The sequence below is a fragment of the Trachemys scripta genome, chromosome 19, assembly GCF_013100865.1.
Source record: "Trachemys scripta elegans isolate TJP31775 chromosome 19, CAS_Tse_1.0, whole genome shotgun sequence".
NCBI lineage: Eukaryota > Metazoa > Chordata > Testudines > Emydidae > Trachemys > Trachemys scripta.
In genome coordinates, this window is record NC_048316.1 from 12,991,033 (window position 1) to 13,063,121 (window position 72,089).

A 72,089-nucleotide genomic window follows, 5' to 3' on the forward strand; every position below is an offset into this window, starting at 1 on the left:
CCCTCCACTGAGCAGGCATACCGATAGGGGCACAATAATACCTCCGGCACGTGTGGCGTGGGGTGATGAAAGGGTTAAGTAGCCCATGCGAAAAGCACAGTTGATCTCTGCCTGAAAATGCGAAATGTTATTCCTGTTTACAGAACTATATTGCAGTTTATTTCAGGCTAAATTCTGCCACCTTTCATAGTACCTTATTGATTTCCAGGGGCCCACTCACAGAGAAAGGGACAGTCCAAGGCAGGCAAGACCCATTCGTAGTAGCTTGCCAACAAGTGTGTTACTGCCATTGTGTGCTCAGTGGGCACCGTTATTTGTCTGTGCAGCACATAAGGTCCTTTGCTCCTTGATGGAGGTTCCCAGGCCATACTGTAGTAGCAATAAACACTAACAACAACAACACACCACATTTGTATGGTACCTTTCATCCCCAGCATTGCCAAGTACTTCACAATCTTTTAGAAATGCAGCCTCCTCTGGGGTGGAACATGGTTATTTTTTTTAAGACAGTGAGCAGCAACAACATGCCAGGTAGTAAGAAAGAATATTAGATTCAGTTGAAACTGCCGAGGGAATGGAGTGAATTAGGTGTTACCCGAATTGGCACCTGGCTGCACACTACTAATCGCCAGCCTCTTGCAGAGAGCGCAATGGTGCTTTCAGATCCACAGCTGATCAGAATCTCACTAGTCCGGTGCCAAGAGGTAGCACCTCTTACTCACACGGTAAATGGGAGAATGCCATTTATACAACAGCCTGGGTAAGTACCGAAGCAGATGGAAGAGCACCCCCCTACTGACTCCCCCACTACCTGCAGCGTGCTACATTTTCCTTAGGTTTCTTATCCCAATAAAGATGAAGCCAGGCCCAGCGTAGCGAGCGAGACTTGCTCAAATCACAGCTTCCAATGGCATTGCCGCATTTAAAGCCTAATGACACTTGAAGAGGATAGACTAAGGGGCAGCGTGCTGCCCGCTACGTGCAAGTGAAACTGCAGCATTGGGTGCTCCCCCCCCCACAGGAATAGCAGCAAGACATCCTCTTACGCAGGCTTGAAGGCTATCCCTAGCCCCAGCTAGCAAAACAAACAGGGCCAGGTAAATTGTGCTGAAGTATCCCCCCAGAGAGCTCCTTGCCGAAGCGCACGGGAGTCACAAAGCCAAAGGGATGACCAGAGGACTCTCTGCTTCTGAGCATTTCAGGGGACAGACAGAAGTGTTCAGGCTTGCTTGTGCAGAGCACAGCTGTAGATTTTGATAGCACCCTCTGGAATAGCACATCCTTACCCGAACACCTCCTTGGCAGCACTGGGCTGTGCAACAGTCGCTCAGACTTAGTCCACCTGTTGGTCTTCCACTGCTCCACCCAGCTTCCAGTGTCTTCTGGGTAGAGTGTCATAGCCCTCCAGCTGGGTCACTGACAGCTCTACCCATCCCAAAGCCCAAAATAAACGCTTCCCTTCCTCTGGCAGACCCAATCAGCAAGAACCTTCTTCCCTACAATGCACACTCCCCATGTATTTTCCTTTCATACCCCTCCCCAACAGAGCAGGAGCTCTTCTTTTTAGCTTCTCCCTGGAAGCCTACCTCCTGCCCCAGATGTTGGAGGGCTGATAGGGCTTCCTGTAGCCCATTAACCCTTTCCTTCCTTGTGGGGGCTTTGTATGCCCCATTACAGTATCCCAAAGTGCTTTTCAAAGCAGAGTTAAATGTAGAAGAGCGAGTCTGTAAGGGGGAAAAAAGTCAGCCACCATGATGCACTCAGCCATCGCTCCCACATGGTGTTAGGGATTCAAGACTGTTTTATTTCTGTTAAGAAATGACCTGTAATTTAAACATATAAAACCAGATGGTGATGCATAGGTAGCCTTCCCAGCCCACACCCCGTGAACCCATACACTAAACAATACGTCACTGAAATGGAAATCCTGTTCTCTGCAAATGCAATACCTGAGGACGGGGCCAGGAGAATGAAGCTATCTGAGGGAGGGGAAGAGAGAGAGAGAGAGAATGTTGCCTTATATATCACTTTAACAGCAGGCAATATATCCAATCCAAAGACAGAGGCTATTGGTCCTGATTTTTTGAAGTGCTGAGAACTCACAGCTCCTGTTGAAATCAGTGGAAGCTGTGGGTGCTCAGCACCTTTGAAAAATCAGTCCCTCGCCGTGTTGTCTTTTGTTAAGGAAGCCAAAAAATGAGGTTACATGTGCCACAGGAGTTTCTCAACAGTTAGATGAGGGGGTTGATGGTTAAGACTCTTGGGTTCTCCTCTGGTTGTCCCTTGGATACACTAGGCAACCTAGAGTAACTCGTGCAACTGTAGGTGTTGTAAGGCTTACGAATTCATATTTGCATAGCACCATGAGGTCGCAGTTGAGCGAAGCTATGCAGTACGTGTCCAAACGTGTTCTGATTCCACTGCGACATGACATAGCTTTTGAAATAATAATACAGAGGGGACATGATCTGCCTGTACAGCACCTTCCTGCTACCACGAGGTGACGCTCTACCGCTTGCATACAATAAGTTTCAGAACCAACACCACACTGAAAAATAAAATACATGGGGTAAGAGGGAGTCTCTGAATTCACTTGTTGATAATTCTTCCTTCTTCAGTGAAAAATGGGAGTAGGAAGTGGGGTTTCTATAGTGAAGCTTTGTAGGAAAATCTATTCTTGTGAAGCACAGGAAAATAATGGAGTCTTCCCTCACCTTGCACAGCAACACCCAGGAGTGTGAAGGACATCTTCAAAATAGATGAGTTTCTGGGCATGAAAAATCACAGAGGTCACAATTTAGCAAACTATCCCAATTCAGGATACCTGGTCATGGAAGTCAATGGGGCTTAAACAGATGCTTACAGTTAGGTGTGTGCTTAAGTAACAAATAGCTCAGGGGTTTGAGCATTAGTCTACTAAACCCAGGGTTATGAGTTCAATCCTTAAAGAGGCCATTTAGGGGTCTGGGGCAAAAATCTGTTTGGGGATTGGTCTTGCTTTGAGCAGGGGGTTGGACTAGATGATCTCCTGAGGTCCCTTCCAACCCTGAGATTCTATGATTCTAAGTGCTTTCCTGAATAGGGTTCAGAATCACCAAGTGGAAGAAGTAAGTTGTCCAAATAGAACCTTTCCCTAGACTGAGTTTTGAATATGGCCCCTGATCAATGCTGAGATTACTGACCGGTTGCTAACCAATACTCACTATGATGTTGCTTTTTGTGATGTGGACAATTGTGCACTAGGAACTAGGTGGAACACATCAACTCATTTCACGGAGGCCTCCCAAAGCAATGGTGTTTGGCCAAAAGAAATGATGCGCCTTGTTTTGGGGAACCTTGGTTATCTGGCACAGATGGTTTACATAAGATTGTCTCAGTTCAGTGACATTAAAAATAACCCATAGATGGGAAATGTTCACTCTGAACAGAGCTGCTCATTGCAGAGTGTTTGGGCAAAATGCAGATTCAAACCCCTTTTCCCCAAGCAGGCACCCTGTACCGTTGTGGCAATGTGCAGTGGACATTGGATGTTCACAAGAGACAAATATCTTTAATTGAAAAATAGAGCTGGCCACCACCATGGTTTTATGAGGGAAATGAGGGGGTGCAATTATCTGGGCTTCATACCCTCAAATGGGCACGGAGAAGTTCAGACAAAATGGAAGATTAGTAAATTGTAAGAGCGTAAAATTCAGTACAAAGCACTGGAGGGGTCTGACTGCAGAATTGTGGTGTGTGTTTTGGGATGAGAGGTGGAGGAGAAACAAAGGCCATTTACAGACTTCAGAATCAGGTGGGGCAGGCACCATTCAGGTTGCAAAATGCCAAATCTACATCAGCACCTGTTACTTCTGCTAGTATTCTGAGGCGTGACGAACGAACACACCCGCAGGTAGCAGGGCTACATCTGAACAACGGTGTCTGTACATGTGATGGCAGAGCAGGTGTTTGAATGCAGCTGATATGCACTACTAGGAAATACCGACGAGGCTTTCTTTGGAATTTGTCACACAGTGCAACCCTACCTGCCATGACCTGCTGTAACGCAACATGTTTGCTTAAACAAAGGTGGAAGAGGCTAATGGAGTAAAGTAGCAGACACTTAGCAGCTGCATTCAGTGAGCAGCAGAGGAGCTGAGAGCTCTGCAGATGCTTATTACTTGTCCACTACAAATGACCACGTCCACCACCAAACTCACCTGAATTAATAACACCTCAGCCAGGATCAGAAAGGTCAGAGAATAATAATAGTGTTTGACAATTCGAGCGCACCTTTTACACTGCAGTAACCCAAAGTGGGTTATAAACTCATATTTACACCGGACACATTTTCTGTATCACTTTTGGGTGGATCATAGCAACTGTTTAACAGCACTCTCCACTATCTGACTGCCGTATCCAGAGATCTAGGAAGGCAGAATATACTAGTCTTCACTGGAATTTAGCCAGGCTAGAGCTAACCAATACCCCAGCTCTTAGGTAAAGTACTACAAGCTCTTTAATTACTGCAAGCGCTCTGGACATTGCTTATATGTCTCATCTAAGAGATGGTGGGAGAGTATGAATGTATTTGCTTAGGCAAGAAACTCCAGTCTGGGGATTTACCTGGAGTTATCACAAGTGAAAAGCAGTGGTGCCTAGAAGGAGGCAATTATTAGAACTAGGTTTTATATTTTATTATATAAACACACCTGCGCCAGGACGCTATACACATGCCTAATGAACAACGGTGTGATCTTACCCTGCCCCTCCCTGCTGTTTGTTACTTTCACTTGTTGCATCACATCTAAAAAGGAGACTGAAATCTTGGGGACAGGGACTGTGTCTTCCCAGTTCTATATTCTATAGCAGGGGTCAGCAACCTTTCAGCAGTGGTGTGCCGAGTCTTCATTTATTCACTCTAATTTCAGGTTTCGCGTGCCAGTAATACATTTTAATGTTTTTAGAAGGTCTCTTTCTAGAAGTCTATAATATCTAATTAAACTATTGTTGTATGTAAAGTAAATAAGGTTTTTAAAACATTTAAGAAGTTTCATTTAAAATTAAATGAAAATGCAGAGCCCCCCGGACAGGTGGCCAGGACCCGGGCAATGTGAGTGCCACTGAAAATCAGCTCGCCTGCCGCCTTTGGGATTTAGGCCCACTAAGGTGTTTTATAAATTGGGAAGCTCCCAAGCTTTCTGGAGTAAAAAGCTCTTGATAGTCTGTTCCGATGAGTAAGCATTACCGCCGCTGACATTGAGTCTCCTCCTGCGCTTGAGATGCACAATCCCTCCTGAAAGTCACTCCGCAATCAAATGTCCTGGGCTTTCAGAATAGTAATTTGCCACACTCAGAAATAGGCTTATCCTGCTGCTGTCATTGGGATCATGTGAGCATCAGTCCCGTCTGTTGTGCCCTTCAGAGGAAAGTTAGAGCTCAGAGCCTGTGTGTGTGAAAGGGAGAGTTAAAGGACATTAACTCCGTCTTTGAAAGGGCCGGGACTCCTTCCTCCTTCAGACACAGCTAGCAAGACCCCTCTCGGGGCCCCTATCTCAACTAAGGTGACCAGACGCCCTGGTGTTAGGGGCTTTGTTTTATATACACAACTATGCCACCCTCCTGGGGAGAGGGAAAAAAAAAAGTGTCCTGATTTTTCACTTGCTGTCTGGTCACCCTAACCTGAATTGACTATCGTGGTTTCACTGCATTAAGAGGATTTTTTTGTTATATCTAGCATGTAGTCTGCCAATCCTGAATGCCTGGCTGGCTCCCAGAGTAGGGGTGTCTCACCATGTGTGGCCCTCCAAGCTCTGAACTGTGGTCATAGAACCATAGGACTAGAAGGGACCTCGAGAGGTCATCTAGTCCAGTCCCCCTGGTCCTCAAGGGTGACTGTGTTAAGAGGAAAACATGCCGTCGAGTATTAATTGAAGATGTGCTGCCCGAGCCACTCCTGGGCTTTTTAAGCAGAAATGAATCAGCACCGTCAGTGCAGGGAGACAGCAGGGGGCGTTGCTTCCACGACTGCCTCCCCTGTAACCTCGGAGCAGTTCTCGGGTGAGCCTGGGAATGCACCAGGTACAGCTGCTTGGAAAGTGGATTTTTCCGCCCCACAAAAAAGATGGAGATTGCTCAAAATGATTTGTTCCAAAAAAGCCAACGTTTTTGAAAATTTTCACAAAACAAAATTCGGGAGGGGAGGGGGGAGAATAGACATTTTGGATCAATTGAACGTTTTGTTTTGATATTGACCTTGGTAAAAAAAAAAATTATATAAAAAGTCCATTTTGATGAACTTGACTAACTTCTGTGCAGCGCTCCCTCCATCCTGCAGAATCCTTGTCTTTAAGGGGGCTCCCAAGAGCAGCGGCCAGGGTCCCACTTGAACGTTAGCGCGGGCCGAGGGACTTACTGGCCGGTGCTTCCAGCAGCTCCCATTGGCCTGGAGCAGCGAACCGCGGCCACTGGGAGCCGCGATCGGCCGAACCTGCGGACGCAGCAGGTACACAAACCGGCCCGGCCCACAAGGGCCTTTCCCTGCACAAGCGGCGGAACAAGTTTGGGAACCACTGGTTTAAAGGAACTTCCACTTTCCTGCTAAACGCAGTATGGACACTAGGGGGCGACATAATAATTTGCCGTTCCACGCTTAGTCAGACCTGCTGTGTCTAGTGACAATATCCGTGACAAACTGGTTGGTCAGGGACAGAGTCTTCCACTGTACTGCACCTAGCACAATGCTCCCTGAGCACTTATGCAATATAATAATAAACATATAGTTGTAGTTTGACTGCTTTGAAGACAAAAGGGTAGCACATGCATAACTGAGGGCTTAATTTGGCGTGTAGTCGCTTTTCATAGGGAAACTGCACTTCAAACATTACATTGTGCTCTAGACGCAGTCATTTTATACATGATTGTGGATGCCAAAGCACAGACGTTGTCAAGTTTGTTTAATGACATTAGGCAAGCTTTGAACAGCATATTACATATCACTGGCAATTTGGCCATAACTCATTCTCTGGCTTCTTGGCTATTACATTTAAGCAATAATATTTGACCCTAAACATAATTCCAGCACTGAATCAATTACTTTATTAGTACAATTAAATACAGTTACAATCCAATTCTAATTTCTGTGGGGGAAAAACAACACCCAGGATGGTTGCTGGTCGTGTTACATGAACAATCAGCCTGAAATGTAACTCCAAGCCCTTTCACAGAAATTATTCATAATGAGCTCTCTGTTAAGGTGTAACATTACTTCCTGTTCCCTCTCACTGACACAGGAAGTCTGTGTTGCGAAGGGCAGCCTCCTACGGTTGTTATAGAGATGCCTTCAACTAGGTTGTCCAGTTCCTGCTGATCCTAGGGTTAAATTAATTCAAAGGAATGCGTGCCAGGACAGAGGTCTTAGGTTGTGCCAACATGTTTTTAGAATTGCATTAACAAGTTGCTCCACATGTATAATTAATAGAGAGGAAGGAACCCTAGACTGTCAGAGAGCTCAGCCTCCATCCCAGCACATCTTTCTTCCCTATACCTTCTTTTCTCTTCTATGTTGTTTCTTAGAATGTGGACAGGGCTTAGTATATTACACAGGGAAAGGAAGAATGTAGAAGTGAACAAAGAAAGGTTGCACTATCTGTGGTGCTAAAGAGAGGACAGTGAAACTATTTTGCACCACAGCAAAAGAGCATCTTTTACACTGGCAGCTCAAAGTGCCTTACAGAGTTTAATTAACAATTAAGCCTCACTACACCCATGCCAGGTAGGTAAGTGGTCTCATATCCATTGTACAGATGGTTAAAATGCTGCATAGAAAGGTTAAATGATATGCCCAAAGTCATACAAGAAGTCAGCTGCAATGCTGGGAAAAGAGCCCAGGAATTCTGGCCTCTACTCACTGCTATGATTATTAGACTGCAATAGAGAATGAGAGTGACTCTGTTGTCCCGTGAAAATGATTCAGGGGACTGGTTTTTGGAGGTGGTGCATTTCACCATTGATGGTTATTGGTAAGTGGACAGGATAGCTCTTGGGATTGGAACTGGCCTAAATCAGTAGTGAGCATGAGTCCTTATTCTCTGTCTGCAATATACCAATGCTGTGGATAGAAAGAGGACTTGTCCCCTCACAGCTGTCAATCTGGAATCTTTGAAGATAGATTTCAAAAGTTCCTGCTTGTTGGTATTGCTGTAAACCATCCAGACCAGGGATCGGCAACCTTTCAGAAGCAGTGTGCCGAGTCTTCATTTATTCACTCTAATTTAAGATTTGGCATGCCAGTAATATATTTTAACGTTTTTAGAAGGTCTCTTTCTCTAAGTCTATAATATAGAACTAAACTATTGTTGTATGTAAAAGTAAATAAGGTTTTTAAAATGTTTAAGAAGCTTCATTTAAAATGAAATTAAAATGCAGAGCCCCCCGGGACTGGTGGCCTGGACCCGGGCAGTGTGCGTGCCACTGAAAATCAGCTCGCGTGCCGCCTTTGGCACGCGTGCCATAGGTTGCCTATCCCTGATCCAGACCGTGATGCAGCAAAGCCCTTAAGAACACACACAACTTGAAGCTGTACTTAAGTTCATCTCTATTCAGCAAAGCACTTAAGCACATGCTTAAGTCGATTTGGGATCTCAGGGAGCGATTTCCAGCTCAGACAAGCTCAGCAACAGCTTGCACTGTATTGTCTCACTCAGAAGGAGACTTCCCTTTCCTCAGTTCCCCTGGTAGAGCTGCCAGTTCTAGACTAGGGGCTTGTCTTCACGTATAGCGTTGCCGCTGTAGCGCTTTAGTGAAGACACTACTCTGCCGACAGGAGAGCGTCTCAGGTTGGCGTCGTTAATCTGCCTCCCCAATAAGCAGTAGCTATGTCAAAAGGAGAAGCCATCCTGCCAATATAGCACTTTCTGCCCGGAGTGTTAGGTCGGTATAACTACATCGTTCTGGGAGGTGGATTTTTCACATCCCCGGGCGACGTAGTTCTATTGATATAGGTCTGGAGTGTAGACGTGGCCTAGGCTGTGGTCCTGGTTAGAGGGCAGGCCACACACCCAGGAAACCCAGTCTCTGGATGTGGGATTCTGGTAAGTAGCTGCGGCCATTAAAGTTCTGACAGCATTATATGATAAACCCTTATTTTGAAGGTTTCCTATCTTGGCCATTTTAAATCACATTCATCTGGAGTGCAGCAGGCAGGGAAATCATTTTGTAAAGGCTTGCCAAAAAAAAGCACCATGGCAGTTTTACACAATGCCAGGAGCACTCATTGAGCTGAAACATTTTTTCCTTTTCCATTTAACGTTGTGACTTGCCTATTTCTCCAGCACAGTTGTAGAAAAAAACCTAAGACAAAACCCCTGTTTGCTCTATCAGTGATAGTGTAACCCACACACCTTCTGTCCCATCCAGTGGCACCAAGACCACTTAAAGAGAGAGAAAATGAGACTGCTCTACACCCTTGGCTAAAAGCCAGTTAGCTTTTAGTGCATGAATCTCTATTGCATGAGCTAAATTCCAGAGGTCCCGAGTTTGATCCCACCTGACGACGACCGGGGTCTGTCGGTGTTACAATAGCAGCAGCAGCAATGGGGATGGGGGTAGTTCTGGATCTCAGCTGTACGTTAGCATACATCATTCTCTTATTTGTATTAATAACAAAGCAAACCGACAAACACAACCGGCGTGAGTTTAGTGCTGCAGAAAGGTGCCAGCCTATTGGAATCCCGAGACAGGGGGTAGAGTCCACCAAGACGACATGAATAATCCATCCCTTCAGACAAGGGAGGGGCCACAGAGCCCAGAACTCAACAAAATAGGAGGATACAGTGAATGCAAAAAACAGGGACTGGGTGCAGGTCACAGGGTCAAAGCAAGGGGACACCAAGCGGAGAGCTCCAGACAGCACCCTAGGGAGTCCAAGGAGTCAGTGGTTGCTGCCCAAAGGAACTCTGCCTGGATGTGAGCACGGACAAGGGATTGGGGAAAGGTCCCACAGTTGCAGAGAACCCCCCATCTCCACCCAGCTTTGTCCTTCCAGGACTGATAAATGGTCCTCTTAACCGCTGCTGCGAGGAGATTGATGAGGAGGGCTTGGGACTTTGTGGGGCAAGGAATGGGGAGTGCATAGAGAAGCAGGTGCAGGGAGAAGTGCATGAGGAAAGGGGCTCCAATCTGCTACACTGCAGGTAGGCATGTGCCAGGATCTCCTTCTTGCTGCGAAAGGGAAGAGGTGTTGGGGTCCTCAGTGCACAGGGCTAGAATGACAGCCCTGGAGATGGAACTTCTGCTTGCATCCACCCAGAGCACAGGTATGGCAACAGAGCAGCAGACTTCCCCCACACGAATAAACGAGATATTAATAACTCACATCTCCTTAGAAGGATCCCAAGACACTAACAACTGAGTTCCTGGTCCAACATCCATTGAAGTGAATAGGGGTCTCGCCATAGATCTCAACAAGCTTTGGAATGGGCCCTAAAGGAGGAAATGGTGGCCAAGCAATCCAAACAGAGAAAATGGAAGTCAGGACTCCCAGACTTATTCCCAGCTGTGTCACGGCCTTGCTGGGTGACTGGCATTGGGTTCACTCACCACTAGCAGCACCTCCTGCTGGCCATCCTGGGAATTAGCAATGCCAGGCATTGCACGCATGCTCCAGCAGCGTCTTCCCCTGTGCTGTCTCGCTCTGCAGCCCCTCTCACTCCAGGGACTGCAATCTCCTCTTCGTGGCTTTGCCCTCCAGCCAGATCATTACAGTCCTCCCCTTCTGGGGAATTCAAAGTCCTCCCAAACCTGCTGGCAGCTCCAACACTCCATCACTTTCCAGTGGCAGGTAGGGGAACCTAGGCCCACCCTCCACACAGGGTTCCAGCCCAGGGACCCTATAACAAGCAGCCAAAGTCTCTGCACTATCCTACCCCTTGCTGCTGTTTCCCTGGGCTTCTTCCCATATCACTGGCTCCTACCCTCTCTGGGTTTGACAGCCTCTCAACTCACTCCACTCAGGGAGCGGCTGCAGTCTATTTCCCTGCAGTCTTCCCCAGCAGCAGCCCTCTGTCTGCACTGCAGCCAGCTACCTGGCTTTATACAGGTCCCGCCTGTTCCTAATTAGCTGCTTCCAACCTAAAGCTCCCCTGTTTGCAGCTCTTGCTGGGCTAGTGTGGGGAGTGCCCCCCATGACAGTGACCTTGGGCGGGACTCAGGCATAGCTTTGTGCTTCAGTGTTCTTATTTCTAAAATGTTGAGAGTGATATTTGCCTGCTTCATAGGAGTATTGTAAAGCTTTCCTAGCTAGGGCCAGACCTTCCTTCCTTCCACACATGAAGCCATTTGTGTGAGTGAAAGGAGCAAGATTTGGTCCTAAGTTTGCAAATTATATTGAGACCCTGAGATGAAAAGTGTTTTGTCCATTCAAAGCATACGTGATAATGATAAAATCATTTTATAGAGACCTACACAGGGCATTGTACTAACCCCCCACCCCCACAAAACAACCTCAGGCCAGTTGGTGTTTTCTGACAGCCACCTCACCTCCCCGGAACTCAGTGAGGGTGCCTGGCTGAAAACGAGATCACAGCAATGGCATTTTAGCTACAAACCATTTCCACATCCACCTATCAAATGAAAGGTCCTTAAAAAAATCAATCAAAAAATCCCTCTGGTGCAACATTCTGAGAAATAATAAATTAAACCAAAGCTGCTCCTCAGAGAGATTAGGCCAGACAAAACAATTATCTTCTGCTTTTTGATTTAATCCGAGATCAACCCCCCACAGGAACATCCCTCCCTTTCATACGTCACAGATGTTGGACAATCCCATAACCTAATGCGTCCCGTGGCAGGATTAATGTGTCGTCTGTCTGTGACTTGGCTGAGACCCAGTCATGCTAAAGTTTGGGGCATATGTTCAGTAATACACATCCCAGGGAATTTGCAGTAAAAGAGAATGGGAGCAAAACTGGAAACAGTTATCCACTTTCCCTCTCTGCACACTACATTGGAGGGGCTCAGAGAAAAGATCTAGTTAGCTACAACCTTGTAAAACTTGGGAGGCTTTCCATAGATGTCAGTGGGCTTTAGATCAGGCCTTTCCTGCAGTCTTGCTACCCTTCTATTTGCTTACATGGCCTCCACCCCCAAAGTATCTGACTCACCCCACAGTTATGGACTTGGTTAGAGATGGGCCTAAGATGTAAAATCCTCATGTGGCCCCAGATTCTGAATGTCATGAAGTTCAGAGTTGGAGGTTTGGATCAGAGGATAAAGATGGGGCTCAACCGTGAGATCGGGATTGAGAATCTGAACGTCCCCTCCCCACCAAGCTTTGTTTTGGGCGCCTCTCTAATACGTATTTTGCAACATCAATATGACTCGCTGCTTTGCTCATTTCTACAACAAACACCTACAGAAGGCCTCTTAAGTCGAGGAAATATCTAGATTCCATTGAAACATAAGTTTGGATCTCTTCACAGTCAGTGACACAACTGAAAGACCTCGCAGAGTCCCACCGTGCAGCCCCCATGCCACCCCCGAAGAACATGCATCAAATGACCCCTTGCAAGCCTGGCTGGTGCAGTGAGGAGCGTCCTTGATGAGATGCAAGCTACAGCGGAGCTATTAGCTGTCAGGAGCCTGGCTGCTCCTTGCATCCTGTCTCCTCTATTGGGCACCCACACTTGGGAAGGTCACAATCTTGCCCTATGCCGGGGAAGACCATGATTCAGTGCTTGTTTTGTCAGACCACAAGAAGACACCTTGAAACAAGAAATGGATCTTGATGTGTCAGTCTGCCTGGCGGAGCAGATAGCTGGGTGAGGCTGAGGTTAAAGACGCTCAGAATAAATCCATCGGCAAACGAGGACACGGTACATAGAGGTACAATGATGATGAGATGTGGAGCATGTGCTTGGAATGGCAATGACTCAAGGATTTGTTCACAACTAAGACAGGACTGTGGTCAAGTTTAGATGAATGGGGCCTGATCCGGCTTTCATTGACCCTGGGGTGACTCCACTGAATTCATTTTAAGCCCGTTGAGCATCTGTGTGGAGAACTGAGTCCCATGTTTGTGCAGCACCGGGACCCTCTAAGCAGTGCTATTTGATATTATAAACAAGAAGGCGCAACCATGCCCCAGTTCAGAATCAGATGTTCACGGCAGTATGGAAATGACAGATGTATAGTTCATCGTTGTAAAATGTGAATGCTATGGGCCATTCGTTTCCTTCCTGCAACAAAATGTGCAGAGGGCAATAAACATACAAAAGCTCCTAAGTGCCGTAAGGATTTACATTTTCCAGCCTATGTCCTCATCGGGGTAAACCAGCATAGCTCTGTACCACTGAAGTCAACAGATCCACGTTTGTTTATATCAGCTGAAGAATTGGTCCTGTATTTTAGCGTGAGGCCATACAAGGGATATTGGTCTTCAGGCATTTTTAAAAAGTCCTATTTGAAATTTAATAGAAACCAATCAATTGTTCTTTTTCTTTCTCACCCGCAGTCACACACACACAGGCGTGCACACACGTACACACAAATACACGCACACACATTCAAACATCAGTAAGTAATGTGCACTCTGCAAAATTACAAAGAAATCAGTCCCCATGGTATATTTTCTTCTGGAAACAGTAAAAAGCTCTCATCTCAAAGTGTACTGAGCTCTTAGGGGATGATATTAATTAGACCATGTTAAATTTTTTAGTCATTTTCTTGTCATATCACAGTTTTGTGTTCATCAGACTATGGTTTAAACCCTTCATTTATAAACCAACCTCTCAGGGTGTATTTTCATTCTACTGCTTAAAAAAAAAAAAAAAAGGCCATTCCAGACAGAATAATCCCAACAGAAGCTTTTTCTTGCAGGTCTGTTTTAAAGATTATTTTGTACAGTTATGAACAATGTTTGTTAAGTTTGGACACTCTCTAACATAACTTCAGCCTTGAAATTTTGTCCAGCAATTGGATTGTGAGAATTTCCAACACCACGTTATATGATGCTAAAACATTTCTGGCACTATGTTTTAGATATCACTTTTCTTGTCACATTTGCCAAATGAGCTGTTAGCCAAGGTCAAAAAGTAGATTTGCCACAAGAAGAAAACAATTAATCCAGTTCACTGCAAAGTAACACACCCTCCCTTCCTTTTTAAAGATGCAATGCACATTTTAAAAACAAAAGTTGTGAGTGTAATGATCATGAAAACTGAAGGATGAATTACACTGAAAGAATCACCTATTGAGCGGGAACAGCACGGACAGGTGGACATTTTAGGATTAGGAGTCAAGACACTTGAGTTCTAATCCCAGCTCTGCCTCTGCCTTCACATGTGACTTTGGAGAAATCACTTTGGTCCAATTTTTCAGAAGTGGCCTCTGATTCTGGAGGTTTTAATATTTGCATACCCAAGCTGAGATGCACCCCAAAATCAAGCCACTCAAAAAGACCAGCCAGGTTTGAAAATGTTGGCCTTAATCTCTTTGCACCTCAGTTTTCCCATCTGTAAAATGGAGATAATAATGCGTATGGTACCTGCCTTTGTAAAGTGCTTGAGATCTATGGATGGAAAGCCCTATAGGTGTGCTAAGGGCTAAGTGTTGTTGTACACCCTTAATGAAATAATAATAATAATGTATAAAAAAAATAGACCACCTGGCTTTTATAGACATGGATTTAGGTGTAAAATATGACATTTAATACAGAAATCAAAACATTCTATTATGTTTCCCTTGTCTCCAGTATAAATAATGAATGAATAAGAAACTAGATAATTTGAAAATGAATATTGTTATAGCCTTTCATGGAAATAAATTAAGACATAATTGCTTAAAAGTGGAATCAGACAAGGTAATAGAAATAGACTGTAAACTCCGTGGGGTGGGGGCCATGATTTCGTACCTGCTTGTTCAATGCCCCAGTACATTGTGAGCACCACCAGAAATAAAGAATAGTATTTAAACTTTTTAAATGACTTTCCTTATGGATTTTAAATATGCAGCTAATTTGCTGACTCTGTCCCCCAATGCACCACTTCAAGTAAATGGGAAAATTCTACACCTTTTTGGACAGATCGATGACTCAGAAGGTTGGTTCAGCCGTTAAGTAACACAGGTATTTTCAAAAACCATCTGAGTCCATATTTATATGAGAGACTGAACAGGTTACGAAGGAGCTCCCCAGCCCGGCAGGTACAGCGTGTACATTTTTAATAAAGGTCTCAAATGTGTTTGCCCAGCTGATCGAAATGACCTTAAGGGATTTTTTTCTGATCATTTTCTTCTGTGACCTAAATCCATGTTTGAAGCCAGATATTCGAAGGATAAAGGGTAATACTTTAACCCACCGCAGATTGTGCGACCTAATCTACTCTTGAGAGAACGACAGAGTTACTCAATTTGGGGGGAAATTAGTAGGCAAAAATAGATTGCCAAACTGCACAGAGTCATTTCATTCCCTATTAAAGGCTTTGAGGATGAAACCACATTTCTTTTGCAAAGCTTTTCAACAATGATCCACTAAAAAGGCAGAAAACACCCCAAACCCTGCATTGCAACACTAATGAACCTGCTAGCTGAGTGCCAGATGTACCTCAACTGTATTGTCTGTATCCAATTGTAAGAGACCAGTTGCCTGTAAGCTCTCATACAATTGGGCAGTTTTGTTCGGTGCACAAGCTTAGCCACTGAAGTTCCCTCCTGCACAGAAGAATCTTTGGGTGATGTCCAGCTGCCCTAGCAGCTCCTATGTTACCATCCCCACTCCTGGCAACGGGGCCAGGGGGTGTGACCAGGAAAAAGGAGGTGTGGTTGAGGTATCTTCATACCTCAGGGATTCCTGGTTGGCAGAATGACCCGTGGGGCCCAGAGACCACTGATGCAACTTAGAGCAGCCTTCCGGTCTCATATTCTGGGTGGGGATTTGGACTCTTTCATTTCTGGGTTGCTCAGATCTGGGGTTTTGGTACAGCCCATTTCAGTTCCCAATTCAAACATTCCTGAAGTTGGCAGGTGTTTCAGTTCAGAGCTGTGTAAAGCTGAGATTTTAATTCAGGTGCATTTCTACCTGGCCTACCCAGATGTGGCTGGTCTAACCTTCAGGATTCACATTTTGTAGCAGACGGTGTAAGGAAAGGCGCTCACCAATCAAGCAAAACGCTGCCTGTGAGACAACCTTGAATCTACCAAACAGAGGCAGCCCAACTAGCCCCGTTCAGCCCCTGTTTGCTGTTCGTTCCTGCAAACTTTCCTCTTCCCAAGATGCTAAAACTAAAGCTTGTTCTGCAGTGTTTACTCATGTTTTTTGACAGCCTGAGAAAAAAGCACATTATGCGCTGCTAACCCAATGTTACACATTTCCACGTGGCTTCACAGGGCGGGTGGCGGGGAGCGAAAGTGCTGAAAGTGCAGACTCCAGATGCAATTCAAACATTCAGCATTGCAACAGGAGGGCTTTCTTGCACGCTTGCACTGTCAGAAAGCTTGAAATCCAATGGGGTTTTCCTCCAAACTCTTTGAAGGCATCAGTACATGGGCAGTCATTCAGTATAAACAACATCCTGCTTTATGGGGGAGCTTGCCTTAGTCTTCTGGTTAATGATACTATTCTGTTTGATTGATCATTTATATCACTGTAGCATTCAGAGTTTTTAACCCAGTTGGGACCCTACTGTACTGGGTACTGTACAAAAGTATAGTAAACAACAGTCCCAGATGCAAAGACCTTACAGATTGACCGATAAGACACAACAGGTAGGTAAAGCAAACAAGTGAGCAAAGGGAGAGAGGATGTGGGAACTAAAATAGGAAGTTTCAGCACAAGTTAGCGGTACGCACAATCTGTAGTTGATCAGTAGCAGTGATCATAGTAATCACAACCTGTGATCTGTAACCCCAGTCCTTTCCTCTTCCCGGTTAGTAGGGCACCTCTGACGAAAGCAGTCAAACTGGACTACAGAAAGGTGGGAAATTCCCACCCTGCAGGCTGACTTTCATGTGTGCCTCTGCGCTACGTCACAGCATGTTAAAAGTTCGGGCAACTGGACACACTGGAAGGTAATTACACAAATACGTAAGTAAATAATGCTTTGCATTAATCCAGTCTGTATCTGAGTCTGAAATAGAACCCAGCTCTTGTGTCGCAATATTCTTGTGCTTGGAGCACAAACCCATCCTTTTCTTTACACACTTGATAGAAGTGCAGGTGGGACATGGAACCAGGAGGCCTTTGATGGCTTATGGTCATTACAAAGTGCCTGACACACAGAGCCCATGGCACTTCCTGTTCCACAAGCAATTTGATTGGTTTAGCTTTCTCTTTGGAAAGGGGGTATCAGCATTCAACATGTCAATCTAAAAACACTACTATGAACCACATCACTCTAACTCCCTAGTAAAGCACTTCTATTGCCACTAGAGGTCACTAAAAACAGGTTCCAGGACAAGTCATAACATTTTTACTCAGTGAGAACTCTTGCCAGGGATGTCAGACAAATTCAGATTTAACACGGAAATAAACGTCTGTGTTCTTTTCCTTTATTTGTAGGCAGGTGAATTTAGTGCTCAAGAAATATGCCAGACTGGCAGCCTTGGAGACTAACGGTAGACTGCAGGTAGAGAGCATGGTAAACTTCCCCATCTGCCTCTGCCAATACGCTTGGATCCTTGTCTGGAGGCATGAATGGTCATTTCAGCCCCCATGGCCCATTCACTCTTCAGCCATTCTACTGAGACAGACTACAAGGGGGATAATTAGAGGAAGTTCTCTGCCAACTGCTGATGTCATTTTTTTAGCCCCAACATAGGGTTGTGCCTGCAAACCAGCAGCACTTTGCTCCATTTTCAAGTCTACAAGTTTTCTTGGAAAGATTTTGGGGGTCTTGTAAATTTTGAAAGCTATTGTGCATACCTCCAGACTTTCCCGGGCGACTGTTCACAGGGCACTTTGCATTCATGCCCAGTTTGTTGGGATACATCACATGGTATTTTTGCTGTGTTCCTGATTTGTTGTCTGATAATTGGTTGTCTCAATAGAGATTCATAGATGTTAAGGCCAGAAGAGACCTTTAGATCATGTAGTCAGACCTCCTGTATTACACAGGCCATAAAATTTCCCCTAGTTACCCCTGCATTGAGCCCAATAACTAGTGTTTGACTAAAGTAAATCTTCCAGAAAGGCATCCAATCTCGATTTGACGAGAAGAGATTGAAAATCCACCATTTCCCTGGGTAGTTTGTTCCAGTGGTTCCTTACCCTCCCTGTTTAAAATTTAGGCAGATTTTAAATTTAGGCCTAGTTCTAATTTGAATTTGTCTGACTTCAACTTCCAGCTTTTGGTTCTTGTTCTGCCTTTCTCTGCTAGACTGAAGAGCAATTTGTTACCAAGTATTTTCTCCCCAGGAAGGTACTTATACACAGTCAAAACACCTCTCAATCTTCTCTTTGGTAAACTGAACAGATCGATCTCTTTAAGTCTCTCCCTGTAGGGCATTTTCTCTAGCCCGTGAATATTTTTTGTGGCTTTTCTGCACTCCGATTTTTCAACATCCTTTTTAACATGTGGCCACCAGAACTGGATGTTGTTTTCTAGTAGCAGTCTCACCAGTGCTGTAAATAGAGGTAAAATCACCTCAGACTCTGTACTCCCAGGATCACACTGGCTCTCTTTGTTCCAGCATTGCACTGGGAGCTCATGGTCAGTTGCTTGTCCGCCATGATCCCAAATCCCTTTCAGGGTCACTGCTTTCCAGTAGGCAGTCCTTCTGTAGGCATGGCCTGCATTCTTTCTGTCCCAAAGTAGGATCTTACATCTAACTGTATTACAACATATTTTGTTTGAATAGGACCATCTTACCAAGCAATCCACATTGTTCTGTATGACTGCCCTGTCCTCATCATTACTTACCACGCTGCCAATCTTTGTGTCATCTGAAAATTTGATCAGTATTGATTTCATATTTACTTCCAGACCATGGATACAAATATTGAATAGTGCTGGGCCTAGTACTGATCCCTGGGGGACCCCGCTAGGAATACCCAGGGCTGACGAGAGGGAGTGGAAGCCTGTACAAATTACCAGGGCCCGGCAGTTGGGAAGGGGGCCCGGGGCCTGGCTTCCCCCCCCTCTCGTCGGCCCTGTTTAGCTGGTCCGCCCTTGCAGGGGGCCCGAAAAAATTTTGGAAGGGGGCCCGGGGCCCGGCTTCCCCAAGACCCCCCCCCCCCCGTTGTCAGCCCTGTTTAGCCAGTCCGCCCTTGCTGGGGGGCCCGAAAAATTTTTTTCACCAGGGCCCGAACCCGCTCTCGGCGGCCCTGGGAATACCTCCATCCAGGGATGATTTCCCATTGACAAATACTTCTTGAGCTCAGTCCGTTAGCCAGTTCTTAATCAATGTAACATGTTCTTTACTGATATTGTACAGTTATAATTTTTTAATCAGAATGTCATGTTGTACTAAGTCAAATGCCGTACAGAGGTCTAAATGTATTACATCTACATAGTTCCCTTTGTCAACCAAACTTGCAAATCCATAAATTTGTTTCATAAATCCATGTTGAATGGCACCAGTTAGACTCCCATACTTGAATCCTTTATTGATTGAATCCCATATCATCATGGGATTATTAGTCCATTATTTTTTCTGGAAATTATTTTTCCATATCATTATTCAGTTATATTTTCCAGAATTGATGTCCGACTAACTAACCTGTCATTACGCAGGTTATCCTGCTGGTGTTGTTTGAATATTGGTATGACATTAGCACAGAAGGAGGCTTCGGGAGTTTCCCCCATATTCCAGGATTTATTAAAAATTAACGTCCGCAGGCAAGAGATCTCTTCCAGCCAAGGTGCAAGTTATCCACGCTGGCTGATTTTAAAATGTTTATCCCTAGTAGATGCTGTTTAACATCCTCTTTAGTTCTAGTGAATTGGAAAGTACTTCATCCTCCTCCTGTGATATAAGTACATCATCATACTTCTTTCCAAATACTGCCCATGAGTAATACCGCCCATGAACACTTCAGCCTTTTCTGCATCATTATTCACAATTGTATCATCTCTACCTAGTAACGGGTCTATAACATTGTTAGGATTTTTTTCAGAGGCTGCATTGTATTTGAGTTCTCTAATCCAGATGGAAAAATGAGGGAAAAAACATTTTCTTTTAATCCTAGCACTTGGGTCTGTTTGATTCCATCAGGTAGGAGCCTAGTACATTTAATGGCTTCATTAATCCCTCTGGGAACTGTCTTATTTTTACTTTATATTTGCCTTGCCATAAACACAGCACCTCCCAGGTTTGTAATCTGTTTTACTGGTATCTGCGATTTCTCTTTTGCCATCAGACCAAGACTCTGTGTATTATTCATGAACAGAAGGGGGTGGCAAAAGCTTCAATGCACTAACATTTTACTAGCTAATGTACAGGTTATAATTTTTGCACTCTCTCTGTGCTTCATAAGTGCACTGAAACACACACATATGCACAACCTTTTGTATTTGTGTAGATACAAATGCGGATTGTATCAGCTATTCCATGATAGGAAAAGAAAAGTCTTTGCATGGGGGTAGCATAGATCCATTTTTCACTGTGGGTCTCATTATTGAAATTTGACCTACTACACAAATGTGACCTGCGTTATTTTCAGTGGTATTCTGCTATGGAGAAGACCAGCTTAATAATGCTGCAGTTCCTACCAAGCAACTCTGTTCGTTAGTTTATTCGATTTTCATTTGCTGTGTCTCTCTGGGAAAGGTGCACAAGATCAGATTCAGTAATGTGGGATCCTGCAAACTCAAGTGAACTCACAGGTAATGCCGGAATTTCTCAGCCAGCCACAATTGATGGGAATTTGCATTTATGCAACACAGACATGGGATTTTGCTTGAGCACAAATACCAGCCATTTGTGAAGGCAATTTGCACATGGACTGAACCAATGACAAAATTCACAGAATTGTGGGAGAGCCAAATTGGAGGATCCACTCAGCACTGATCAGAATCGTGTGTGGTGGCATTTTGTGTGGACAGTTATGCCATTGGCAAGTTAACTAAGGCCACGCAGTCTGTTGCACATAGGAAACCTCACAGTGGGTAACAAGTTTTTGTTATTATTAGGTGTGTCCTGAGCAGGATGCAAATTAGCAGCCTAGAACCTACCTGCCGTTGGCTTCAATTAAACTATACTTCTGTGAGAGGCAAGCAAGATTTGGCCTTTCCATTGCCATTTACCAGTTCTCAGGACCATCCTCTCAACTTGCTTTCCCAAGACATGTTTATGCTGCTCCAGAAATTCTTATCCATAATTGACTATGCTCCAAAGCAGGGAGAAAGTCAACTCAAAACACCTTGGCTGATTAAGAATAAAACGCTGGGCTCATATAGTCATTCCAGGTGATATGTTACTTAAATATTCTCTATGTTGAACCATCTTTTTTAGTCAATGTGTATATTTCTAAAAAGTCAGTGCCCATTTCTCACAATTTCATCGCACAGCTATGCTTCCCTGCACAATATTTTGGACCTTAATGTACAGCCCCATGATGCTCCAGCATTTTGTCAAGGAGATATCTCCTCAGGCAATTTAACAGCTGCTTCCTGGCTCTTTCAGCTTGCAACATTTTATCTGGGTCACGTGAAGTCTCTCTTCTTCCCTTGAAGCAGGTAAAACATTTGCTCATTTCAGGGTGACAGCAGGAGACATTACTGCGAACTAAAAGCCATTTTTACAAGGGAAATTGTAAATTAGGATGCACCTGCTCCGTTATTACACAAGTGTTTGTAATAAACTACCGATAAAGCTTCTTGTGCGTTGTTTTGAATTGGTTGCATAGGGAATTAAAGTTAACGCTCTCGATTGTATTGGTGACATGCTTATTTTAATAGGGTTTCGCTCTAGATTAACACCAGTGTAACTTAGAAGAGAGGGCCCAATCAGACCCCCTCCACAGGTAAATATCCCACTTCTGCACAGAAGGAAAGGGATTAGCCAGACCCTACCAGCCGTACAGAGCTAGGGATCAAAAAGATAATATAAGCTCTTTAATCATGGTCACTCTCTTCATGGTGGAATTCTCTCTTAAAGAGGGGGTGGCCCCCCGTGGCCTCTTCTAGTTGTGGGACTCCCCTGCAGCTGTACTACCAGGAAAGGGACGCCAAGTGCCAGAGCAGAGGCATAGGATCAGGTGGGCCTGGCCTCTTTCTGATCCCTGTATCTACACAGAGCCCAGAAGACCGACATGATTTGGTGGCCAGCTCTGCAGGGTGAGAATTGGGGCTCAAACCCAAAATCTGGGCCTATGGAGTCAGAGCCTCCTTTCATTGTCACTGGTGTAAATCAGAGAATCTCCACAGTGGCTCCTATGGGTATCTAAGAGGAAATAGGCTAGAGAGAGACATGCAGACAGACAGAGCTTGGGGGTTCTCTGCATCAATGCTGAAGCCTCTCCCTGACACCCGAGGCTCCTGATCCTCGAGAATACTACACCCACCACGGTCAATGGAGTCACTCTGGGTTTACACTGGAGTCACTAACAGTAGAATATGCCCCATTATCTTTACCTGTGGCCATAGCACGTCTCTCAGTGCACTTCTGCATGACAATTTTCCTACCCACTCTCAAATGCCACCAGTCTCCACTGATTAATAAGCCACTACTCCATGCTTTTTTTTTTTAGTAAGTCATAGAGAGGATAATCAGTCATTTCAATTATGGGCAATAAATCAGAGTAATTGGTTGGCAATTAGTACAGCACAAATGGTTCTGAAAAAGTGAGTGATGGTCGTAAGAATGGAATGCTTTGGACTTCCACGGCACCTTGCATCCAAGAATTTTAAAGCGATTTACAAACATTTTGTTACATCTCACAACGTCCCTTTGAAGTAGGGAAGTATTCCTCACCCCAGTATGCAGGTGGGGAAACTGAGGAATAGGGAGGCTTAGTGATTTGTCCAAGTTCCCATTGCAAGTCTGTGAAGAGCTAAGGACAGACTCCCAGTTCCAGCTGTGCCACTGTCTCATACATCGTCCCTTCCAGGTGCACGCACACACACACACACACACACACACTTATCATTGTGGCTATATGCATTTCCATGACATTAACATGGGTTTCATGTGTTTTTCACATATTTTACCAGCTAGTTAATATATATGTTATACATACATATGCCCAACTGTACATATTTGATTGTAACCCTCTCTCTCCACCTGCTCCTTATCCTCATAAGATCTTTGGGGCAGGGACCATGTCTTCGTATATGTTTATTTAACACCTAGCACAACAAGGCCCGGTTCTGAATGGGACTGTGTGCTTTGGCAATATTATTATTAATGTTATCCTTCCATATTACATTATGGGCGTTTTTTAAACAAATAGCCTTCACAATGTACAAGATCTTTAAGCTTAAAAAGGGGATCTCTGCTGACTAAAATTTATCCCCATGAGTCACTGATAAATCCTGATCATGAACTGGCCCTGTAGGTTTGAGTAGTCAGGAGTTTTGTTAAACCCCCCACAGAATTCTTGCATTTTAGGGGCTCACATGCATTCGTTCTCCTTGACTTTCCTTAAAATCCTCACAGTGTCTAAGTGTACTGTCTTCCAGAGGTCACTGATCCTGATGTCTTGCACTCCCAATTAGTTCTTGAGCTGCTCATCCGTATCCTTAGGGATTGCTCCAATTGCTCCAACAATCACTGGGATTGTCTTTATTCTAGTTTTCCATAATCATTCCACTTGGTGGCAGAGTTCTTCATACTTCACTATCTTCTCCTTTTGTTTCTTTTTCTATGTGTCTGTCTGCTGGGATCGCAACATCAACGAACACGATCTTTTTTGTCTTCTTTTCTACAACAACGACGTCCGGCCTGTTTGACAGCACCATTCAGTCTGTGACAATTGCCAGATCCCATAAAATCTTGGCCTCTTCGTTCTCTAGAGCAGTTTCAATTAGGTGGTCATAATACTGCGTTTGTTTAAATCCGTATTTGCCACAGAGGCTCCAGTGCAGACACTTGGTGACCTCATTGTGTCTGTTCATATATTCTCTCCCAGCCAGGCTCCGACAGGCGCTCGGCACATGTTCCACCATCTCTTCCTTTCTGGAACACATTTTGCAGTTCAGGGAGCAGTGCTGTCGGTTAGTTTTGCTTCGAACATAATTAAGCCTGAAGATCTGCTCTTGTGCGCTCATAATGAGGTTCCCTGACTCTCTTTTGAGGCATCCTTCAACAAGCCAGGAGCATGTTAGTTTTTGATCACTAAGAAGTTTGAGCTCTCTCCACCACTGTCCGTATCCTGATTTCTGTGTACATCTTTTGAGTCTCTCTTTGGCTATTTGCTTTCTTCTTTCTTTTATGCTTTCTTGGGCTTGGATGCACTGTCAGTCATCACTTGTTATCATGAACAGATGATCTTTTACTCTGGCTGGCTCATAATATAATTTAATCTTATACTTTATATTGTCAGATGCTTCCTCCACAGATAGCAGACCTTTTCTTCCATCATATGGTCGGACCCCAACACCTTTGCTGCCAATGCTGTTGTACATTGTTCCCCCATCCATTTGCTGCAATGCCACAACCCTTTAGGAATTCTAGAGGATTGTGGGAAATGAACGTCTTCCCATCCACCAGGACCTTAACAACGTCCCTCACCACCGTTTGCAGTCACAAGCATTGGACCCATGCATTTAACCTTCAGCAATGCAACTTCAACCCTGAGGCAGCTTGGAAAGCCAAATGGACTTCACAAGAAGTCATAAATAAATACCTTGTGAAAGACCTGATGCAGTCAATCTGTGGCTTCGATTTCCCATGAAGCTCATGGGCAACCTTAAAACGTATCTGCACAAACCCTGGTAGATGCAGATACTTGCTGCACAAATGGAAAATTAAAAACTCTCCAGTGTGTGACTGTGGTCACCCAGAACAGACCATGGAACATTTAATAACTCAATGCCTGATTCACAAATACGAAGGAGGCATCACAGCAATGAACTCTGCTATTCCAGATGCAATTATCTGGCTTAACCATCTAAATGTAAAATTTTAGTTGTTGCTCTATACCTACATCCGTCATATGAAGAGGAAGAAGAAGTCGGGTGTACATCCTGTCAACATCTTGATTGATATTCATTACTCTATGCATCTCCTGGAGCTTTCTTGTTTAGATGCCAAATTTTTTCATCTCCCCTTGATTCCATTTGATCACCCCCACAGTGTACTGTACTACTGGTATCACCCACATATTAATAGCTCGGCTCAAAGTCTTCTAGTTGAGTCTTGTCCTTAGAATAGGTCTTATTTATCTGTACTATTCTTTCCGCCCCTCTTCATTGACTTCCTTATGTTATAACACTCACAGTTCCCTGATTCCAAGGTATTTGTAGGGGCTACGCTGAGAGATATCTTGAATAGCACCTTTGTTAACTTGTATGCCAGCTGTCTGTACTAGTTTGTCCTTCTTTACGGATCTGGATGCATGTTTAGCCAAGTCAACTCGTAGCTTTATATCTTCACCAAATGTATCTACCACATCATCGAGTTCTGTATCTCCTTTTCTGATAGTCTATATAGTTTCAGATCATCCATGTATAGCAAATAGTTAACTGGTGGTTGCCCTTTGCTGATATGGTAACCACAATTGGTCTCATGTAGCATCCATGCCAGCAGCATCATTGCTACAACAAACGGCATTGGTGATAAGGGATGCCTTTGAAAATTTCCTCTTTTAATTTGGACCTCACCAGTGAGAATGGAGTGTTATTATTAATTATTATTATTATTATTATTATTTATATTACAGCAGCACCCAGGCACCCAACTGAAATAGGGCCCCCAACATGCCAGGCACTGTACAAACACACACTAATAGACAGTCCCGCCCCAAGAAGTTTATAATCTACACAGACAAGACCAACCAAGGAAATTTGATTACGTACATTTTACAAGTGGGGAACAGAGGCACAGAGAGATTAATTGACTTGCTCACAGTCAAGTCTGTGGCAGAACTGAACCCAGGACTTCTCTGTTCCAGCCCTGAGCTTTAGCTCCAACCCACCATTCCTTTCAATATAGATATTAAATAATAATAATAAAAACCCAGTGAGAACTAAGTCCAAGTTCTGACACATTGAATAGCAAGTAAAAATATGTGAAACCCATGTTAATGGCATGTGAGTGCATATGTTTATCTTTGAGTGTGTTTATCTTTGAAAACTCATGGCGATCGGGGGAGGTCCCGGATGACTGGAAAAAGGCTAATGTAGTGCCCATCTTTAAAAAAGGGAAGGAGGAGGATCCGGGGAACTACAGGCCAGTCAGCCTCATCTCAGTCCCTGGAAAAATCATGGAGCAGGTCCTCAAGGAATCAATTCTGAAGCACTTAGAGGAGAGGAAAGTGATCAGGAACAGCCAGCATGGATTCACCAAGGGCAAGTCATGCCTGACTAACCTAATTGCCTTCTATGAGGAGATAACTGGCTCTGTGGATGAGGGGAAAGCAGTGGATGTATTATTCCTTGACTTTAGCAAAGCTTTTGATACAGTCTCCCACAGTATTCTTGCCAGCAAGTTAAAGAAGTATGGGCTGGATGAATGGACTAGAAGGTGGATAGAAAGCTGGCTAGATCATTGGGCTCAACGGGTAGTGATCAATGGCTCCATGTCTAGTTGGCAGCCGGTTTCAAGTGGAGTGCCCCAGGGGTCGGTCCTGGGGCCGGTTTTGTTCAATATCTTCATTAATGATCTGGAGGATGGCATGGATTGCACCCTCAGCAAGTTTGCAGATGACACTAAACTGGGAGGAGTGGTAGATACGCTGGAGGGTAGGGATAGGATACAGAGGGACCTAGACAAATTAGAGGATTGGGCCAAAAGAAACCTGATGAGGTTCAACAAGGACAAGTGCAGAGTCCTGCACTTAGGACGGAAGAATCCCATGCACTGTTACAGACTAGGGACTGAATGGCTAGGAAGCAGTTCTGCAGAAAAGGACCTAGGGGTTACAGTGGATGAGAAGCTGGATATGAGTCAACAGTGTGCCCTTGTTGCCAAGAAGGCTAACGGCATTTTGGCCTGTATAAATAGGGGCATTGCCAGCAGATCAAGGGACGTGATCTTTCCCCTCTATTCGACATTGGTGAGGCCTCATCTGGAGTACAGTGTCCAGTTTTGAGCCCCATGCTACAAGAAGGATGTGGAAAAATTGGAAAGCGTCCAGCGGAGGGCAACAAAAATGATTAGGGGGCAGGAACACATGACTTATGAGGAGAGGCTGAGGGAACTGGGATTGTTTAGTCTGCAGAAGAGAAGAACGAGGGGGGATTTGATAGCTGCTTTCAACTACCTGAAAGGGGGTTCCAAAGAGGATGGATCTAGACTGTTCTCAGTGGTACCTGATGACAGAACAAGGAGTAATGGTCTCAAGTTGCAGTTGGGGAGGTTTAGGTTGGATATTAGGAAAAACTTTTTCACTAGGAGGGTGGTGAAGCCCTGGAATGGGTTACCTAAGGAGGTGGTGGAATCTGCTTCCTTAGAGGTTTTTAAGGTCAGGCTTGACAAAGCCCTGGCTGGGATGATTTAGTTGGGAATTGGTCCTGCTTTGAGCAGGGGGTTGGACTAGATGACCTCCTGAGGTCCCTTCCAACCCTGATATTCTATGATTCTATGATTCTATGATGTTCACAATGCAAAAATGATTCCAAACAGTTGAGTATAATACCGACATATTACATATTATTCAGTAGTGTATGATGTTATGAAATGCTCTTACCTTGAAAATAACATATTTTGCAAAAGTCACTTTAACATGAAACTGTGACAGTGTTATAAACAGAGCTTTGCTAAACTCTGCCATTCAGTTGGCAATGGGTTTACAAACTATTTTGGGTTTCATCCTGGCTTGGTTCTCATCCCCTGAGTTTCAAGTGGCGCTTAGGCCCTAACCAAAACCAGTGTTTCACAAGACTTCACAGTGGGTTGAACCAAAATCTTCAAATGCCAACAGGCTTAAACCTGGGAGCATTCTCAGTCCAAATCTTAGTTTTGTGAAGCAAGTCTAACAAGTTAAAATGAATCTGGAAATTCAAATTAGAACCCAGTCAAAATGGCCAAAGTTTTGCCTAGTTTGGGTCAAAAAGCACACAAAATTGCTGAGTTTCACAAGACATAAATCCCTCCCTTGAATGGTTTTATGACTATTATTTATTATTTGCAGTATCGTAGCATCTATGAGCCCTCATCACGGGCAAGAATCCTGCAGAGGTAGGCACGGAACAAACAGAAAAAAAGTTGATCCCCAACGTAGTGAAGGTTCACTTGAAAATTCGGCAAAACAAAACATTTGGTGAATCCGGACCAAGTTTTGGAGCCATAATAAAACTTGAAAGCAGAAAAGTGTCACCTTGGTTCATGTATCACTAAAAGCTGTTTGCACAGCTCTAATTATAAAACTGTTGCTAACATATCTGTGTATGCTGCAAATGGCGCTTTTTTCATTAATTGAGCGAGTAGGGCAAAGGAGTTGTGTATTTCCACTCATGTTGTGCAAAGTGTCTTTTTAATAAGAACAGAATCAGGGGCTTGTTGGGGGGGGGGAGGGGTCATTCTCATATACAAATAAACAACAACAGCAATATATTCATTAGAAATATATTTGTGTAATTTGTAACCATGGCACTACATAGTGAAAATCATGTCATTTCATTTTCTCGAAAGAGCAAGAAGAGAGTAAGAGAGAATTGATGCAGCATATCCTTGGACTGGACCACTTAATTTTGTTTCAGTGTATTTCCAGAAAGAATAGTCTTATGATTATAACTGTAACATTACATCAAGTTGAAGAAGCTGGAGAGATAGGGCGGAATGAGAAACTGAATTACACTAGGTTTGATTCTGATCTCACCCTGGTGTACATGAGAAGTAACTCCATCGAGATCAATGGAATTATACTGGTGTAAGATCAGAATTAGACTTACTGTATATCTTGTGCTCCAGCCTAGCTGATGTAATAATAATACATAGCCCGATATAGTGCTTTTCACCCACGGATCTCAAAGCACTTTGTAAAGATAAATAAGTATTAATCCCCCTTGTACAGATAGGGAAACTGAGGCACAGAGACAGAACGTGACCTGTCAAAAGTCACACAGCAGGCCAATGGTAGAGTTGGAAACCGAACACAGGTCTCTTGAGTCCCAGTCTTGTTCCCTATCCACTGACCCACACGACCTGTCAAATAGGCAAATTAAATTTCACTCCCATCCGTTTGAGCAATTAGCACACAATATAGATACAAGGGATTTGGATGATTGCCATAAAAATCAATCCGCATGAATTGTGCAAGGCAAAATCATAGCAAAAAAATGTTTTCCAGAAACAATACCAGTTTTTACAGTAGTTAGATGCTACTTATGGTCACATCTGAGTCTTCTACAACAGCGTATAGTTCTTGGCTTGCTTTTACTTATTTTTGTTTGTTTGTTTTTGGTTTTTTGTACTATTTTCAGTCTTCGTAGCTTTTCTAAATAATATTTTCAGTATGTACATTTTTAAAAAAATATTTCCATGACAAATTTTTTAAAAATATACTTGTCCAAAAAAGCTGTCCATTGCTATTCCAAAAATCTCCTTTAACAAATGTTCATTTATCTTTTTAACAAAAATATCTGCCCTTTTATAGATGAAATCAAGTTTTGACAAGACCTATAATACAGTCAGAATTGATGTATCCTAGAGCCAGATTCTGCTCTTGTTTGCATTGGTGCCAATCTGGATTAACTCCATTGATTTCACTGGTGTTATTCTGGATTTATACCAGTGCAACTGTGAGCAGAACATAGCCTTTAGTACTTTAAAACCATAATTTAGAGCCAGATGCTGCAAGCAGACCCTTGCTCCTGCTTGAAGTCCAACTGAAGTCAATAAGGGGTGTGTGAATGCCAGGATCGGCCCGCCTGGATCTGCTTGCAAGATCAGGGCTTTATTGGCCAATAATTTTCACTGATTATGTCATGCTGACAGAGCAAGAGTAGGAGAAGATCCCCAGTTCTTCTAATCGCTCACCCCAGTTCCAGGCATTACAAACATAATTTTTCATCATGTCTATTTATCCAATATTGACTCACTGAAGAAATAAATGATTTAAAAGATTCTTTGATAAATGTCAACCCCCTTCCTGAACAAACTCCCTGGTGATCCCTGCCTCATGGAAACATAACATAATCCTTCTATCCAGTGACAAGGCTGTTGGGATGACTGTGACAGAGAGGGGGGAGAAGCCATCTCTGCTATGAGAGTACCTCCTAAGACCCTGATTCATCAAAGCATCCTTATTCAGGACAACACTTAATCACGTGCGTCAATCCTACTGAGATCATTGGGGCTTCAGCACATATTTAAATCCTGCACTGAATCAGTGTCTAAACGCGGATGGTGATTTGTATTCTGAACCACGATCCACAGCCTTGTTTTACCCTTGGCCTCGTCTCAGTGTTGGGCCAAGCTAAAACCTCCATGCCAAACTCTCCAATATTGTGGGTATTCACAATCCAGATCCAGTGATTTCTCAACTTTCCAGAGTTAACCATTGCACTAAGTATGAATGTTTTAATGGTTTGTTTTGTATTTCATAATGGGAACTTCGTATACTCAAACTTGGAACCCACTTCTAGCTAGGCCTGGCCTTGAGCTTCAAAACTCAGAGACAGATCTGACCCAGATTGCAAATACCCCAAGACTGGGGCTTTTCCAGTTCAACTGAGGGAACCAATTTTAAAATACAAACTCAGAAGAAACCTCTCAATCTTTGGGGATGTTCAAATCCAGTGTTCTGCTTCATGCTCAGGTCTCATGGTCATGAACTTGGGTCTAATGAAGCTCTATTTATAATGAAGGAGAACGAATGCACCAGAGTATTTCAGTACATTGCTGTATGCAGACTGCAATTCCAGTTAGAGTATCCCTCTGCTGATTATAGTGAAGTTGTTCAAGTGGCTAATGACACCCAGCGTTGTTCCAGGATTTGAGTGATACATTAGGATAAAGATCCTGGTCCCTAGTATTGCAGGGCTAAAGGGTTGTCTTTGCTTCATTGCCCCCCAAACCCAAAAGGAAATCTATCATTATTTATACCCTGGCCAAAGATATGCTGGGCAGCTGCTTAACTGCTGCTAATGCTTGAGGGTTTTTGTTGTTGTTGAGACCTAGAACACTATTGGCTTATTTAAAATGCTTAAATGAGGCCCATAACTCAGAGCACTAACTTGTGAGACAATCTTTGCAGAGACACTGTGTATAAAGAAAACGTCAAACTTCCTATAATGGTTTATACAACTCTATGAACCAATTTAATTGAATTTGGTCATTTGGGAAGTTGGGGAAGTTTACCTGACTCTCCCCCTCCCCAGGTAGAGGGAGGAGCCGATATGAAATTGCTTCTGTATTTCCAACTGAAAGCTCTGTATTTATGCTACATATAGTGGGCCCTTTTCAGGGTGCAATTAGAACAATCTATTAAGTACATATGCTACCATGAGGACAATCTTTTCCAAACACCAGGACTTCTTTTGGATTCATTCCCCCCTTTCTTCCTCCCCTAGCCCCACCCTGAGTTTAAAAGCAATGTTTGATTGAACTCTACAGAAACAGATCCAGCGTCAAGAGATCTAGGTTCGCTTTTCTTTCTTTCTTTCTTTCTTCTTCTTCTTCTTCTTCTTCAACATTGGCTGTTGATCCAGTAACTTATAAACGAGGGATATTTAAATACAGGAACGGTTCAGTCCTCGCTGTCTTCTTCGTCATCATCATCTTTGCTGGGAGCGCATCTCTGGAAGCAATGCACCAGCGCCGCCAAGAGGAAGCTTGACAGAATGGCGGCGATGGAGACCGCGACGCCAGAGAAGATGATGATCAACAGATCCGTTAACGACAAACTAAATTTGCATTCACTGAAGCTGACCTCAGATAATTCATCCAGAAAGATTCTTCTGTTTTCCACAGGCAGGGAACACTGGAGTTCGTGTAGACCTGCAAAGAAAAAAAATAAAAGAGGGAGGAGATGAGAAGCGCATTGGCCTATCGTTTACTTGATTCAAGCTGGGAGCCGGATAGCTGGGAAGATTTGTATGGGGATCACCTTTAGGTTTCTAAGTTTGTATTCAGTGAGTGCAGGAAGGAAGTGACTAAACGCTGACATCATCTGATGGCTGTTGTTACACAGCCCGTGCGAAATAAGCTTTGGGAGTAACTAGACAAGTGTCCACATCCCCAAAATAGAACATTAGTGTTGACCTCAGCAAAGAAGGCAAGGATGGAATGGACCATGAAGGCGGAGTTATGCACGTCTCTTTACCCCTTCAGGCCAGGTTTGATATATTAGTGAGTCAGGGTGGGAAAGCATGCAAGATGCATGTTCTGTAAATAACAACAGGACTTCAGTCTTCAGGGCTGTCTGTTTTGGGTATGTTTCTTGTGTGCTACAGTCACCTATGAAAATAAAACACATTCTTAAATGTAAGCCTCCACATCATAGTATTATTTTCATATACGACCCTATAATACCTGTGCATTCTCCTGTGGGATTTTTTCCCGCTGCGTGCAGCAACAAAAACCAACCAGGAGGTCACTTTGGGTAAAATTCCCCTCTGCACAAAGGGTGAGCCATGTTATGCACCATCTAAATCCCAATTACACTTTATTTTGAGGGCTAAAGTGAGACTTGACTAATGCCTAGGTCTTGTGCTGCCCTTCGCATGAGGGTAAATTTTACCCTTTGTAATTATCTTGTTTGAAACAGATCATTGTTCCTTTAAGCCAAAGGACGTGCAGAGAGATACCCAGGTCGACTGCACTTGGTGCTGATGTTGTGAACTTTGGCCTCCCCCCCCCCCCCCCACCACCCACTTCCTATGGCTAAAATTATAGTGATGTTTTTCCTTTGGCTCAAGATAACAGCTTGGGCTTAACCGATGCTTGATTAATTCTGTGATCTGCTTTCAACTTCTCCTTTACACTTTGTTATAAGATATTATTCCTCCATGCATTATTGAGGAATGCCTAGAGCAGCGCAATAGTTTGGTTTCTTTATGATGAAATTAGGAAATCCAAATTCAGAAACGAGTAGGAATGTAGCTTGATACGGACAGCGAGGACACTAGTAAAAGTAATCTCCTCCTTGCAGAGCAAGCAGACTGGAGAGAGTATTTCTAATGGTGCCAAGGAAGTGCTTTGATGGACTGATGGGTAAAGTGAGTGAACTCTTCAGGGGTCGTTAGCATGATGGACTCTACTTGGCTATTGAGGATAGGAATGTAAAGGGGAAATACGAGAAATGTGTATTAATGGCCTGGGAGCCGCTACTGGTCTATTTGATACATTCTTCCCTTTGTCTGCTGGTGAGCACAGAATAGCTGGAAAGGCCCCTGGCCGCTCAGGTTTTGACCCTGTATCATTGCGTGCTCACAATTCAAGGTGTGTTTCTGGGGCAGTACTGCATGAACACAGTTCCCACTTCATTTCAATTACATGGAGAGTTGTTACAATAGGACTGGATGGGGGTGTTTACGACTATCAGATTGAGACGGTTGAAGCTAGTGATCTAGATGTGACAGGCAGTCTGGACCCGGCTTAGCTGTTACATATTAGTTGCTTCATTTGGGATGTGGTTAGGGTGAAGTCCATCCTAGACTCATTGTTCCACTGTCTTTTTGACCCTTTCATGTTACAACCCTGGTTTACTAAATTCTGGCTCCTAAACCTCTCGGCACAACCCTGGCTAATCCTCCCAAGGTTCTATCCTCTTCACTGTGCCCCATGTTCCTCTCAGCCATAGCACAATACGCAGCCACCCGCCAGCTTCTCCAAAGCAAGCTAGCAAAAGAGGACACCAGTCTGCGTGCCCAAGGCTGGGTGGCAGAGGATGCTACTGAGCGGTTTCCACATGACAAATTGCCACCTGGAGCATGAGCTGCATGTGCTAAGCTTGGAGGGCAGTGGAAATGTGTGCCGGACAGCCACGCAGACTGGTTGGCTATGTGGACCTTTTGAAACCATCCTGTCTGCATCGCTAGCCAGCCTCCTATGAAGCTGCGGAAGCCAAAGGTTTCAAACGTCCTCTGAGACCTTCAGCAAATTGGGGCTGCCCTGTATTTAAATAGGTCCATAAATGTTCCCTAGACTTTGTGCAGGCCAGGGGATGGAACGGTGCACTCAGTTAGTGGGAAGAGGGTACAATTTAATTATAATGTCTGTGACTAGTAGGGGCAGCTGGAGGAGGTAGGAGAGAAGGAACTGCTACTCCATAGCTTGCAGGGGTGTTTTCTGTACGCTCCAGGCACATCTGCAGATCTTTCCAGTACACGGCCTGTTCACTGGAGCTTTGCACTGGGTCTCGCTAGCATTTGCACTTGGGATAGCCATTCTAACCTAGTTATTTATCCAGTGGTAACAAAAAGGGCAAAAAGCAAAATAAGATGGGAACAGAAGCCCCTCGCCTCCCAAGATCCCTGGGAAAGAAACCAGGGTGAAGAGAAAATGTAGAGGTCTTAGCAAGGGAGGCTAAGCCATAGGACCTAGATCTCTCTCTCTCTCTCAATTCTATCAGACGTTAAAGCCGTGAACAGTTATAAAATAACTCATTGCAATTTGCACACACAGCTATTGATTTACATTCTTCTCACCAGATTGTCACAAGTAGGAATTTTAGTTGTACTCAGAACGATACAATCATTACTACCAATAATATCGTGTATGAAAGCCTCATCTCCATGCAAGAGCCACCTAGTTCTCTGGGACAATGCACCTAAAAAAGGCCCTGATGAAGCCCATGAGAGCTGGACACAAAGCATTCTTGGAGAAGAAGGTTTGGCTATGGAATGAGCTACCAGAGGGGATTAGACTATGCCAGACAGGCACAGTTTTTTGCGTAAGCTTTTCTAGTGGAACTGGAAAGGTTTTTTCTATATTGCAAATAAACAAATGCACCTGTATACTCCAAACAGGCTTCCTAAAATCTGGGAAAGGAGAAGAGCAGAAGTCTGCTGTGATTTATACTAACCTAATTTACCTATATGCTTAGCTAATACAGGGCCAAATTTTCAAAAGTGCCTTGTGTATAGGGTTCTGAACATGACTGAAAATCAGACCCCAATTTTGGATGATGAACACATGAAAATCTAGCCCGGGGCTGTTTTGAAAGTCTGACAGTGAAGTCCAACCTAGAAAACCCCAAAATAGATTTAATGTTATGCAAGCATCTTAATATGTTTTACAAATATTAATGCTGTGATTTTCAAAAGCTCGTAAGTGATTTAGGACCACATTTCCCAGTGACTTTCAAAGGGCCTTGTGCTCCTAAATTGCTTAAGTGCTTTTGAAAATCTAACCTAAATTATTAAACTCCCTAATACCCTTGTTAGGCATGTATTATTCCCTTTTAATATATGGATAAACTCAGGCACCAAGCATTAACGAGCACACCACCTCCAGTGTGTCAATGGTAGACAAGAAATAGATGCCAGTGGCCCTGAACCCTGCAAAACCTTTGCATACATTTGCACCTAGAAATGAATTGTCCGCTGCACTGCTAGTTTGCAGAGAAAGCCTCATATGTTATAAGTTCAGTTTTATTCTCTCAAAGAAAAGGGACAATTTCTTTCCTCCTGCTTCTGAGAAATTTCCTTGCTATTCGGTTGTATCCTGAAAAATGCTTCATGTCAGGCTGCTACAATCACATTTTGGAACATAAAAGGACCTGACTGGCCAACTGTGCTGAAAAAATCAGACTTTCATCATCTGAACCTTTGAGAAAAATCCTGTCTTTTAAAATTTCTTGGCTGATGCGTCACACTGGGTCGAAAGAGTCAAGTCACGAATCATGAGGCGATATGGCCAGGAAATAACAAAGGAAGAGAAAGAAACTTTCTGAAAGGGATGTTGGAGAATGCTGCAAGAGAACTTCTTTGAACAGCACTTAAAGCTCATAATGGGTGCTGTAGCAAATCAATGGCAAATCATTTGGAAGGCTAGGAGTTTGAGCCACTATGCATTTCATTGCAAATTGAAAGTTAGTCCTGATTCCATTAAATTATCCTGCCAAAATGGGACCATTTTCAGAGCAGAGAGCATGTACGATCCCAAAACTGCGGCCTCATTCACACGCTGGTTCTTTGAACCCTCGCTGATCGAAACTCTTGGTTGGGGAAGCTCAGGTTCCTGGCATATGGCTCAATCCCAATTCACTTAGTAATTTGAATTAATATTCACAGATATTCTTTTCCCATGAGCCCCTCAGTTTTAGCCATTCAGTCTCTGCATCTGTTTATGAGGGTGTCATCTTGCAGGCAGGGCTGGTGCTTCCATTTATGTGACCTAGGCAGTAGCCTAGGGTGCCAGGATTTGGGGGGGTGGCATTTTGCCTCCCTCGGCGGCAATTCGGTGGTGGGGGGGTGCTTCCGCGCTCTGGGTCTTCGGCGACAATTCTGCGGTGGGTCCTTCACTCGCTCCGGGACCTGCCACCAAAGTGCCCCAAAGACCGGGAGCGCGAAAGGACCCCCCTGCCGCAGAATTGCCGACGACGACTGGGAGAGCAGAAGGACCCCCGCCTAGGGTGCCAAAAACCCTGGCACCGCTCCTGCTTGCAGGGTGCTCAGTGCCCTCAATTTGCAGGACTGATTTTTACTCCTGGGCCTCTCTGCTGGGACTGCAGAGGGTTAAAGTAATGGGGAGCAGCAGGGTGGGAAGCATAGCTCCCCTTCTGCTGTTAAAATTACCGGGAGCTCCCCAACTACTGCTCCCAGATACTGGAGTTACTCCTACAACTCAGGGATTGGTCTGAGACCATCAGCTCATCACATAGAGTCCATCAAAATAATAAAAACGTGGGAATACTTTTTATATAGACTGGAGTTGAAACAGAGACCAAGACAGCAAAGCTACATATGCAACTCCCCCGAAACATCCAGTTTCCTTATGATTGATTGAATACAATTTGTACACTAGAAATAATGAAATCTAGCTGCTCTTTGCTTCTCAAACACTAATTATATCTTAACGGTTAAAACACGTTGGAACATAAGTAGGGAGCAGCCAGAAGCGAATCAGGGAAACATATTGCAAATGAGAATGAACAGGAAGAGTTTGCTATGGGGAGGAGATCAGTGCCATGCTGTGACAGAAAAGTCTGCTCTAAGGGGACATAGGAAGGTTGCAGTTAAGTACACGGAGATAATGGGGGGAGGGCGGGAGAGGGGAGAGAATCGGCAAATAGTCAGTCAGATGTGAAAGCAAATTTCAGTTTGAATGCGGTTGTGACCCTTTGGGCTTTACTAGCATGAATACTCGTGAGCAACCCATTGTTTAGCTCAAATGACTGAATATTCACTCAGGCTGAAACTCACCCCAAATTCAGAGGGCAAGTGTAACCCATGCCTGCTTGGTGTGGTGCTCCATCACCCTCTAGTAACTCCTAGACCTCTAGGATTGATGAGTCTGTACAGCCGAAGCTAAGAGGCAAGTGGCTTTTAGCTCATTCAGTAGAGACTCATACATAAGCTCTTGAGGTCCCAGGTTCAATCCCGCTGACTGGGGTCTGTCGGAATTACACGAGGACCAGGCCTATGCACCACTTAAATTCCACTGGACTTAAATGCAATTTAAGTAACTGATATGCTTTGAGCTGGGGCTCTGCCCGGGCTGAATTTCATCCACAGAATAAAGTTCTGCACTGACTCACTGACATTATTAGTGGTATTCCAGAAGTGCCCAGAGGCCCCGAATCAGGGACTCAATGTGCTAGTCATGGTACAAAAATGGAAAAAAAGTCAAAGTCCCTGCCCCAAAGAGCATACAATCGAACATCTTTGCAGTCCCACTGAAGCCAGCGGTGAGAGTCAAGGCCCGATATGACCTCTTAGGTCAAACCTAGTTAATAGTGTGTTATTCTGAAATGTGTACGCCTGCTTTTCCTGTTTTCGTTTTACAGATACAGCCTTATCAAGAGCACTATGTCTGGTGCCATGAAACGGGTGGCGTTGTAATTATAATTCTAGGCATATGCACACCCCTAGGAAAATCATAAAGTTGGGATGCATCGCTAGAGCCAAACTTCCTCAAGGGTGGTCAGATCCGATGTTCTAGTTTGGGCTGACCATCTATCAGCTTCCATAGCGATAGTTAGCTTGTGAATACTGTTCGGAGAAACTAGTTCCAAACGGCCATGTTTTCCCATACACAAAATTCAAGGCATGTATTTCTCGGCGTAGATTGCCACAGTAGCTACTGGACTCCTGTTTGTTGCCAACACTCCTGTCTGTCACGCCCTTATTACACAGACAACATTGATTGCAGACAAAGAACAAAAGAAAGAATGAAAGAAAGAACAACTCTAAAATCCTAAGGAAAGACAGAACACAGCCCTGCCCTCTGTAACATTCAGCATCTGGACTAAAATTCAAAACGGCAGCTACCCCGTGCAGTAGGCAAGGGAACTCCAATCCATTTAAGGGGACAGCGCACAGTAAACAGAGTGAAAGCTTTCCTTTCCTATTACAGTTACACAGAGCAAACAGGCAAAAAAATAGGGGTATGGAGATATAGTGTTATGGTAAGTGGCACTGTAATAAAGAAGGCTCCTATTTTCTGGTACATCTGAGTTGTAGTCAGCACAAGTCTAGAGGAGGGGCGCAGAAGGTGGTTTTAAGCCACCTTTGTGCCCACTAATCCTGGGGTTCAGTGGGGGTACTGACCTGGTCCTCAATTTAACTATTTAACTTAGAACAGCCTAATTTATACTGTCTGCCTATGTTCTTGGACGCACTGTTCCAGCAACCAGAGATCACCCTGGCATAAGTACATCCTGGCTGTTCCCCCTGACCCAGCATGTAGCAGTTTCTATAAAGGAGGAATCCTTCACGGTCTGGATCCACCAGCATTAGGGCTGTGTTGTGTGCTGGAGTGGCACAAAGCAGCATCCATGCACAGGCGTATTGGAGCCAAGATAGACACTGTATTTTCTTGAGAGAAAAAGAAATTGAGAGAAACAGGAGAAAGAGACATTGTTTCTAGGTGCATCACCTCCTGGAGCCTGGGAATAACTCAGCATGGTGATGGGTCCAGTATCTAAGAGGCAGATTTTCTTTGTGTGGTACCGGGAAAGATTGGGGCCCAATCCTGCACAATTGAGGTCAATAGTAGTTTTATTGTGGGAGCAGGATTGAGCCCAGAGGGAATATGTCAGCTCTGTTCCTTGCCCCGCATGACATTTCCCGTCTTCACCTTACATCAGGATGTAAAGCATCCAAATCAAAGAGCGTTTGTATTGTACTGAGCCCTGGGGGAATATTTCCTGCTGTGTGTGAACTAGACTAGAGTGTGCTGCAGTGATGGAAAGCCTGATTATAAAACAAAACACACACACACACACATACAAAGTGCTCCTCTTTGTGTAGCTGTGGGTCCTGGAATCTAGGTCACGCTCTCAAACAAACCAGATTAGATTGGAATTTTCTACTTGCTTTAGTCTCACACTCTCCGACATGCTAGTTTAGCCTGGAGTTTTCACAGAGTTCTTAGTCATGGAAACTAATAAATGCCACGGGCAAAGCTCGGCCTGAGACAAAAGGGGCCTTGCTAGCTCCCAGCTATGGTTCACCCACACTGTGTATGTGCCTTCTGGTTGAGACCAGGGCGGGGCGGGGGGAACAAAACGCTAAAGCTTTTTTGGGAATAACCTAACGTGACTGCATTACTCATTGGGAGCTGGAGTCGGTGGGGGTGGGAGAGAGAGAGACCATGTATTGTTCCATTCAAATGGGTGAATTAACTTGGTGAGGCTGTTCCAAAGCCCATTAAAGTATGGGGGTTTTCCTGTTGACTTCAAGGGGTTTTGGATCAGGTCCTTTATTTGTAACAGGAGTGATAACAATAGCAACGTCTCCAACTGTGCATGGAGTCCAAGATAAGGCAGGACACCAGTGGTTTTCAACATTTTCACTTGCGGACCCCTAAAACATTTTGAATGGACGTGCAGACTGCTTTCAACCTGGACCACGGGTTGAAAACTACTACAATACAATTGCATCATATCTACCGATTGCCGACTGGAAGTGCTACATACCTGGGCAACACATGATGAATTTAGTAAAATATGTGGACCATAACGATTCCTTTCTTGCCTTTCATAGCTTGGTGTCATACCCTTCATGCTATTTAAATGTGAGTTGTCTTCAGCATCATGAAACTTGAGTCCATTATTTCAGAAGTACAGATGTTCTGCATTCGAGAAGAGGTCCTATCTCATATCTAGCAACAGATCCACGTGGTGGATCTTAAATCCACTGGTCTGTCTCCTCTGCACATGGAACTCCCTCCCACAAGTGATCCTGGGGGTTCTGTGCAGGAAGGAAGGGCAAGACAGCCTGCTGCAAAGTGGTCAGCATTAATTACAATGGTTATTTCCCGACAGGGAGGCGGCTGCACAGAGTGGCTTCCCCACCTAGTCCGTATCCTCTCCACCCACCTGGGTCAGAGGGCCAGAAGAATGATGACATTTAAGCTCAGCTCCTCATCTTCCAACAGATGTATTGTCCATTTGTCTACCATTTATTGCTTCTTTCTTCCTCTCTGCAGTGAAAATCAGCAGGGATGATCTAACCCTTACCGATCTATTATACCATAATAGAGAAAGACTGAGATACTTTCCAGCAATGGGTCGCACAGGTATTAACCTACTGAGCCACTCTAGCAAAGGCATAAATACACAGTGCATAAGGATTTGGGACTTTTTTTTAGATAATCCTTTTGTCACTTAAATGTGTGCAAATCCCAGGGGCTGCAATAACAAGCTGTTGAAAATAAGGACTGCAAAGTGTCCTCGTCTTGACTGAGAACCCCCGCGACTTTTCTTTAATCGTCGTGTTTAAAATTTGTTTAACAACAGAACCCAGAGCTCCAATCAGGATTGCGGACACACCATGCAAACATGTCTGAATCTGTTGATACTCACCCCTTCTTGTCAACTGTTGGGAATGGGCCACATCCACCCTAATTGAATTGGGCTCGTTAGCACTGACCCCCCCACACTCGGTAAGGCAACTCCCATCTTTCCATGTGCTGTATATTTATACCTGACTACTGTATTTTCCATTCCATGCATCTGATGAAGCAGGTTCTAGCCCACGAAAGCTTATGCCCAAATAAATGTGTTAGTCTCTAAGGTGCCACAAGGACCCCTCATTGCTTTTGCTGATACAGACCGACACTGGTCCCACTCTGAAACCAGTCACCATTCTGAAGGCCTAAAAAAATAACTCAGTGGGAATTCAGCACGTTGACTGGAATGCAAGCACAGAGCGAAAGGAAGGAAAGAGAGGCCGTGCCCCACCAGGTAGGGCCGGCTGTGCCTGGCGCAACGGGGGTGTGCAAGGGGGGGCGGGGCGACAGCATGAGAAGCTATTTGCTTGTGCCCCCAATGAATTCCCGCTGAGTGCAGCAGCCTCCCACAATAAAGTCACCTCCACCAGCTCTGTGCTGATCCCATCTCCCTGCACATGAGGCATGGTGTGAGTGGGCTGAAAGAGAGAGTGGGCATGGTCAGTATAGACCTGAGCCCCTGTGATTCTTCATTCCTGTTGCAATGGTTGAAGACAGGGGTCATTGCAACAGCGATACAAGTTAGGACTGCCCCAGCCGATACCAGATGCTTCGCCCTCTGAATGTGGAAGGTGGCAAGCTGACTCCCTTCTGCGCCTTAGGCTCCTGAAACAGACAGTAGAGTCACTCGGGTCAAAGAGTGGTGCCACGGTCATGTTCTCTAGGAGGAGGCCATTGGTGTCGTGTGCCTGCACACCGTCCCCACCATGGCATAGGACTTAAAGCCACAGTTCAAGCCCAAACACCTAGACTGCACTGTTTCCTATGCGTGATTCCTGGTGCAACAGAGAGGTCTGAAAACAGGACATTAGATAACAGAAGATCAAGACATGCACAGCTAGCATTACTTATGTGCTTGCATAATATGAAGCTCCAGTTTTACATACGGATCGTTTAGACTAGGCCTTTCCGCCACCAGATGGGAGATAAGATCTTCCCTGGTGAGTAATAAAAATCCTTTTGAGCCTCCTAACAAATTATAACAACCTTGCCAGAAGACAAACTGTACAGAAGTGGGCAAAATGTGTGCAGAGATGCTCAACAGAGTATCAGTTGTGTTCCGGAGCCCTAGAGAACTTGCCCCGCTGCAATCCTCCACTGCTGTCTAAAACCTGACAAAGAACGGGGCTTATTTATGTTATGCTGCTTGACACGAATAGTAAACCCATAGTCGGGTACATCAATAGACTATATGGTCATAGGGCAACCAGATGTTCTGATTTTATAGGGACAGTCCCAATATTTGGGGCTTTTTCTTATATAGGTGCCAATTACCCCCCACCTCTGTCCCGATTTTTCACACTTGCTATCTGGTCACCCTACACGGTCACCAATCTCAGATGCTGGCCTGTCCAAGATTTTAGTGATTTTACTAGTGCAGCACTAGAATTTGGTCCAAGAACAAGTGCCCAAGTTATCCAGCCCTTTGGAGATAAAACTTCAATTAATGGGAGAAAATGTAAAAACCTAGCAGTTGAACGGTTCCTTTCTGTAAGTCCACAGTCCCTTCAAGAAAAGTTCTATAGGATGTAATAGGAATGTTACCTTTTCTAGAGGTTTTTGAACTGTCCTATTCATTTTAATAGAGAATTCTATCCTGGCTACACAATTCTATAAGGTCCCCCCGAGCCATGGGCTGATGTGACAAAGGCACATTCGTTTTCATGGCCAGCAGCACACATGGGCATGATGTGGCCAGCACTATGTCCAACCGCACTGGCGATGGGGATCCAGTGGGAAAGTGAGTGAGATCTGAACTGGCAACTTTCAGGACTGTGATGAAGACCCTGAACAACCCACCCACCTCCTACACAATTCTATAAGATGGCTAAAATAACCGGAGCGAGGATCTCATTCACTGTTCATTTCTATAGGTTTTGAGAGTAACTTCTATAGAACCCTGTTGATTTCACCCCTTTTAAAATTCTACCAGGCTTTCCCATAAAAGGTGTCTCATGGGGGCTGTGGAAGTTTGAAGTTGAAAAATTAGCTGGAGCTAATAAAGATACAGTTATATAACAACTAGGGTGACCAGACAGCAAGTGTAAAAAATTGGGACAGGGGGTAGGGGATAATAGGAGCCTATATAAGAAAAACCCCCCAAAATCAGCACGACCTATAAAATCGGGACATCTGGTCACTCTATATATAAATCAACTTGCTCCCACCCAGTGTACAGAAGAGCCGCTTCTTCATACCAAACACAAATCTGTAAATGAAATAACAAGTGTTATAAATATGTCACGTATGTTATTTTGGTCAGGGTCACCCATTATCTTGTAAACTCCAGCTGTCCCAAGGACAAGGTCGTACGTTCTGTATCTTTCTGGTGTGTCATTTGCAGAGACAGATGTATTCATGTTGCAAGCAGTCTATTGTTTCTCATTCTTGTTATTATGGGAACACTTAGAACCCCAGGCAGAGATCAGGCGCTAGGCAGCAGCTAGGCATTGCACTAGGGCCTTTATGTACACATGACAACAAGGTGGATGTGTCTTAAAGAGCTGACAGGCTAAATAAAGTTGGATGCTTGGGACTGATGGAGCTCTAGACCATATTTTGAAAGGAGGTGTGTTCTGAGGCACATCAGGATATGTGTACTGTTTCTTTAAATAGCAGAAAGTGAGGAAGGATAGTGCTGAGGGAAGGTTCTAGGCAGAAGCTCTACTTATTTTAATACAATTCCTTGTTCAGTGTTCGAAGAACGGGACTCAGGGATGCTTTACTATTGTCACACGACAGAGAGGGAAGTGTTAAGGAGTCTTGCTGGTTGTTCTGCCTCCAATGGGGTAAAGCCCTGACAATGAGGTGAAGGCACTCACACTGCAGCTAATTCCTGTCTAAATGTAGAGGGGGGGGCAGGAGGACTATGCATCTGCTTAAGTGCTTTGAAAATGGATACAATCTGGAAAATGGATCTATATTCTCCCCCCACACACACACTTTTTTTTTTTTTTGGATGAAAAATGGAAGACAGTTTCAGCAAAAAATTGTTTCTCTTTTTAAAAACAGCTCTGTTAGAACACTGTGCCACGCAAAGAGATGTGACCCTGCCGTCCTACCCGATCCTAACAGCACACAAAACACCCAGATACAGTTAAGCTGTGTAGGAAATCAGCAACATTCAATATCCATGATTCAATCATGTTTGTCACTGGTGCTGGTGAGCCAAACAAGTTTCTAGCTACACACCAGCTGGCCCACTGATTGCTTTGAAATTGTCTGCTCTGGGATCTGATGGGAATATTTCCCCAGACGTCTGCAACGAGTGATGTTATATTGTCCGGTAACTTCTGATTTGGATTTATGTTCCTCTGGCTCGAGATAAGCAGCAAATAGCATAACTGGCCTCAGGGTAACTTGACTCTGCTTTAAAAGACCTTCTGAGTACATGCTCTGTCCTTGGTTATTCCTAATACTTAGGATGTTGTAGGAAATATTTGTATTAGTTATACTTTTTATACGGAATATTTTGAAGCCCATTAGTATTGCAATACCATTGCTTTAGTCTATTTTCCCTTTAGGGCTGGGATTGCCCCTTTTCTTTATACAGCACCCTACACAAATCCCAATTGGGCCCTTTGGGTGCTACCATACTATAAATATTTACTACTTCTTCTACTAATCATTATAATTCCCTAATACCAGAAACTTACTGTTGCCTTAGTTAATATTACATGTAAACTATCCATTGAATAATTGATAAATTTGTAAAAACCAACATATGTTGGCAGGCAATTAGCCAGCAGAAAGAGGGACTAAAACTTTATTGGTTACTGCAAATATTTTCCTCAACTCTATTTTAATCTGCATGAGTGAGTTACTGAAGATCATTGCAAGAGCATTTGAATTAAAAAAAATATATATATATGGAGATATACCAATCTCATAGAACTGGAAGGGACCCTGAAAGGTCATCAAGTCCAGCCCCCTGTCTTCAGGAGGCAGGACCAAGTACTGATTTTTGCTCCAGATCCCTAAGTGGCCCCCTCAAGGATTGAACTCACAATCCTGGGTTTAGCAGGCCAATGCTCAAACCACTGAGCTATCCCTCCCAACTTTCCTAGAAAAAAAAGTAAAATTATATTTGTCATTTTGGGTAAAATTGTAGCTGTTCGCTGATGTTACTGAGGTTACAAAGCCTTGAAATGCTTAAATGTGGCATTTTATTCCTTATATTGTATTTTGCCTCTAGTTATAGATCCCTTTCTTCTACTTTAACACTGTCACTAATGTCTTAGTTGTAGTAATAAGTACTGAGAGAGACTTCTGCTCTGAAGAGATTTGAACTGCCACTCGGCTCCTGCCTATGGCTACCAAAAAAGAAAGGCAAAAAAATTCAAATCTGGGTGTTTATAGTTAGGCACCTAATTCCACATTTAGAGGCCTATAAATAGCCTACTTTTTTTAAAGGAGGCGAGTGCCCACACTTCCTACTGACTTCAATTTACCTTCAGTTAGAGCTGACTGCTCATCACCTTTGAAAATCAGACTATTTGTTTTGGATCCTAAATGTAGATTGAGCCCGAAACTTTTGGCCAGAGTGAATTTGCAAAATAGGAATGACCAAAATTCTCCTGAAAATCCTAAGAAATGAGGAACAGAACAAAAGAAGCCAGTAACTGATCGTTTTACTGCAACAGAGCAGGAGTCAGTGTATAAATAAAAACCCATGCACGGTGCTTGTGGAGGAATCTTATTTCTGTTAGGGGATTCTGCATGAATAGACTAAAAGCTGCTGAATGTGTGAGTTGTCTCGGAGCTTTTAATTCCATTCCTGGCCTTGGATGTTATGTACTAAGCTATTGAGGTGTTAGTATATGCATTGATACCTGATGAAACGCTGTGCTGTGGAAATGGACTGTAGTCTCCTGCCTTTTCGGTGGAAGCTTGATCTAATTCTACACTAGCACGCAGTGTAAAGGCAACCTTGTGTGTATAGCAGAGAAACAGGTACAGGTACTACTGGCAGGAAGACAGGAGTGACAAAAAGGTCAGTAGTTTCATTGACTTTCCACTTGACTAGAAATTTAAATAAAACTTGTGCCTTTACATATAGGGCACCATTTGAAATTAACATTTACCATTTTCATTGAGTCCATTAGGGCCACTGATGTCAACATGGCCAGGATCTGGCTGCTGGCAGCAAGAACCTACATCAGGAGTGCAGATAAATTGAAGCACACTGTTTTGGACTACATACCATGACTTGGTCATATATTCACTCTCATCCATCGTAACCTTTCCCTCTAATCTCACCCCACTCCATTCTACAAAAAAACCCACTGTTACTAAAGTTGTTCTTTTCCATTGCTCCACCCCTGGAATCCCACATTGGTTTCCTGTTCAATTCAACCTCCACTTCCTCACTCCGGAAAACTTGCCCATAATCTCATCTCCACCTACTGTGTTTCACAGCTCCCATTTTCTCCTACTCCCTCACTCAGCCCTAGCCTGCTTCCCAGTTCTGTTGTGCAGCTCATCTCTAAGCGGTCTATATCGGGGAGGCGACTGACTACAAAACTGCTCATTGCAGTAGCACAGCAGGGTGTACGTCAGCTGTGATATGAAGCCAATGCCCTTTGGCTCTCCTAAGGTCATATGTGACTCTTGTGCACACAGTTTTCTAAAGCGGAACAACAGCTGATCAAAAGAATGCCTGGCAAACAAGAGAATGACATGGGGCCTTTGTATTTTCACGTGCCATTTCCTGCCACCAGTGGGGTCCCTTCCTACAATTTTCAAAGGGAACCAGAGAACTCTGATTCCTCTGTTACTTCAGCACAGGAGATGTGGTGGTGACTCTACTAGGCTTAGATGGGCAATCTCCCACTGTTGCTCTCTCACTGGTGGGACCATTGATAGAAGCACTAGTGTAGACAGCATTGTCATTTAAACCACTGTGTCAGCTAACCACGTGCAGAGCAGTGGTAAATAGTGCACCAATGAAAACCAGTTCCCTATCTGCACTACAGCGCCCTCTGTTGGGACCGTTGATTTCCTACATTTATAACCACTGAAAATCGGTTAGGGAGTTTGTGAGTGGCCAACACAGCAGGCATCTTACTCTAGAAAAGGAGGTGGTGCATCACAGGGATTATACCAGATCATATTGGTTTGATAGTCGCCATTCACAGTCTCTACCTTCTGCTTAAATTGATGCAAATCATTGACATAGCTCTACAGCTGCAGCGTTTTCATAGAATCATAGAACATCAGGGTTGGAAGGGACCTCAGGAGGTCATCTAGTCCAACCCCCTGCTCAAAGCAGGACCAATCCCCAATGAAATCATCCAACAGATTTTTGCCCCATATCCCTAAATGGTCCCCTCAAGGATTGAGCTCACATCCCTGGGTTTAACAGGCCACCGCTCAAACCACTGAGCTATCCCTCCCCCTAGCATATATAGTTTTAGCATATAAGACCATCAACGACTTTTGTTCCTATAAAATGTAGGGGGGAGTTAAGTGGGATATGCATTAAATAGCAACAAGATGAGAATGCCTGTACTATTGACACTAGGTTTAGTGGCACAGTGGCTGCTCTTTGCAAGACCAATGCAGCACACCAGCTTCCTCGCCCTTCCTGAAAAGGCTTTTTCCTAAGACACTGAAAGGAAAAAAAAAAAAAAAAAGAGGGCAAGATGACAGAAAGGAGACACCACAGTCACACTTCAAGGACTATTTAAACTCTAATTAAAAGTCATGTTAAAAATGCATTAGCCATTAGTAAACAAGGTCACGCTCACAGCTACCCAAGACATGTCCATGCAAGGTATAAAATAGCAATAGAGACCTCTACAAAGCACTTAATTAAATATGGGCACCCCAGGCTACTTGAATTCCCTTCAGGACCTGCATTTCATCGGAACCCATCTTTTGCATGCAAGTGGGGAGAATCAACGGGATCCTTTTACAGCATTTAATTTTTAAAATGGCATCTTCCTTCCAAGCCGTGTGCCCAGAAGGCTTTACAGGTTTAAATGATGAAATGGCCGAGTTAGGCCCCAATCCTGCAGTTCATGGCGCACCTGCAAGCAGCAAAGCATCAGGGCCTGCAGTAGTAAATAATAACATTATAAGAGTGAAATTAAGAAGTTTAGGCCTTTTCAGCTGAGATGGGACATATGAGAGAGAGAGAGCAGATGAGGTCCAGAGATACAGGAAGGTTGTTACAGATAGCAGGAGCAGCAGGGTTGTATTTTCATGGCATTGCTTCATTCTACATGAAGCATCAAATACCAGAAATCTCATCAGACTATGGATGAAATCCTGGCCTTACAGAAGTCAAGGGCAAAATTTCCTTTGACTTCAGTTGGGTCAAGATTTCACCCAATAGTCCCAAGATCTCCCTAGACCAGCCCTGCAGACCCAGCAGACTTGGGCGGTTTGAATCGGCCTCTGAAAGTTATTCACACCAACTCTCCAAATGACCTGCATCAGTTCTCGCTTTTTTAATAGCACATTTCTTACCCCACTTCTATCAGGTTCCTTAAAGGAGCCCAGGTGAGCTCCTTCCCTCTTAAAGTTTCCACTCTGGTGAATCTGGACCTTGTCAATCACCTCTGGTAAAACCCAGCAAGCAAAAAATGAAATGTGTTATGGAATGGTAAAAGCCTCAAATGTGCAATTCCCTTGACTCCCTCAACCAACAGGGTCAAATCCTGGCAAAGCCAGCTCAGCCCTTGATCCAAACGAGACCTTTAATGGAAGAGACCCTGTCTTCTCTGCATAGACTCTACAGATCTGATGGAGGATTTCTTAAGAGCAGACATTTGCCCTGGTTTTCTCCCTCATTATTCTTAGCATTCTGTGCACCCGTCATCTAACTGGTTGCTGAGATTCAATGGTGCCACATGTATATCCAATGAAATTCACCCCCCGTGCATCGAGCCAGCATCAGTTTTAAACCTCCGGTTGAATTTCTTCCATAGTTTGGAAAGCACTTTTTGGATCCTTTCAGATGAAAGCTGCTATATACAATCCAAATATTATTATTACATTGACCTTCACTTCTTTTGACAGTTTAATGCATTGCACAAGTTGTCTTCACTAAACGTGGAACCACTTAGATGGGGGGAAATTGCCCTTTGTTCTGGATTGTGATGAAAATTCAACATTTTACATTAAAAAAAAAAGTACTTGCCTTCCATAAAATTGGCAAAGTGATCAGCAGCCATTTGTTTTGAGTGCAAAACATTTTATGCAGCTCCTGTCACAAGTCTGCCTGCAATTTAGGGTGTGAGAAGAAGCACTTTTTGCTGAGTAATGCTTTATTTAGAAATAAAGGTTAGGTGCATAAAGGCTGAGATCTATAAAAGGAATCAAATGTCAGCTGTTTGTGCGAAGCAACAGAGCCAGATAGGCAGGAGCAGCATAGCTGGGAAGAGACTTTCTGGTCAAACAGTCGAAGACAGATCAGCAGAAAAAGTAATTTCAGAGGCCTTTTCCAGTACTTGCCCTGCTAATTAGAAATCAGGCACAATGGATGTAGGTTTTGCAAAACGTCATGAGTTGAATTGTGGTTCATATCCAGGTCACCGATTTATCCAAACATTTGGAGTGTAGGGGGAAGGAGGGTGTTTGGGATGAATTGTTCTGGGGTTTGGCCCATATCTGCTGCAGCAGAATGGAATTTCTATTCAGATGGGCTACACTGCAAAGTGGTTTGAATGTTTTTCAAACCTCATGAACTAGGGGTTGAACTTCATCAGCTGGGTGTCTATTTTGCAAAACCCAAACCCAAGGCACTTTTGGATCAGGACAGTAGCGGCTCCAGGCACCAGCGCTCCAAGCACGTGCCTGGGGCGGCAAGCCGCGGGGGGCGCCCTGCCAGTCCCCCTGCGAGGGCAGCAGTCAGGCAGCCTTCAGTGGCGTGCCTGTGGGAGTCCGCCGGTTCGGTGGCAATTCGGCGGCGGGTATACCAAAGCTGCGGGACCGGGGACCTCCCGCAGGCGGGCCGCCGAAGGCAACCCGCCTGCCGTGCTTGGGACGGCAAAAAAGCTAGAGCCCCCCCCTGGATCAGGATCCCATTTTAAGGAAATGCCCAAATTTCAGGGGTGGGGTAGTTGGTGGTCTCGATACACCGTTCCAGTTTGTGTCATTCTCTGCTATACTGGAGAGGCAGGGCACATTAAACTGCATTTTCAACAGTCTTATTTTAAACTCACAATCAAGAGTAATTTTACAGCATCCGACTATCCTGAAGTTTCTCTCCCCCAGCCACTTAGTTTCTGTTTCTTTCCACCTGTCTCTGATCCTTACAGGGGCCATATTTCACAGTAGTATCTGAAAGCTGCAGTCCTGAGCCCCAGTTCAGTCCTTAGTGCAGGTTAAAAATATCCTTATGGTTGTTATAGCAGCCACAGAATAGCAGACGTGTACCTCCTGTCTCTTCTGGCATGCTTTCTCCTCCTCCAATCCACCCTGATGCCCTGAACCAGCTTTGAGCCTGCCAAGGAGGTCCACTGAAATGGATGCAGCATTATAGCTGGTGCAAAGAGGCATAGGGCACTGATGAATCAGTCCCTCCCCCCTTAAATTTCCACCTGTATTTCAGGAGGGGGTGTCTTTCTTTTCTTTTCTTTTCAAACAGGAACTCAGTAGTTGAATGAAAGGCATATGAGATTCCCAGGCTCAATAACTTTACAGCTCTGTCCCTTGACAATCTGTGTTGTTAATCCCGCCATATACCTAAACAATCTCAAGTGAAGATAATCACCAGCCAGTTCGCCACATCTCAGCTTTCCCCATTAGCGTGTACTGTGATATTCAAACACTGGAATTGCTCTAGAAGTGAAAAGGAAAAGCGTGGTGCTGAATTCAGACCTTTATCTTGAAACTTGCACAATTTGTCTCTGTCTTTCCTTTCTAAACTGTTTCCAGGCATAACGCTGGCTGCCCTACTTATCTTGATGTGCTGACAGCAAAAACACGCCTCTGTGACTCCAAACTTGCAGCAGCACATCAGGGAATTCAGTTAGTCGGATCGCCAAATGTCCAGGTGGATTGCTGTTTGCATAGGCGCCGACTCCGTGGGTGCTCCAGGGCTGGGAGCACCCACAGAAAAAATTAGTGGATGCTTAGCATCCCCAGGCAGCCAGCTCCTCCCCTTCCCCCCAGTGCCTCCTTTCCATCGATCAACTCCTTCCCTTCCCTCCCAGCACCTCCCGCCCACCACGATCAGCTGTTTAGCGGCAGGGGGAGAGGGAGGAGCGGGGACGGGGCGCACTCGGGAGAGAGGGCGGAACTGGGCAGGAAGAGGTCAGGCAGGGGCAGAGCGGGGGACAGCAAGAGGTGGGGCAGGGATGGGGTCTTGGGGAAGAAGTGGGGTAGGGGTGGGGCCTGGGGCAGAGTGAGGGCAGGGAGCCCAATGATTTTAAAGTATTGTTGAGAAAATCTTGCCCTTTGCGGCTTGGGTTTGCCCTCACCTCCTTGAGTAATACTTTCCTAAGTTTAATGAAATAGACAGCCTGCCCTTTTAACAGCAGTAGCTTCGATGAGGCAATGTGAACTAGGGCTCCAACCCCTTCTGAATGTATGTACTTAAATTCACTCATGTGAACTGTCCCAGTGAAGTCAATGGCACTGCCCTGTCAGGCAAGTTAAGCAGGTGTTCACAGGATTGGGGAATAGGGACCGGGAGACCATTTCAGATAAAATAAGAACCTGCCCAAACCTTTGCTGCAAACTCAATCTTCTGAAAGCTTGAAAAAGTTTAGTGAATTTTTTTCGGTAAGTTGATGAGCTCCTCTGCTCTGTTGATTCATAGAATCGTGGAATCACAGAAATGTAGGACTGGGAGGGACCTTGAGAAGTTATTAAGTCCAGCTCCCTGTGCTCAGGCAGGACCAAGTAAACCTAGACCATCCCTGACACGAGTTTGTCCAACCTGTTCTTAAAAACCTCCAGTGATGGCTATTCCACAACCTTCCTTGGAAGCCTATTCCAGTGCTTAACCACCCTTATAATTAGAAAGTTTTTCCTAATATCTAATCTAAATCTTTCTTGCTGTAGATTAAGTCCATTACTTCTTGTCCTACTTTCAGCAGATTTGGAGAACAATCGATCACTGTCCTCTTTATAACAGACCTTAACATATTTGAAGACTGTTATCAGATTCCCCCTCAGTTGTCTTTTCTCAAGACTAAACATGCCCGTTTTTTTTAACTTTTCCTCATAGGACGGGTGTTCTAAACCTTTTATCACTTTTGTTGAAGAGAGTCCAGAGAAGAGTGATTTGTCCATGTTTCCTAAAGTGTGGTGCCCAGAATTGGACACAGTACTCCAGCTGAGGTGAGGCCTCACCAGCGCCAAGGAGAGTGAGACAATTACCTCCCGGATCTTACATACAACACTCACGTTAATACACCCCAGAATGGTATTAGCCTTTTTCGCATTTGCATAACATTGTTGACTCGTATTCTATTTGTGGTCCAAAACCTTACCAAAATCAAGATATATCACATCTGCAGCTTCTCCCTTATCCTCTAGGTCAGTAACCCCATCGAAGAAGGAAACTAGGGTGATTTGGCATGATTTGTTCTTAATAAATCCATGCTGGCTATTCCTTACAACCCTATTATTCTCTAGGAGCTTACAAATTGATTGTTTAATCATTTGTTCCAGTATCTTTCCACATATTGACATTAAACTGGCTGGTCTATAATTCCCCAGGTTCTCTTTGTTCTCCTTTTTTAAGATAGATACTATGTTTGTCCTCTTCCAGTCCTCTGGGACCTCACCCATAGTCCCTGAGTTCTCAAAGATAATTGCTAATGGTTTCAAGCTTGCTTCAGCTAGTTCCTTAAGTACCCTACGATGAATTTCATCAGTCCCTGCTGACTTGAGTATATCTAACATATTCTTTATCCTGTTCTTTTCCTATTTTGGCTTTGTTCCTTCTCCCTTGTTGTTAATATTAATTATGTTAAGTATCTGGTCACAATTTACCATTTTAGTGAAAACTGGAGCAAAATAGGCATTAAAATACCTCAGCCCTCTTGATGTCATCAGTTATTAACTTTTCTTCCCCATTAAGTAGAGGAACTATACTTTCCTTTGTCTTTCTCTTGCTCCTAATGTATTCATAGAACCTCTTCTTATTGTCTTTTATGTCCCTTGCTAGGTGTAACTCACTTTGTGCCTTAGCCTTTCTAATTTTGTCCCTACATGCTTGTGCTATTCTTTTGTACTAGCAATTTGTCCATGTTTCCACTTTTTGTAGAATTCCTTCTTGATTTACAGGCCATTAAAGAGGGAGCCATATTCTTTTATATTCTTCCTATCATTCCTTCACATTGGAATAGTTGGCAGTTTTGCCTTTAATATCAACTCCTTGAGAAACTGCCAGGTCTCCTGAATTCCATTTTCCCTTAGATTTTCTTCCCATGGGATCTTACTTCCCAGTTCTCTTAGTTTGTTAAAGTCTGCTTTTCTGAAGTCCATTATCCTTATTCTGATGATCTCACTCCTTCCTTTCCTTAGAATAATGAAATCTATCATTCCATGATCACTTTCACCCAAAATTCCTTCCACCTTCAGATTCGCTACCAATTCCTCCCTGTTGGTGAGAATCAAGTCTAAAATGGCTGCCCCGTGGTTACTTCCTCCACTTTCTGAAACAAAAATATTGTCCCCAACACATTCCAACAACTTACTGGAAATTTTATGTTTTACTGTATTACTTTTCCAACAGATCTCTGGATAGCTAAAGTCCCCCATTACTTCCAGGTCTTGTGTTTTGGATATCTCTGTTATTTGTTCTAGAAATGCCTCATCCACCTCCTCGTCCTGATTTGGCGGTCTATAGTAGACCGCTACACCATGATGTTACTCCTGTTATTTACCTCTTTTATCTTTATCAAGAGACTTCCAAGTGGTCTTCCTCTCATAGAATCATAGAAGATTTGGGTTGGAAGAGACTTTGGGAGGTCATCTAGTCCAACCCCCTGCTCAAAGCAGGACCAACACCAACTAAATCATCCCAGCCAGGGCTTTGTCAAGCCGGTCCTTAAAAACCTCTAAGGATGGAGATTCCATCTCTCACCTCCTTCTGGAGCTCAGAACAAATATATAGATATTTTTGGGTTCATCTGGGGTTGGAAATGGCTGAGACAAAACATTGTGACAAAGTGTTTTTAGCCTCGATGACCCCAGGAAGCACGGGAAATCCTGTAAGAAAACTTGATCTCTAGGGATTTCCAGGCTAAAGAACCACAGGTAAACTTAGGAACAGGCATAAGACCAATGGGAGGGTGAAAGTGGAGGCGGGGGGAGGAAGGTATTCTGGGAAGGGAGGCAGATTGGGGAGGGGAGGGTCTCATTATTCACTCCCTCTGGGGCACCTGGCATTGGCCACTGTCGGTAGACAGGATACTGGGCTAGATGGACCTTTGGTCTGACCCGGTACAGCCTTTCTTATGTTCTTATGTTCTTATTATTTGAATATTTTTGAAGGTGGAACAGATTGGGGTGGTTTGGGGGGGATGGGAGAAAGATTTGCTAAGAAAAACGGATGGAATGAGGGATAATGCTGGCTCAGGTAAGGAGGTGGGGGGCAGGAAATGATCACAGCTTTTGCTCAGTTAAAGGTTCGGGGAGAAAAATTAAAATGCCATTGAGACAAGGAGTTGGGGGAAATGGGTGAAGGTTCCGTTGGGACACAGAGGGGCAGATGGATGAAGGTTTGACTTGGATACAGGGAAGAGATGGGCCAGGGTTTGGCTTAGATCCTGCCAACAATCTGCTCAGAGACAGACCAAAGCTGGCCCCAGGCATCGTGGGGGAAGTAGGTCGAGATTCGGCTCACGCCTGGCGGGGGTGGGGAGATCAACCCTTTTTTCTCCCCAAATCACTTCATTCATCTCTAATAGGAGCTGGTTCCATTACATCCTTGAGCATCTAGGGCAAACAAGATTAATGTATCAAAAATGCCACCCAAGGTCACGAGCACAGGGAGAGCTCACATAAGTGCTTACAGCCTCTCTGGTAACGAAGAGGAGGGGAAAAGCTATTGAAATCATTTTCTTGGCTCATTCTGTGTTTTTCTCCCTCTGCCTCTGACACTCCATGAAATACACAGAGATGCTCTTTAGAGGATGGATTCTCCCTCTTTCTCCATCTCCTCCCATTCTCCCTGGCTCTCAAGCCTCAACCTTTTATCACCCCGCCCCCCATTCCTCCCCAGTCAAACATAGTTCTGCTCAGAAGCAGACTAGGCAGCCGTGATCTCATTAAGGGCGTTACTTTGTGGACCCCCAGTAACACTGTTAGCACCTACGCTCCTAGCAGTTTGTCTTTCACGTGCATCTTGGGGGCTGGTGGCATGAGTTTATGACCCAGTGCTTGTTGGGAACCATGAACTGTGGTTGATCTCTAGCTAAGGCTTGTAAGATTAACAGGAGCTTTGGGCAGGGAGAGTCTGGATTCCTGCACATGGCTGCTTTAATATTATTTCAATACACATCTGAAAAATAACTGGCCAAAACCCCAGAACGCCATTTGAGGTGTGGTTCCAGATCCAAACCTGGATGCCATTCCAAATTTTGCAGCTTGCGCTCTCATGTAAATTGGCTTCCAAAACTAAAAGCTATGTTATTTGTATGAAAACCAGCAACAACCAAGCTGGAATTTGAGATCCTAATGCAGGCAATCAAAAGCAACTAATTCCAGGAGAGGGTCAACAACCACAGTGGTATAAAATAGGATGCACGGACTGAACTATCCTGTGCTGCTTCACAGAAAATCTAGGCAGGGTAAGATCAGGTTCCCCCATGTGCTGGCACAAATATTCAGCCATTCAAAGGGCTTATTAAGGGAAATATATTTATTTACTTAATAGAAACCAAAGCCTGGAAGAGAATCAGTGCTGGGTTACCCTAATTGAAAAGGCTCCTTCTCAACTTGGATAGGTTTTAGTCTCAGGACCAAAATATCACATTTACTGGGAGGGGATGTTGTTACTAAAGGAAACCAGCTTCATTTTAAGGGACTCGCTGGTTCAAATGTGTAATTGTGGTAGGAGCAGAATTCACAGGTTGGATCACTGCAGGCAATACACCCAGACAGACAAGCTGACCAACAGGAACAGCGTGAGCGTGCACACACACACAAACACACACACACACACTAGCTGCCTTGCAAGTCATTTAGCTTTACCTTTCTGAAGCTTGGATGCATTCTCTTGTATCCAGCTGAAGAGGTTGGCAAAGTCACAGTCACAGACCCATGGGTTGCCCTCTAGACGTATAGTCCGAAGGGACGGAAGTGCATCCAGGGCAGCCACGTTGAGGCTCTGCAAGTTATTGTCATTCAGTTCTAACACTTGGAGCTGTTCCAGGCTCTCAAAAGCAGCCTCGTCCACATCCACTAGGTTATTGTTCCCAAGGCTTAATTTTATCAGCTTCTCTGCCGACTTGAATATCCCAGCATCAAGCTGCGTTAAATTATTGTAGCTTAGGTCTAAAAACACCAGCTTGGTGGAACTGCTGAAAGTGCCCTCTTCTAAGGAGGTGATTGAGTTATTCCTGAAGTCCAAGTAGACTAGATCTCCATAAAATATAAAGAAATCAGCCGGTATCGCCTGAATGTTGTTGTCAGCTATGAGAAGTTTCCGTACGTCCAGTGGAAACAGATTAGGAACCCTGGGGAGTCCTTGATCCCTGCAGTCTATAGTGTGGGAGTCCATACAGCTACAGAGAGGAGGGCAAAGATGCCCCAAGGGCAGGAAGAGCAGGCAGAAACAGAGAGAAAGTAGAAGGCAGAGGGGAAAGCATGGCCACATCGTCAAGGATTTGAAAGCTATGATGAGCACCGCTGCTAGGAGAAAGACATTTTGCTCAGCTGGGTAGCAGCAATGCCTGGTGGTTTGTGTGTGTGTGCGTGTGTGTGTGGTTGTATCCAAGAGATCACATATCATCATAGATCAGATAGCAGCCGACTAGGGAGGAGGGGGAGAGAGTGTGTGTGTGACTGAGGGAGAGAGGGAGGGAAGCAAATGTGAGGATTTACACTATCAGGGATTTAGACTGTAGGGAAGAGAGAGAGGACTGAGTGGATGGATGATCTTTGAAGGACTCCCTTGTTTTTGCAGGTTAAAGGAAGCAGGGAGCCTGTCTGCGTGTTTGCTGCTTATTCCAGCAAAAGGGAAATCAGACTCTCTCCTGTGGCTCTGCGAGCAGCAGTTAACCGGTCACCAGTTCATGGTTAACTAGCTGTGAATGTGATGAAACCTGATGAAGTCAGTTATTTTATTTCTTTCCTCATCGGGCTGTGTTCCTAGCTCTAAAGACAGCCAGGCAGGGGGAGGGGAGGGAACCAGCCTGGACTGCTGCTAAAGTCTCTTTCTTTTCCATTTGCAAACAGGGGGGCAAAGACCAGCTGGGGCAGGGAACACTGACTTACGTTTTATCTGACTGCTCTTCCTGAAAGTCCTGGCTTCTTTTGGTTCCGATCAAGTGTAACCTCAGTTAAATACGAGTCGACCTACCTTCCACGAAGGGGATAGAACCCATAATAGCACGAAGGGGCACTCGATCTGTTAGGCATTTATATGGCCCCTTTTTTATGATCCACAGCTGCTACTTTTTAATGTTGCCCTTGCCACGTCACCTGGAGGCCAAGTACAAACAGGTCTTATGGGCCAGATCCTCTGGTGGAGTCAACTGAAGGCAGTGGAGCGACACAGATTGACATCGGCTGAAAATTTGGCCTCAGGGGTTTTGGAATATCTGACATTCTCCCCATTCCCACCCCCAACAGACATGCCTTTGCAGAGAAGCATGTGTGTCTTCCGGACACTATCCCAAGTATCACTGCCCCAAGGACATACCCTCCCCTTCGGCTGCAGGGAGCTGAGCGTGTCCTACAAGGAGGCAGACTTGTGGCCCGGACACTAGATCAGCAGTTTAAGGGCTAAGGGGGAGATATTCCAAAAGCACAATTGATCTTTAGACGCCTAACTCCCATGGAAGAGCGATTGGAATTGGGCACCTAAATGCCAGTTTTGCCTTTCCCTAAACCTCCAGGGGAGCTGGCCACGATGGTTTATTATCACACGAGAGAAACGTGTTTAGAGTCACTGTTACCCAACACAGGCTGCCCACGTGCCCTTCCCTCTAAAGCTTTGTCTACACTAACGTAACAAACCCCTAACCTATGTCTGAGTTACTGAAGTCCTCAAATCGTGGTTTAAAGACAATTCAGGCAGCTCTGCACCAATCCCCACCTGCACCCATGCAGGAGGTGTGTTGGGGGCAGGAAAGAGTGGGCTGTGGGAGGGAGGAGGCATTAGTCGGACATCCCAACACTGGCTATTCCCTGATTGCGAACAGCCCAGTCGATATTACACCTAGGGCACAAGTTAGGGCATCCCTCTGGGCTGCTCTAGCCCGCACTAGGGGCCATATTGGCCGCCAGCGGCCCCAGGAAATGGAAGGCGCAAGCCACTCCCCCTCCTTGGGTTCAGCACCAACACAGTCAGGCTGTCCCCGCTCAGGGCAGAGGGGATGGGAAAGGCTGTTCAGATGTAAGGGGTCGTATGGAAAGAGACAGAACTGCAAGTAGGAAGAGGAGACAAAGGAGGGGCAAGGTGCCGTGAACACTGCTACCTTGTCCTGCAACGTCCTCTATTACTGCACTTGCTAGGCCCCTGCTAGTGTAGCGCCCCTATGCTATTCCATCCCTCATGTCATACCCTTAGAATTTCCTTTATAAAGCCACCCAGAGTTAAGTGGGCACAATTAGCTCTTTAAATATCACTAGGATAGAGAAAAGTCCAACCAACTGTTACAACTGTGATTTAAAAAATTCCATAACCAAATTAAAACGCGAACGGACAGCTGTTAACTTGCCACAAAATGCACGTCCCTTCTGGCCTGGAATTCCTCCACAAATCAGCATCAGAAAGGAACTACAACTGATATTTCTTATGCAGAATTGCAGGCTTTTAACCTTGAAAGGCCCAGTCTTGCAAACAACTGCTAACCAGGAAGTAGTCCCTTTGGGAGTTACAGGTACCTCTCTATATTTAGCCTAACATGTGTGTTTTAGGTCAGAGCTGGTGCTGTTCCTGTTATCTTCAGGTACAAAAGACAGAGCTGTCACCATACCTGGTCATGTCGTCCCTGTAAGCAATAATAAAATAAATAATAATAATAATGAATAATAATAATAATAATTAATTTCTTTCATTTACATAGGGCATGTTCCTATGCTCATTGACGTTAATATTGACTTGTACGGTTCAGAATCAGGACCATAATGCTTTTCATTAGTCCTGTTTTACACAGGGGAAATTGAGCTTAGAGACATTAACCCCTGATTTGCCAAAGGTCACTGTATTAGTAGAGGCAAGAACAGAACTGAGTTCTCCTGACTCCTAGGTCCCACCACAGTCCTCTTCCCTAAAGAAACTTCCCCGTTGGTATTAAATCAGAAACTTCCTTTACCTAGCATAGAAGATGCTGCCTGTGGCGAAAGCAGATTTCCTTAGCTTGTCATTTTGTACCTCACGCACATCAATGTGGTATGAGATTTCCATGTGGCCTGAAGGCAGACTTCATGTCCGAGACATTCCATACGCAGAGCAAGGCAGGAACCTAGAGGCTGCAATCGAGCTTTGTATCCCATTGTGGGGCGCTAGCAGACAGGAGAATGCCTGTTCTTGTGTGGTGCAAACATATAGCACGCAGGCCCTGTCCCAACCAGCTTACAGCCAAACCAAACAAAGTTTAACAGATGATGGTTGTGTATCACAATGTTACTCTTTGGTTGTACAATAGCAGCTGTTGTGTTTCTTGAGCCCTCACCCGGCTACCTCTCCTGTACTATCCGTGATTTCCGCTTTTTCCTCCTGACTTGTTTTTTAATCTGTCTGACATTTCTGTGTCTCTTTGTTTTGCTGCTTTGCTCAGCAATTTCCTTGACTTTTGCTTGTTTGGGTTTCTCACCCGTCTCCCTCAGAATCGAAAGCCTCTCTCTCCTCCTTTTGAAACTTCCTTCATCGTTAATATTTTAAACGTTCAAAACGTTTCCAGGACTCCTGCTATGGGGACAGAGTTGCAGCAGAATTATCTAACTAATAATCCAGTAAGACACAGTTACTACAGTGACTGGTCTGGTCTTTTATTTGTATCACACAGACATAGTTGCCCTGTTCTATTTACATAGCCAGTTTTCTGCTAAGTATATAGCACCCTCTTGTGACCTACATGTCAGTGGCCATTATATAGTTAATTATATCACTCTATTACACCTATTACCGATTCTAATGTGCAGTTTATATTCTGAGCTCCGTTTCTTCCTCCCCCCCTTCCAAAAACACGCTACAAAATGAAACTACGGGATTTAATTCATGCTGTCTCCCTTTCAACCGGCTATTTTTGAGGAGCTATAATCAGACAGAGGCATAGATTGAAATAACTATGCTGCCCATAGGTAATTCTTCCAGCTCTGTGGCCTATGCACTGGCCAGATCACACTTATAGACTTGTGCAGAATGGGTGAATAAAGTTCTCCTCTATACTACAGCTTCTATTTCCCTGCCAGCAGCCCTGCCTCTAAGTACAAGGAGCCAAAATTCAAGCCCACAGCAAAACAATGCAACTCCAGTCGCTGAAGCTAGTGGAGTTGGAATCACACTAGATCTCAGTTTGGCCCACTGTGGGTAGTTCAATAACTCTCTTGGGCATTTCTTCCAGGAATTAGGATCGGTGGGTTGAGGTTTTGAACGTCATCTGGCAGATCTGGAGCTTTCAAGTCAATGTAGAAGCATCTGATGCTGGGTAAAGCAAAACCTCAGCACTTTTCCTTTGGCCCCAGAGGCCAAGGAGCTAGAAAACAAAATTGCTCCATGAATATGCCACGATTTTTCAGACTATACAGGGTTCCATTATATTTTCCATTTCTCTCATGCCCATCCAGCACCTCCCAACAGCTAAAGCCACACCCCTAGGAATCGAACATTTCCAGGGCCAAACTTAAATTAATCCAATTTTGAAAAACCACAACTTTTCCAATCAGGTACATGTCATGCAAGAACCAACGCTGCTCCACTCGAGCACATGGTGAGACACCTCCTGCCCCAAATCATCTTTCAACATCCAGCCTTAACACCCACTTCCAAGCTCCCCAAAGGCCAAGGGGGAAAGACGGGCTTTGCAGTGTGCCTGGAAGGTTACCACAGTCACAAATTCCTTGTCAATGTTCTATATTTTTAGCTCTCCAAGCCAGGGATTGTCTTTGTTTTACTCATTTGTACAACACTGAGCACAATGATCCCTGATTGGGACCTCTAAGCACTACTATCATATAACTCATCATTGTAAAGCACACCAGCCTATGATAAACCAGCATTGCAAGTATTCCAAAATAATGAAGGGGGTTATTTTGCTTAGCCCCTGTGTGGACAAAAAGAAGGCATAAGGAGCTCCCCTCACCACCTACTTGCACTGGCTGGGCACAATGGCAGACCTTGTACAAGGACCTGAGTGCAAATCTGCTTTCCGTGCAAGGGACTGTCAGCAGCAGCCTATCCCAAACTGAACCAGGGTGGGGTGAGGCCATCCATCTGTTGGTCTGTCTTGGAGTTTTATACTCCTGTCCATCACCATCACTGTAGTATCTCAGTGCCTCCCACATAAAATCAATAGCAAAATAGCCATCTGGATACTGCTAATGTTACACCCTTTCTTCACTGGCCACCAGAGAGAGAGAAGTGTATTCTGCACTCTTGGGGAAGGTGGCACAATTTCTGTGTTCCCCCTGCTTCACTGCCTACAACAACTGACTATGCCTTAAAGGTACAGGAAAACCCCAGCCAATTTCAGTAACTCAGTAACGAGAAGAGCAGGTGCAGCCATCTCTCGGAAATGCCTGAGGAACACAGATATTTCAACCAAGAGACCATTATGTATAACAGACTGAAGCGGGGAGCTGCCCATCCTAACTGAAGCCCGTGAAAAGTTAACGGAGCAATCTTTTTAAAGGATGTTGTTATTCCAGGCTTACGCTTTATTGGGCTAAGGTATGGGTCATGCCCTGGGGCTGCTGTACTAGGTGCCTTTGATGATCACCATCTCCCTCCCTCTTCATTATCATCCATCAGCAATGTGTGCCGGGGCCCAAATGTTCAAACTTGGATGGGCAAAGTTAAGAACCTAACTTAAACCAATTAATTAATTAAACACTGAAATGAATGGTATTTGTAAGTGCTCGACATCTCTGAAAGTCTCTTATTTAGTTGCCTAACATTTTGATGCAGATTGTTCCTTCTGATGACAAATATTTGCAACCGTTCTGGGCAGGGATGGTTGGCGCTCATATGAACACCATTGGACAGTTTTTCTTTCACTCTTTCCTAGATGTAATATCAAAAGAAAAAAAGGGAGAAAAGGGAAACGTCTTTGTCTTGTTTAACTCCTAAGGAATGTCGGGAACTGCGAATGGAACTGAAGCTTGTGTTATACCTGCTCCGAATTGTTCATTGCTGCTACTGCTGCTCCACTGGGAGACAAAACATCTCAGAATTAATCAACTTCACAGTGGCAATGATTGAATTTGAAAACTTTAGACACCGCAGTTCAGCAGCCAAACGAGTCCAGCAATCTACATCAGAATGATTCCATCATTTGCTCCACAGGGAACGTGGGTTAGACAGGCATGTGGTGACTATGTTATTAGCAAGTCCTTTAAATACAACACAACCATTCATGGACCAAAGAACCCTGTAAGTTCTGTTTCCCTACCCCAAAAAGGTGTTGGTACCACAACTGCCAACATGTAGTTAGATGCCCAGCCTCTGTCACATGCAGTAGTAGGTAATTGGACATGCTGGCCCAGTATTACCAGGGTTTCAAGGGGAATTAAAGGCAACTAAACGTGGCAACTTGCCAACTCATGGGAAACACTGTCTTGTTATCTAACAGGAATGAATGTGTGTCCCCATTGCACTTTGATGAGTGAACTGTTGTGTCTCTGGTTACTGGGAGTTCATTAAGTCAGTGACGTACCGGATTATGAGTATTACGGCTCATGATGTTCTACACAGGTATCCGTACAGCACTACCTAAGCTTCCAAAGTCCAGTCCTGGCATGCCCATGGCTTAATGAAAAACCTGGCATGGGGCCCCCAAACATTGCATGAATTTTAAAGTACTAGTTCTCAAAATGTGGTCTGTGGACCACTAGTGGTTGGAGAAAGCTGATGGGCTTTCTTTCTTATATCCAGCTACTCAACTGCATTAGAAGACAGCTAAAAATACATTAAATACTTCCCTACAGTTACTTTTCTATGTAATTGCTACAGAGATGTTATGCAACTGTGACAGAAAGAGGACAGGACCCGCATGGTACCAAGTGAGAGGGGAGCATAGGTGCTGGAACTAGGGATGCTGCCTTACCCCCAGCTTGAAATGTTTTCCATCATATACAGGGTTTACAGTTTGGTTCAATAGCTCTCCGCACCCCCATTATACAAATTGTTCCAGCACCCCTGGAAGGGAGGTATCTATGCAACATTATGTCTCCATTAAAAGGTGCTCCCCACTATGAGAAAAAATGAGAATTCCTGCTTTAAAAGGACTGCTCACCTCCAGGATTGGTTCGGATAAGCAGTTTGGACCATGTCTGGAGTCTGCATAATTGGCCAGGACTTCTCACAAGAACAGGCCTTCTCATGAGATTTGCAGCACACTGCATCTGGTCAAGCTGGAAATATGACAAGAAGAGCATTTCTTGGAGGATCATGGTGCATCCCGGTGTCGTCCTGGACATGCAGAGAAGCACAACTATTCAACATAATGGGACAGGAGAGACAAAAGATTAAATATTTTAGAACCTTCAGAAAGGTTTACATTTGGGCTCAGTTCTCAAACCAGCAGAAAGGTTAGAATGGAAAGGAAGTTCTATTTTGTCTTACCCAATTTCTCCAACTTAAAGTTGACCCATTATAAGGCAAATCTACCTCACTTTCGTCCAGGATAATACACTCAGTCACCGTACATCTGCAGACAAGTTGCAAGAGCTCTAAGGATGGGTCACTTTATAACTCAGCTATCTGCCTATTCCAGCTGATTTCTATCTAAAGATGTCCAAGTGCCTTATAGAGATAGCTGTTTTCAACATGTTTTAGCTTCTTTTAAAGCAACAAATGACATTTTTCTGTCCACTGTTAACAAATGTTTAACTTCAAACATCTCCGTTACATTCATCTGTGAAGTGTATGCATATGGATAAATCTCCCTGTTTGTTTCAAGTGAATTTCCATTATTATATTTTATAGTGCAGTCGCACCTAAAGACCCCACCCAGGAACAGGCCCCATTGTGCTGTACATAGAAGAGAAGACTGTCCTGACACTATCTCAAAGGGTTGACAATCTAAAAAATAGCTTGCAACTAAGCATCAGTTCTCTCTTCTGCTGTTTAAGTTAAAAACAGAGCTGTGTGAAACGTAGACAATCTGGTTTTAGGTTCCTTCACAACCCCCAAATCTCTAGCCACGTTCATTGAAAGGCTCATAAAGATTTGAAAAATCTGGAGCAAACCTGGGATCTGAGCTTGCTCCGCAGTCTGGAGATAAATTTTTCAGTAAACCTTATGTGACATTATTATTTTCACTGGAAAACACATGGATCTCACTGGTTTTTAAACAGCAGCTTGGGTTGAGTGTTGCTTTGAGGCTTGTTTGAACCGGAAACTCAAAGGGAAACTCAAGTGGAAAGAGCTCATGAGAAGCAAAATGGAAAAAAAAAATTGACTGAACCTCTAGGAATTGAAACCATCGAGTTTCTTGCCGCTTTAGTTAAAAGTTACATGAAAGATGATCTGAACCCACTGTTGCCAATATAAAGATGTCGTGTTTCTCCAAATAACATGATTCTAAGGACTTTGTGCAATTGATTTTTTCCAAGTGTAACCCCTACCCTCCACATTCATTCTACTTAACCTTTCTGGAAAGAGCAATCTCCAAATACTTTATAGAAGCATTCAGAGTCTGACTGTGTCACTCTGCGATCTGGCTAAGCTGAGAGTCATAGAGTATGACACATTGTATATGTTCTGGGAAGCAGGAGCAAAAAAGCTCTTGGAGAAAGGAAAACAAGAACTTAATCTGGAAGAATCGGGAGATGAATTTGTGTTGTTCAAGGGATGATATCTCATTTTTATTACCTCTCTGAGCAATTTATGAAACATTCTGGATAGGCCCCTGTGCCCTGACTCCAGGGTGACTAAGCCCAACCCAGACTGAAATACATAAGCAGATGAGCAATGGGATTTATTTATTTTGATTTATGGAAAGGTGTTTTTCTGCTAACAGGCATCCATCTCATGCTGTGGGACAACCTTGCACATCCACTGACTGCCCCAATGACAACTATGTGGGTGAAACCAGGCAATCACTACGCTCGCAAATGAATTCACACAGGAAAATGATGAGACAAAAACCACCCTGTCACCTGAGACAAGCCTGGGAGCTTAAATTCATAACTTTGCTAGACACTAAAAATCATTGTCTTAATAAAGTCATGGGATTTATGGTTTATTACGACAATCTCTAACCCACTAACGTTCCTTTTTGTCCCATGATAACAGGGGTGTTAATGGACCACTTCATCTTAAATATGTGCTAACTACTTATGCTAAACTGTTCGACCTTGGATTTAGCTATGACACTGAGGCCTGGTCTACACTACATGGTTAGGTCAACGTAAGCTACCTTGCAGTGACCTGGGTGTGGAAGTGTCCTCGCTTAAATCTGGCTCCCGCCAACATAAGTCCCTCTGTATACTGATTTAGTAACACCACTCCACAAGCGGCGTAGAGTCGCAGTTGATGTAATTAGGTCAACGTAGTGTCAGTGTAGACACTGCCTTGCTTACATTAACTGTTACTGACCTCCAGGAGCCATCCCACAATGCCCCACACTGACAATACAATTGATACAAGAGCTCCTGGTGAGGATGCAACACCGCTGACACATGTGTGCACATGCACAAACAATTTAATAACTGCGGTGGCTGGATGCTGAGGTAAGTTAGGTTGACATAACTTTGTCGTGTAGACATGGCCTGAACGCCTTCCCCAGACCTGAGGAAGAGCTCTGTGTAGATCAAAAGCTTGTCTCTCTCTCTCTCTCTCCAACAGAAGTTGGTCCAATAAAAGAGATTACCTCACCCACCTTGTCTCTTTAACATTGAACAGGATCATTCAGCCTCATCCACAAACAGGAAAAGAACAGGCTGCTCATTCCATCCCACGTAATGAAGCAGCTAACCCTTCCCACCCTAGAGCTCCCCATAGAAAATAAACTTCTCCAGTGCCCACCGCCCCCTCCACACATGCCTAGGGGGAAAGATGGGACTTGCAGCATATCCAGAAGTTAACAAATCTTGACCTCTGAAGAGGGGGCTGTGGTGGGCAGTGCACCCCCGTGGGAGGCTCCGTTCACCTCCTGAGCATGCAAGGTGGGCTTCTTCCTGGCCCTGAAAAGGCCTTCAGAGAGGATAATGCTGGAGGCAGACCAGCGAGTGGCTAGTGGATCCACAATTATGCAGATCCAGTCGCCCAAATGACACCCTGCACCAATGACAAAGGGAGGAGGAATGCAAAATGGTTGCAGTGCAGCCCCCTTCCCCGACCCTGAGTTGTGTGCGGATTGTGGATGTTGTGATTGCTGGGGTTACATGCACGTCCTTTATACTTTGCGATCACCAAGGACGCACAGCCCTTTAAGTCAGCAGAGCACTAAGAGAGAAGCTCCCGTTTATTTCCGAAGGGCTTGAATTCACTTTGCCATTAATGCTGTAATTTTAATGGACTGAAATGTTTTTTGGAGACTGAAGGAGATCGTGCACTATGGTAGTGGCTTTGTGCAACTGTGTGCCACATTATATACCCAGCTAGAAAAAAAAAATTCTTTGCGGGTAAATGAGGACACAGGGAAATTAATGGGTAGCCAAGGTCTTTATAGCTGTTCCTGGGCACTTCTCTCTACTGCAAGAAAGGGGCTTATTTAATATAAGACATTCTGAGCCACCACATTTTGCTGTGTTAAATCACCTTATTTGATGTGATACATCCTAATCACAATGGAAGAAAACAGCTTGGTTCTTCCAGTAAATAGAAACAAACACAGCAATCCGTGAGCTGGAGTCTCTTCTCCCATCCACCACACGGCTTACTATTGCATACTCTTCACTGACTCCATGTGCATACTGCCTGTTTGTGTCAATGGGGATTCCACGCACGAGATGACCGAGAGATGTAATGCGAATAATCATCTTGCGTTTCTCCAGTGTCTTTCACCCAGAGGTGTGTTACAAGCTTCACTAAGGCTGTGTCTACACTACAAGTGCTACAGAGACACAGCTGCAGTGCTTCACCTACGCTGGTGTAGTATAGACACTACCTACAGTGACAGATGGGTTTTTTCTGTAATTGTGGTAAATGCACCCTCTCAAAAGGGGGTAGCTTAATCAACAGAACAATTCTTCGATAGCAATGTCTATACCGGGACTTAGGGTGGCTTAACTCAGTCTCCCGCAATGTGATTTTTTTACACCCCTGCGCAATGCAGCTAGGAGGGCTGAAGTTTTAGGTGTAGACCAGGCCTAAGAGAGTATCAAAATGACAGGCCACATTTTCAAACTTGGTCTCTTAAATTGCACCCTCAAGATTGCACTCTCATCAGTTGGCAAACACCAGTAAGGCAGGCATACAGTTCCCTGATGTGCATCTGCCACCTCACAGCTCATTTTTGAAACCTTGGCCCTGTATACAGACAGTAGCTTTATCCATCACCAAAATGCATCCACCTCTGAGGTGGAACACAGCAGCTGTTTAATGGTGCAAAGTGACACTGCATAATAATTTAGAGCAGCGTGTGGAGTATATTCCCCACACGGGCTCCAAAAGAGTTAATATTGGCCTAAGAGGCCAATTAATATACCAGTCTGCACCTGGAGGGGGAGCCAAGGTTGACTGAGGACGAAGCTCAGGAGGGAGGCTCTGGAACAGGACAATAAACAGAGGAAGCTGCGAGCAGAAGGGGGCTGCTCTTCAGTATAAGTGAACTCCAAATAGTGATAATAAGCCGTCAGACAAAGACGAAATAAGCTCTGAAATGCTCAGACACCTAGGTGCCGAAAGCCTGAGGGTCATACTAAACTTCTACAATAGCATATGTAGAAAAGGGGAAATGCCTAAGGACTGGAAACATGTGATTATTGTCCCAGGGAGGAAACCAGGCAAGATTCACTCTAGACCTGAGGCATACAGACCAATTGCCCTCACGGCATGTTTAGGTAAAACTATGGAAAACCTGGTGACAGAGAAGTTAGTAGCACACTTGAAAAGAAACAGCTCATAGATGGAACACAAAGTGGGTTCAGAAGAGGCAGGAGTGTGACTGACCTGACCACATTGTCTATATAGAGACACAAGCACAAAAAAGCTTGACAGCCAAAGAACACATGACAGTAATCTTCCTGGACATAGCAAACGCCTATGATGTGCTATGGAGAAAGGGACCATTATGTAAGTGGCAACCATGGATATTGTATGAAGACTGTGCAGATGGATAAGGGATGTCCTAGGCAAAAGGGTAGGGAAAGCCTTTTCCACCATATATTCCACTACAAATGGAACTCCCGAGTGTATGGCCTTAGCCCAACCATTTTTAACATCATCATGAAATAAGCTTCCAAAGGAGATGAGTGCAACAGGCACCACGTTATTTGCTAATGATTCTTTTGTTGTCACTTTCAAGGTTTCTGCTTTCGGGCCATCTAGAACAATCACTTCAGAAGAGTACAGAACGGGAAAACAAGTGAAGCTTCAAGTTCTCCATTGACAAAACGAAGGGAATGATCTTCACAACACGGAAGAAGAGGGAAAACTATCTATATACCTACAGATCTACATATGAACAGCAGATAAGTATAGTGAAAAAGTACAAATTCTTAGGTGTGCTGTTTGATAACAAGCTCACCTGGAGGGACCAAATTGAAAATATTAAAGATAAGTGCAAAGGAAGAATCGTCTTACTTAAGAGTATATCTGGAACCTCCTAGGGACAGGGGTGGTGCCTGTGGACAGGGCAGCGTGCAGAGCTGCCTGGCCGTACCTCTGCATACGAGCCGGAGAAGGGACATGCCACTACTTCTGGGAGCCACTTGAGGTAAGCGCCGCTCAGATCCTGCACCCCTGAGCCTCTCCCCACTCCCCAACCCCCCTCCCACCCTCCAAACCCCTCAATCCCAGCCCAGAGCACCCTCCTGCAGTCCAAACCTCTCATCCCCAGCCCCACCCCAGAGCCCACACCTCCAGCCGGAGCCTGCACCCCTTCCTGCACCCTAACCCCCTGCCCCAGCCCAGACCCCCTCCCACGTCCTGAACTCCTCATTTCTGGCCCCACACCAGAGCCCTCACCTCCTCCCGCACCCCAACCCCAATTTTGTGAGTATTCATGGCCCGCCAGACAATTTCTATTCCCAGATGGGGCCCTCGGGCCAAAACTTTTGCCCACCCCTGGGCAATGATTTGAAGAAATGATGATTTATACAGCGTACTAATCAGACCTTTTATTGAGTATGGCTGCCAGGCTCTTAGGTCAGTATTGAAAACAAGTGTGACAAAACTAGACGGTATCCACGTACAGGCATTGCATATTGCATGTGGTGCCTTCATTACTATGCCCCTGTCTGTAATGTGGACACCAGCCAGAGAAATGCCTGTCACTCTTAGAATGACCCTCTGAGACTTAGACTTAACTTTTTGGGCCAAAGTACTAGGTAATAGTGAAGATGCTAACACTGCGCTAATATAGACTGATTGTTGGAAATTAAGTGGAAGTAGGACAAAATCTCAAAATTCCTCATGAAATAAGGACACAGAAGTGGATTAAGGATCTCAATGAAAAGAAAGGCTTAAAAGAGGGAAAGCACTTTATCACTTGAAAACCATCCCCTCTGCCCCCCCGAGAGAGACATGGAATTATATAATAAAATAAACAAAAGGAGAAGAAGAATATATCTACAAGATATAGCCACTCAATATATCTATGACAAGTGGGGGTGCTATTACCAAAAGTATACTGAAAGCTCCAAAGAGGAAGGAACAGGTAGAGTGGGAACAACTTTCTCTGTGCCTTCATTTGGACTCAAGAAAGCTGAAAGACTATCTAACTTTATCGCCGCCTTCACAGCTGAGCTAACAGAGATATTGCTGGCACTAACTTGGGACTTAGATTTGCGGCCAGCTGCTGCGGCCATCCTGCCTGATTTCTTATCAGAGCTGCAGGCACTGTGCAATGGTAAGTCTAACAGCAGAAACAATATACTTAAGGAAATATTACTGCCAATAACCGAATTTGCGCAATTGAATGTGGCCGTCGTAATAGCACGGATCCCGTCGCATGCAGGGATAGCTGGCAATGAACTGATAGATAAAGAGACAAAAAATGCTATTAAACACAAACAAGTTGACCTAGCCCCTTAAACAAACTAGAATTTAAACACTTAATCAAAAGTGAGTGAAGGAAAGAATCGCAAGAACTGCAGGCACATGAAAGAAAGGGGGGAAATTCCATGAAGGTTGCCCAATAGTTGAAAATGTTGCTATAATTCAAGACCCTGAGAGGAAGAGTGAAGTGGCTTTATTCTGAATGTTCACAGGTTATCATGGATTAAATAGCAATCTATTTCTAATAAACAAACCAAAGGACTGTCAATGGGCTTCTGGCTCCTAAATCCCTATGGAAAATGAGATTTAGGATTTTAAATCAGTGGGCGGTTGCAATGCTGAGCACCACAACCCATAAATGCCTTTAAAAATCTGGGCCTAAGTGTTTTGTCCACTAACTATAAGAAGCCCTTTCTATCATCTGACCCTTCAAACTCTTTAATGCTACTTACAAAATTCTAAAAAATATACCCTCCCCGAAGTTTTACTAAAGACTTTTGTAAACTTGTCAAACCTCTGTTCTTTCACACCCACACAACGATCAGAGACCAAAACAAAATGGCTGCATAAAGATCTTGGGGTCAGTGGGTGAAATTCAAACCTGTGCAAAAAGCCTGTTTTTTTACAATGCTAGTGGGAGTTAAGTGATGGGTAGGCCTGTGCATTCACAAAGGGACCATATTTCCCCCCATGGTGAATTAAGGCTGGATTGATTTGATCAGAGGATCTGGGACTGCCAACCTGAGGGGAACTTACAGGATCACTTCTTTTTCAGCACTCCCTTGTCTTTGCATCATTTCCTCCAGCACCACACTTCAGGGGCCTAGGAATGCCCAAATTTTTGAGTGATGGATCACTCATAGGACAAGAGTTGGAAGTAAATTTTTGAAAAAATAGTCAACTTAATTGAAAAATGGAGTTTCAGGGCAACTGAAACTATTTGCTAATTCAGGCTGACTTCAGCAAATAACTTTAGCCAAGTAAAAAGTAGGGAAAAACTTCCAAAAAGTCAAAATGGTTTGTTTTGACTTTTTTTGGAAATGAACCGTTTTGACATTTTGTTTCGGAACGATCTGTTTTGTTTCAAAGTGTCGTTTTGAATCTACATTTCATTTTAAAACGATGATTCGTTTGAACCGAACAAAACTTTCAGTTTTTTATTTCAGTTAGAAAAAACGGGGGAAATCAGTTTCACTTTGAAACAAACCAAATTTTTGTGTGCCACCAAACCAAAAAATTAATTACTCACTTAGCTTTGCATAGGCTCTGCTCCTATAAATCCATAGTCACACAAACAGCCTTTACTCACAGGAGTAGAGTCTTATGGAAGCCAATTGGACTCTAGCCAGTATAGGGACGGACCTGAGTGTTTGCTGGGCGGGGACCATATTGATTAATTAGTTCAGTTACGATTCTCTGGGTTAGTTTGAAATGTATCTGCAGTGCTGAGCATGGCATGCTGCACCGGTCACTCAAGTATGTTCACACAAAGAAG

General features: G+C 44.3%; 1 protein-coding gene across 1 annotated transcript; it reads right to left on the bottom strand.

Annotated features, from left to right (window-relative positions):
* Nucleotides 1-28,622: 28,622 nt before the first annotated feature.
* Nucleotides 28,623-57,202, bottom strand: LRRC38 (leucine rich repeat containing 38). The gene is made up of 2 exons (XM_034753678.1): nt 56,293-57,202; nt 28,623-32,013 (listed from the first exon to the last, which is right to left on the bottom strand). Exons 1-2 carry the CDS (start codon nt 57,053-57,055, stop codon nt 31,763-31,765), a joined length of 1,014 nt encoding a protein of 337 aa, XP_034609569.1. The 5' UTR covers nt 57,056-57,202; the 3' UTR covers nt 28,623-31,762.
* Nucleotides 57,203-72,089: the final 14,887 nt, after the last annotated feature.

Coding starts and splice junctions, on each gene's coding strand:
- LRRC38 (XM_034753678.1), bottom strand. CDS start 57,055: ATGATGATATGTGATCTCTTGGATACAACCACACACACACGCACACAC. Junction 32,014..56,292: donor TGCATCCAAGCTTCAGAAAG/GTAAAGCTAAAT, acceptor TTTTCTTTGCAG/GTCTACACGAACTCCAGTGT.